A 66,082-nucleotide genomic window follows, 5' to 3' on the forward strand; every position below is an offset into this window, starting at 1 on the left:
CGACGCCCTCGCCCGGGGGGTGAGGAACAGAGGGGCTGGCTGGTGAGGACCCTGCGGAGTTTGGGGAGAAGGCCCCTCCAGGTCGGGGGGTCATTGGTTGTTCGGGGTCAGCCTGAGCCTGGGGCCCCGGGGGTGGTCTCACTGCGTGTCACCTGGGCGACGTGCCCACCCTGTGAGCTCTGGTTCAGACGCTGACAGGGCAGGCTTCTGCGGCAGCTCCCGGGGTCCTGCCTGGCTGCGACAGCTCCACAGAGGAGCACAGTCGGGCTGGGGGGTCACCAAGCAGGCAGATGGAGCTACAGGGTCCTGTCCCCAGGTGGCCCCGGCCCAGCCCACCTCGTCCCTGCAGCGGGCCCCAGGAGCTGGCTCACAGCCGTCCGTGGAAGGGCTGTGCTCACCTGCCCGAGACGCCCCTCCCCTTCTGGGCTGCCAGCAGCCCGGAGGGGGGGGCGCAGGGGAGTGGCTGCTGATCCGAGGCCCCTGCCGGGCCCAGGAGCTCCGCGTGCCAGGCGGCAGCAAACACCGGACAGGAGCCTCACTTCCGGCTGGCGCCCAGGTGCTCCTGGCGCCGGCTCTAAGGTCCAGCCTCCCGCCCTGCCCCTGTCCCAGGTGACCACATGACCAGAGGACCTTGCCCCGGGAGCCCAGCAGGAGGAAGTGGCCTGACGTGGGGCTGGGCCGGGTCAGGGGCCGGGCACTGCCTCGGGCAGAGACTGCTGGGTCCCCCGGGGCTGCGGAGCCCTGCCTACCCCCCCTCCCCGGCTGCCCCCGCTGCCGCCCAGCTGCCCGGTTCGGGAAGCCGCCCCCGCCCCCAGACAGAGAGACTCAGGTAGGGGCCCCGCAGGGCCTGGGGGCGAGGGGCTGCCAGGCTTCCTGGGAGTGACCGGGCCTGGGGGTCTGTGAGCTGTCGGTTCAACGGCTGCGCGCTGGGCAGAGTGTGCGTCTGCGTGTGTCTGTCTGTCTCTGTGTCTCTGTGTGTCTGTGTGTCTCTGTGTGTGTGTCTCTGTGTCTCTGTGTGTCTCTGTGTGTCTGTCTCTGTGTGTCTGTGTGTATATCTCTGTATGTCTGTGTGTCTCTGTCTCTGTGTGTGCATCTGCGTGTGTCTGTCTGTCTCTGTGTCTCTGTGTGTCTGTGTGTCTGTCTGTCTCTGTGTCTCTGTGTGTCTGTGTGTGTCTCTGTGTGTCTGTCTCTGTGTCTCTGTGTGTATGTCTGTGTGTCTCTGTCTCTGTGTCTCTGTGTGTCTGTGTGTCTCTCTGTGTGTCTGTCTCTGTGTCTCTGTGTGTGTATCTCTGTATGTCTGTGTGTCTGTGTGTGTCACTGTGTCTGTGTGTCTGTGTGTGTCTGTGTGTGTCTGTGTGTCTCTGTGTGTATGCATGTCCACCCGAGCCTGTGCGTGCTCCCACCTGCGAACCGCCGAGGGCACGCGAGGGAGGAAGCCCGTTCTGTGGGGGTCCACCTCGCGGTGTTTGGACTGGGGTGGGGGCAGGGTCCTGCTTAAAGTTCTGAGACAGGCCTCACAGTGAAGGGCTGTGGGAGGGGGCCCCAGGTGCTCACGGGAACCCCGGGTTCCTTACGTGCTGGGAAGGGCCACCCCCACAAGGGACGCCTGACCAGAGACCAGCAAACCAGAACTCCTGCAGTGACCCCCCCAGAAAGACTGGTTAGGGTTGCAGTCCTACCTTCCCTTCCGGGGACCGGGGACGGGCTTGCAGGAGGCGCAAGGCCCTCTCCAGGTGCCGGGAGGCCCTCCCTGCAGCGGGAAGACCCCAAGACCCTCCTGGTGACACCTGCAGGCGGGGGCAGGCCTCACGGCGCCAGCTTCCTCCCTGAGCAGAGGGCTCCCGCCTCTCATCACGGAGCGCTCGCCCCTGCAACCGCACAGAAAAGGGTGCAGGACGGTGCGTAGTGGGTCCGATTTAGTGCAGAGAAAAACGCTAACGCCAGCCCAGACGCGGTCGGAGGGTAGCGGGGCAGCCAGCCGGGGCGGCGGTGGGAATGTCACGCAGGGGTGAAGCCGGTAGATCCTACGCAGCAACGTTGATACGGGTTATTGCGTCAAAGGCAGGACACGAATGTGCACGGTAAACCTGCGGGTTTGGGTTTGTTCGTTTTTAAGTTTCATTAAAAAAACAAACCTCGAAGGAAGCAGGCAAAACGGGACGCCTGGCTGTTTTGAGGGCACTCGGCGATGCGTCACGTACGGAGTTCGTGACGACGGTGACGTGGCTGAGGCCACAGCGGGAGGGGGAGACGGACCATTTACAAATGGTCCAGCGAGCGACGGTGGAGGTGGAACGAGACCGGTTCTTGGAGAAGGGGACGGGCACTGCCGGCCCGTGGCTGCTTGACTGACGGCTACTGATGGGGCTGGACACCTGCTCGGGGAGGGGCGAGGATGGCAGCTGGAGCCAGGAGGGATGGGCCGCGGCCCGAGGGGCGTTTGCATCAGCTGGGACCGAGGGCAAGGAGCCGGCCGAGCCACCCTCTCCCGGGCCGGTCCCCAGCTTCTCGGACGGTGGGGCTGGCACCCAGTCTCCGGCCGCCCGGGACTGGGAGGCGACTCCGAGTTCCCTTCTCCGGCGGGGCCTCTCTCGCAGTTCCGGACCCGGCGGGCCACCGGGCTGTGAATTTTACTCCCGGACGGCCGGCCGGCTGCCCCTCCAGGGGCTTTCGCACGGGCTCCCGCGGGTTACTCCCCTTCCTCTGCCCCTGAGCCCGGCTTTCCGCCAGCGGGTCGGAGACCCGTGGGATGAATTGCTCCGAGGTCCTACCCTGCACGGGGGGCGGGTTCTCGGGGAGCAGACTGGCCCCGCCGGGCCCCTCCCTGGCTGGCGGCGGTCTGGGACATGTAGGAGTCCGGGGTGGCGCCCCCACACCCCCACGGGGCCTGGGCCAGGTCGTTCCCACAGAGCCTGCTCCCTGCAAATGCCCCGCTGAGGCCCCGCTCCGTCCCGGGTCACCCCTCCGCTGCCTCAGGCCCCCGACACGGCCCCCCACTCAGGCAGGTGCTTCAGAACGGCGATGTCGTGACGGGTCATTCTCCTCTCCCTGAGTCTCCCTCCCTCCCTTCCTTGGAACACCAACTTCGGTTTTAGTCAGATTTTTGAAACACCAGGCTTTCTAGGTAGGTTTTTTTTTTTTTTTAAGATTTCTGTTTATTTGTTTTCTAGAGAGAGGGGAAGGGGGGGAGAAAATGAGGGAGAGAAGGGTCAGTGTGTGGTTGGCTCTCGCACGCCCCCTACTGGGGACCTGGCCTGCAACCCAGGCATGTGCCCTGACTGGGGATCGAACCAGTGACCCTTGGGTTTACAAACCAGCACGCAATCCACTGAGCCACACCAGCCAGGGCGGTAGGTTGCCCTTTGAGAGGCAAACTTTAATCCACGAATCCCAAACAGCAGGAGCACTTTCCCTCCCAGGTGTTTGCGACACTCTCGGGAAGAAGTAGTCGGTTTTGGAAAGGGAGGGTTAGAGGGACGGGGACAGTCAGCCCGCAGGGCGGCCGGCCCGTCGTGGTCGCGGCTCAGGGCTGGGCCATCGGCTGTGCAACCGTCTCTTCCGGCACCAGTGACACGCCTTCCACGCACAGCTGCACGGCACCCCTCAAACACAGCTCCGGGCCCCGCCGTCCTGGTGGGGACGTGGGGCTCAGACCAGAGCAGGGGTGCCGCCCCCCGGCCTCCGACGTGGAGTGCTGCCCGTCTGTCCTGTCTGTCCATCTGTCTGTCCATCCCTCTGCCAGGGGGCATTGCTGCAGGTTGAACCAGCTACGGCTGTCCAGTGGCGGCCGCCGGGCCGCCTGCAGCCGCTGTGTGTCTCCGCAGGGCATGGCGCAGGCGGCCGGGGCCCTGCGGCCGGGGGCCGGGCCACCCCACGTGTTCAAGCTGGTGCTGCTGGGGAGCGGCTCCGTGGGCAAGTCCAGCCTGGCCATGCGCTACGTGAAGGACGACTTCAGGAGCATCCTGCCGACCGTCGGCTGTGAGTGACAGACCGGCCGCCCTGTGTCCGTCCCCCAGGGGAGACGCCAGGGTGCTGCCCAGGGTCGGGGGGCACCTGGGACACGGCCGAGTTCAGCGGTCCTCCTTGGTTCGATGAGGCCCCAGCCCCCGGCGCCAGCATTGACGCACTGAGCACCCTCTTTGTGGCGGCGGCTGCACCCGGGGCTGGGGGCGTCGAGCCGGGGAAGCCATCCTTTGCTTCCAGCAGCTAAGCCCCCCACCGGGGCCAGGCAGCCTTTGGGGAGGGGGGACACTGTGATGATCTCCTTATTAGCGAGGAAATGAATTGCACTCTCCATCACTCTACATTGGTTAGCACGGTATCACCCTGTCTTCTATATGATTCTAGCTGTCACGCTATTGCCCTGGTTAGACGTGGGCGTTGCCATTTTTGGGAGAGGAACTGGACCGTCGTCCACCCTCAGCGTCTGTGGAAGCTGCCGTGCTCACAAACCCCCACCGAGGGCGGGCGGGCGGGCACTGGGCTTCTTCCTCAGGCGTGGCCTTGGCTCCGCAAACAGAACCTCGTGTCTGTATGCGGGGGAGGGGCGAGCGGAGGAGCAGAGCCCCGGGGTGACAGGGTGCTGGCTTCCCAGAGGGGCAGCCGGGGGCGCGCAGGCGGGGGGCCGAGGGCCCTGTTGCGGGGCGCTCAGTAAACGTGAGCTGATGACCAAATGTCTCCATGTTCCCACCGGGGACACGGGATGGTAGAGTCCCCTGCGGCGGGCCCCCTGTGAACCCTGACTTAGGAGGTCTTCAGTCGTGGATTGCTGCGTCTGGATGTAAGGTCGTCACCCTTGGGTGCTGCCCCCTTTCCTCAGACGCCCACCCCACACTCCCGAGAGCAGGGTGTGACCAGGCCTGGCAGGTCCCTGCTGGTGCCAGCTTCCGGGAAGGCAGCTCCAGGACGCCCCAACTTTTGGGAAGATCGGGGGTCCCTGGCCCCCCTCGGGAGGGTCTGGACCTGAGGGTGAGTGTGTGGGGTGGCTCCACAGTAGAGGGCGCCGGAGCACAGGGCTTGGCTCTGCCCAGCAGGTCCCGGGCTGCGCGGTGCGCCAGCCACCCCAGGGCAAGGCCCCGCCCATGCAGAGGAAGTGGAGGGGGAGCTGGAATTGCAGCAACAGATAGACAGGGAGCTGAGTCAGAGTCAGAGTGGGACCCCCAAGTGAGCACAGCCCCCCGGGGAGCTCAGCCTGCTGGCGGGAGACTCCTGGCCACCCCCAGGGACCACGAAGGCTTCGGGCCCCTGCAGGAGGGGCTGGCAGGGGGGGCAAGCGGCTGCCCACTGCTGGAACCCTCTGGCCACAGCAGGGGAGCTCCGCCCATTCGCTGTTGCACCTTTGTAGGGACATCTTTTGGGGGGATAGTGACACCTAGTGGTCGTGTGCGCACTAGCCAGCGGGAGCCACAACGAGTCCCAGACGATAGGCCCGTGTGGGAAGCGTGCATTTCTGTTTTAAGCCAGGCAGTTGGGGGTCTTGTGTTACCGCCGCCCCAGGGCGCTGGCCTGCTGGCCTACTGGCCTCACAGAGCCAGTCCCGTTCCACGCACACGGCTGCGGTTGCCAGGCTTTCCCAACAGGCTCCACACTCCACGCGGGGCGGGGGCTGGTGGAAGGGGCAGCAGCTTTGCCAGGAGCCCTCCCCCGCCTTGGCAGGCCTACTCTGCTGGCTCCGCCCCCAGGCCCTCCGCTGGCTCCGCCCCCAGCCCTACTCCGCTGGCCCCGCCCCCAGCCCCTCTGGGATCCCCTCTCCGCCTCCCCACTGGTTCTGACTACCACGCACCCCGCACTCGGCGAGGGCAGAGCGCCTTGGCCTTAGCACACGGCCGTTTGAAAACGACGCCGCTTCGGCAAGCAAAGCCCAGAGTTTTGAGCTAGGGCCCCGAGGGTTTCTCTTCCCGCTCAAAGCCTCTGCGTACCTGACAGGGGGTCCACCGCACATCTCTCGCGACATTTGGCTTTTGACGGAAGCCGCCACCTTCCAGGACACGTGTTGCTCGGCCTCCCCGGCTGTGGGCGGCGGGAAGCACGTGCCTCTGCCGGGGTGCTGGGACCAGGGGGCGGGGCGGCCCAGCCCAGCCCGGGCGCGGGGGAAGGGCGAGCCACCCCCGGGTCTCCGTGTTCCAGGTGCGTTCTTCACCAAGGTGGTGGAGCTGGGCGCTGCGTCCGCGAAGCTGGAGATCTGGGACACGGCCGGCCAGGAGAAGTACCACAGCGTCTGCCACCTCTACTTCCGGGGCGCCAACGCCGCGCTCCTGGTGTACGACATCACCAGCAAGGTAAGGCTGCGGTCGGCTCGCGCCGCCCCCTTCTGGAGGCGCCTGCCTGCGCTCTCCAGGGCACCGTGGGTGGGACCGGCCCGTCCTAGTGCTTTGTGGCAGCATCACGACAGCCAGCAGGGGCGTGCCCACGGAAGCGGGTCGCCTCCTGCAGGAAGCCCTCCCTGACCACCCCTTCTCTGTGTGGCTGGGTTTGTGCCCCTTGGTGGTCCTCCTGGAACACCCCGCACCTCTGTCATTGTCTCTCCGGACTTCTGGAGTGCCCACAGGTTGACGAGGGCGTGTCACAGAAGCAGGAGGGACACAGCCCCTGGCTGCACACCCTATACAGAGAGTGTCCCGGGGCCGGAGGGGGGAAGGGCGGACAGGACAGCCGCTGAACCAGCCCTGGCCCAGTGTGGGAGGGCTTCCTCCTGGAGGGCTCCTGCAGAGCTGTGTGTGTGTGTGGGGGGGAGAAGCAGGGGCCCACCCTGCTGCCGGGGGCAGGGGAGCAGCTGCGGAGGGAGCTGCCGGAAGCGGGCAGACTCGGTCAGCTTTGCCGCCAGGAGGGAAGGGGCAAGCGAGGTGGGAGAAGAGAAGTGTCCTCCTGCAGGGACGGGGCAGCCGGGGGTGGGAGCAGTCATGGCGTCAGTGGGGTCGCTGAGAATCCTTCACAGTGCGGCCTTCTCTCTCCCGGGACAGCGGCGAAACCGCCCACACGTCTTGCCCTGCGTTCCCGTGTTTCCCGTTCCAGGAGTCCTTCCTCAAGGCTCAGCAGTGGCTGGCCGACCTGGAGAAGGAGTTCTCCCCGGGGGAGGTCGTGGTGATGCTGGTGGGCAACAAGACGGACCTGGGCGAGGAGCGGGAGGTGGCGCTGGAGGTAGGACTGGGGGGGGGGGCACGGCGTGTGCGACTGTGTGTGTGTGCTGTGTGTGTGTGCATTGTGTGTGCGGCTGTCTGTGTGTGCTGTGTGTGTGCACACGGTGTGTCTGTGGGGGCGTGTGTTGGTGCACGCAGGGCAGGTGACTGTGTGTGCGGATCCCGGGAGAGGCGTTGGGAGGAACAGAGAGGAAGTGCAGGAGAGGGACCCGCGAGGGGGCAGGAGGGGGCTGGGCTGCTGGGCTGTCGGGCTGCCGGAGGGGGGGAGCCAGGAGCCCTGGGGAGTGGGCGGTGGTGCGGGAGGCCTTGGGGCTCGGAGGCCGAGGCCCCACGTGCTGCGGTGAGAATGGGGGGCTGTTCTGGGGCTGCAGTGAGCCCCCGGAGGGTGTGTGTCCCTGGGGGTGGGGACCAATGTCGAAAGGGCACCCCTTGTCCTCCTTGGAGAGTCAGGCAGTCAGGTGAGGAGGGGTCAGGCCCGGGACACAGGCGGGGGGAGCCCTAGCATTGTAGTCCAGCTCTGGGGATGCGGCCTGCCCTGGCTGATGTGATGGGGGGGGGCCTGCAACCCAGACCCTGTGGAGGCAGCACCCTGGAGCCCGAGCAGCCCTCCTCGTCCTCAGAGTCAGGGAAACCCAGGGGCGGGGCCTTCACCCATCAGCCCCCTGTCCCAACACCAGTCGTGGGCCGGCCACCACCTTCCTGGGTGCCTGTCCCTCGGGGTGCACTCTGCAGCCCTGCTGCTGTCCCCTGGGCCCTGGGACCTCCCTGCTTCACACAGGCCGGGTCCGTGTGGGAGACACAGGGGGACCCAGAGGAAGGGCCGCGCAGGTGCCGGGGAAGGTGGCCTCCCCAGACTTGGCTCCCCGGCCCCCGCCGCCCCCGGCCCGGGTCCCCGAGAAGCAGCGCTCGGCCACGAAGAGGGGACGGACGCGTCGGTTCCCAGGGGCTGCACCCGCCGTTCGGGCCTCGCCGTTGGGAGGCAGCGGCCCGCTCGGTCTGCAGCGAGCTGGGAACGAGACCAAACCAAGCCCCAAACAGAAGCGGCGACCCAGCCGCACTCGGCCGCTGAGGACCGGCAGAGGAAAGGCATTTATTTGCCGCGTGTCCTCGGGGAACTCCTTGTAAGTGCCGTGGGGCTTCCGTGCCGTCTCCCACAGGAAGGCAAGGAGTTTGCCGAGAGCCAGCGCTTGCTGTTCATGGAGACCTCGGCCAGAGCCAACCACCAGGTGACTGAGGCCTTCAGCGCGGTTGGTGAGTGCAGGCCCCGGAGAGCCCGGGGGGGTGGGGTGGGCAGGGGGGGTCCTCCCTGCCTCTGCGTCGGCTGGCCTGCTCTGCGCCCCGAGCCAGCAGGAGGTCACCAGGGGCTGGACGGAGAGCGGGAGAGTCAGGGCACGAGCAGGGGAGGGTGGGGGCCCTGGACTGCCGGGGTGGGTGGGCGGCGCCCTGCTGGGGGACTGTCCCCCCACCACCCTCTCCTTCTGTGCCCCCAGCCCGGGAGCTGCTGCGGAGGGCAGAGGAGAGGGAGCAGCAGCAGACCCCGAGGGGAGACGCCCGGCTGGCCTTGAACCAGGGGCCCGCGGGGCGGGCCAGGTGCTGCGCCCGCTAGGAGCGGCCGCTCCAGGAGGGGCCCGGGGAGGGTGCCCCCGGCCTGGCCCCAGCTGGTCCTCCGGGTGAGCCGCTGCCAGCTCCGTGTGGACGGCGGCCCTTGACCCTGGTGCGGCGCTGGGGCTGGCTGGTCCCCCTGGAGGGGCCCGAAGCCGGCACCCCCCAGCACAAGTGCTCCCCAGAGCCTTGGGGGTCATTTGGGAGGGGACTGCGTCCGATGGCCTCAGGGCCCGCCCCCGGGCGCAGACCGAACCCCAGGTGCCCAGGCCAGGCGCGCCCGCCCCTGCCCGGCCTGCCTGGCGTCCCCTTGGCGGGGGCTCCGGGCTCAGAGGAACGGAACGGTCACAAGGGAAACAGGGGCCGGGGCGACACAGGGCCTGGACCGCCGTGGTGGGTGCTCGGTCCTCTGACCCCGGGGGCTGGGCTCGACCCCGCCTGCTGCTGGGAGTGACCACAGGACGGAGCAGGCCCGGGGCAAGGTGGCCGCGCCCCGGGTTGGTGGAGTGACCCGCACAGCGGTGGGCCCCTGTTCTCTGGGCCTCAGAGAAGCTCCCCCAGGAGGGAGGGGCGGGGCCGGTGGGGGCTGCGGGCGGGGGGCTCTGTCCCAGCTGCGAGTTTGCCGAGGCCCCGCGGGTGTCCCCTGAGCTCACGTGAGGATGCGCCTGCTCGTCCAAGGTGGACACTGCGCCCCTGAGGGGCTTTTCTCCGAAAATTAAACCGCTTTCTAGAACCTGGTCTGTGGCGAGTTCGTCATGTGGGAGGGGGGGCTCTCATCGCAAACATATTTGAGGTGGGCTGGTCTCTGTGAGGCTGCGTCATCCTGGGGGGCGTCCCCGCCAAGGTCACGGCCCCTCCCACGGGGCCTCCCTCCCGCATCCCGCAGACCAGTGCCCTGAGCCCTCCCTGCAGCCCCCCCCCACCCCTGCGCCTGGGCGGTGCTGCCCTGGTGGGAGGGGGTGGGGTCCCGGTGGGGGCGGCGTCTGTTCTGGGGGGAGGGGACCGCCCGGGTGTCCCCTGGGTCAGCCTGCCGCGGCGCTTGCTCTCCAAGACACTTCTCGTGTGACCTGTGACCCCTCCGGACGGAAGGAAGCGGAGTGGGTTTCCCAAGGCTCTCTCTGGCCGTGACCTCGGAGGGAAGCGGAGGGACAGGTCAAGGACTAGAATGGCTTCCCAGAGGGCCGGGCCCGGGGTTTCGCCCCCGTCTTTCTTAGACCGTCGCGGAGCTGAAACATGAGAGCTCACTGCCCGCTGTGCTGCGGTCTCTGGCCGCAGCGGATGTGGATGGACACTGTTTCCTGCCTTCGCTCCCTCGGCTGCCCTGTGGCACCAACCGGGGTGGGGGTGGGTGGGGTCGGGGTGGGGTCAGGGTGTGGGAGGGTGGGACCCACCCTGGAGGCTGCGCGAGCCCAAGCTTCCCCTGGCCACTAGGGGGCGATCTACACTCGCCTGATTAAGACCAGCAGCCCCCTGCTCCCACTCTGGAGTCTTCACCGGGATACAAGGATCTCCGGGTCCAGGACGGCACCCCGGGGGGCCGGTCTGTGAGCCCGGGGCCTGCCTGAGCTCAGAGGTGCTGAGTGCTGCCACCTGCTGGCGGGCCAGAGGCAGAGCGGGCACCTCCGATTAACCTGGGTGGGGGGGGGGTGCAGGTCTCCATTGGTGGCCTTGCCACTGCCCCATCTGACAGGTGGCGGCAGGCTGGCTGCAGGTGAACAAGACGACCCGGGTCCTCTGTCCCCTGCTGAGCACCCTCCGGACTGCTGGACTCTGAGGGTCCCCGCCGTGTCACCACACAGACGCGTGTACATGAGGCGTATTTTATTAGGTTGGCGGGAAGGCAGCCCTGGTGGGGGGTGGGGGGAAGCTGCTGGGTCACTCCTGCTGCGCTCGGCTGTCAGCCACCCTGGGGGGGATCCGAGACTCCTTCCAGGGGGAAGCTGCCTGATGGTGCCACAGGCCCAGCCTCGGGACGGTCCTCAGGGCCACAGTCCTCCGGCCGAAGCGGCCCACGGGCCTGATTCTGCGGCCCGTGTACCAGGCGGGGTCGATGTCCGGGGCTGGAAGGAGGGTGCAGAGCAGTTGTGCCACGTCCCCCCGAGTGCCCAGGTTCCCGCCCGCACCCCCTGTGTGCCCGGGGTCCTGCCCGCATCCCCCCAAGTGCCCGGGTCCTGCGTGTGGTGTCGTGGGCTCCCGCCTGGCCGGAGTCCAGGCCCACACACGCAGCACTGCCCACAGGGCCCTGAGCTCCCCGCCGCCCAGTCCCCCAGGCCGGGCTGGGACCCTGCAAAGCAGGGGCACCCAGAGGGCCAATTCGGGTGGTGGGGTAACTTCTGCAAACAGCAATTCAAACTCACACCAGGATCAAGGACCAAGCCCCCCGTCCTGCCCGCCCATTCCTGTGCCGGGGCTGGGCGGAGCCTGCTCGGCCCCAAGGCCGCCCGGTGGTGGGAGGAGAACCCCACAAACCTCTGCTGGGCGGGGACGCTGGGAGGCAGGCGGCAGGGCCCTGTGGGCTGAGGACTGGTGAAGAGCGGGCACCCCCCACCCCCCAGAGCTGGGGTACTTAGTGAGGGCCGTGCCCAAGGTGAGGAGGCGTGGCGGGTCTGGGAGGGGCGGGTCAGGGAGGCCGGCCGGGCCGGGCACTCACTGCGGGTCTCCATGGAGTGCTGGTGGGCTCGGCTGGCGGCCCCCTGCAGGGCCAGGCCCAGCAGCAGCAGGCACAGGAGCCAGGCCTGCAGCAGCTCTGCCCCCCTGTGTCCTCGCCGGGGGCCGGCTGGCGGTGGGGTCCCACACGGAAGGGCACAGCCTGGGGCAGAGGGGCAGGAGCCACGTTACACTCTCGGGGGCACAGAGCTGGGACCCTAGATACTGTAAGCGCTGTGTGTGTGTGTGTGTGTGTGTGTGTGTGTGTGAGAGTGTGTGCATGTTAGTGTGTGTGCATGCACACATGCGAGGGTTGTGGTCAGGCATGTGCTTGTGTTTGCATGTGCGTGTGAGTGTGCACATTACCGGCTCCATCCAGGGCGGGTGAGCACAGAGGCGGTGGGCTGCCCTGGCAGAGTCCCCCCGGGGCCTGCTCTGACCTCTGCGCAGACAGCACTCGGGGAGGTGACCGCGAGTGTCAGCCTCTGCCGGGCTCTGTCCTCAGAGGGAGCGGGCGGTGTCTGAGCTCTGGACGCAGGGAGGTGGGCAGTCCTGGATGGCTCGGTCCGTCCGTCCGACCGTCTGCACGAGGGGACCAGGAGGGTGGGAGGCCCCTGCAGGGCTGTGTGCAGAGCGCCTGGCCCAGGGCAGGGGGGCAGAGGCCAGCGGGTCTGTGGGGAGCTGCAGCTGGGGAGGGGGCACTTGGGCAACCCGAGTCAACCACGGGGAACTGGAAGGCCAGGGAGCTGGGGGGGGCTGCGGGGCTGGGCACGGACCAGGCTCAGGGTTCTCTCCCTCACCCCTGCCTGAGGGAGGACGTGAGTGGACCCGGGCGCTGCAGGAGGTCGGCGTCCTCTGACCTCACCAAGTGCACGCCCCCTCCCACGACCCCAGGGCCAGTCCGCAGAGTCCGAGAGGAGCCTGCAGCAGGCAGGACCTGCTGCCATGGAGCAGGACGCCCCCTGCAGGCGGGGGAGGGGAGGGTGCTGCGGGGGAGGCAGTGACCAGCTGGACGCATCCACCCAGCAGACCAGGCGGCCCCTCCAGCCGGCGTCCCCAGCCCGCGTGCCTCAAGGCTGACCCCTCTGTCGACCTTGACTTTCCAGCCTGTCCCTGAGCCACAAGGAAGGTGCTGTCTGTCTGACGATTTTAAATGCCCACCCTTTCCCATGTGGAGAGCTAGTGGGGTGTCACACGGTGGGTAGGGGACCCCAGCTCCGATGACAGGGGCAGTACCGGGAGCCGAGTGTGAAGAGGTGTGGGCACAGGGCAGGGTGTTCGCCCCCACCCCCGCCCCGAGGGCAGCACCCCACTGGTGGAGGGCGCCCGGCTCCTGCTCGGTCCCCGCGGGCTTGCTTCCCCCCGGGTGGGGAAGGGTTTGCTGTCAGTGCAGCGGGACCCCGCCTGCGTGCTCACTGGGTGGCGCTGGTGGCCTCACCTTCTGTCTCCGCCTTCCACAGGGCTTGAGCGCTGGGTGCCCTGGGCCGGCAGGGGCGGCCCTCAGACACAGAACCGTGGGGTGGCTGTCCCCGTCTGTCCCTGCCTGTCCCTGCCAGGCCCTCACTGCTGCTGGAAGGCCCCCTGGGGTCCCTGTGGGGAGCCCTGGCCGGACGGGGCGATCCGGAGACGGAGGGCAGACCCACGGGCCTCCTGTGCTACTCACCACGGTCCCGCATGACGGTGGCGCTGCTGGTGTCCCCGGCGGTGACTCTGCCAGTAGCCAGCTCAGCTCTCTTATAGCCCCGGGAGGAAGCAGCCGCCGACCCCCCCAGACGCCCCCCACGCCCCCGCCCTGTCCCCGCCTCCCTCGCAGGTGGCGTCAGAGTGTCTGTTTTCTCCCATTTTTTTGTGAGACTCTCATTAGCGGCGTGACCTGCCCCTTCCTGGGCCGTGTAATTGCATTTGGGCCGAGCGGTTTTAAAACACATTAGCCTTCCTCCCTCACGCCGGCCTTGGGCAGACGGCGAGTCGGGCGCCCGAGGGGCGCAGGCCGCTGCCGCCGACGCAGGAGGGTGACGGTGCGGCGGCTCCCCCGCGCTCCCGTACACCGGGCGGAGGGAGAAGCCGCCCACGCCCGGCGGGACGCCCCCTCCCCCGCCCGTGACCCGCCTCAGGCCGGCCCGTCGCCCCCGTGGGGCCCGTCCTGTCCGTGACTTCCGATCTGTCTTCCTCATTCACGTTTGAAATAGACACGCTTGTTACCATCAGAAACAAATGTGTTGATTTTTATGACAAAAGCGGTTTGTGTACATTTGGAAAGGATCTCACGCGTGCAGAGAAACAGAAGAAAAAAGTGGAATCGGGGTGTGTGGGGAGGGGCGGGGCTCTGCCCCCCTCTCGTTTCTCCAGGATCGTGAGTTCAGTCACTCGTCGGGGCGGACGCCCGACGCCCCGCCCCGCCCACCCTCCCCAGAACCCCGGGCCCACGCTCCGACGCCCCGTCCGGACCCAGGGGCTGGTGCCCACTGTCGTCCCTTCGCGCCCCACTCAGGAAAGCAACACAAGAAAGGCCGCGGTGGGAGGGTGAAAGGTCAGAGCGAATGGGTCTTCCGAGTGACCTTCAAAGAGTCTGAAGGACAGCGTCCTGGAGGAGGGACAGAGCCTCTGCATTTCTGGAGGGTCCGAGTTTCCGGGGGGCGGAGAGCAAGGCGGGGTCTTCGGCTGCTCCGTCCTGTCCCGGTGACCCTCTGCCCCTCAGGGCTGATGGATCATCACGGGTTTCTGCGAAGCACGAACACACACACAGTGAGTGTGCATGCATAGGTGTGCACGCAGACACACGCGGCACACAGATGCACACATGCACAGCTGCACACAGAGGTAGACAGGAACTTAGACGTCTGAGCGTGCACGTAGAAACACAAGAGCGTGTGCACAGACACACGGGTGTGAACGTGAGCACACACACAGGAGTGCACGCAGCGATGCACACAGACGGGTGGTCAGAAGGCGTGAGTCAGCCTGCGGGGGCTCCATCAACCCCTCCCTCTCCGGGCCCTGCCTCCGGGCTGTGGGTCCGGTGCCGTGCCAGCCCCCATCAAAGGGGGTGAACGGATACAAAGTATCTGGGTAAATGGATACAAAGTACCCGGGTAAATGGATACAATGTATCCAGGTAAATGGATACAAAGTATCTGGCTGAGCGGATACAAAGTATCTGTCTGGCCCTTCAAAGCTCTGACACGTGGGAGACACGGTCTCACTTGGAAGCATTTCTTCCCTCAAGGCCTCACTGACAATTTCTTATTCATTGTCCTCCGGCCTCTGCGGGGATGGCCATGCTGAGGCCACCGTCCAGGTGCCCTCTTTCCTGGCGAAGCTGGGCCGTGCAGGGAGTCCCTGCTCTTGGTCATTTCCCCGAATGCGTGTCCCCTCGTGTGGGGTGGACTAATGGTGGCAGGGTTGAGGACGCACGCCCTGCCTCCCTGTCGCCAAGACAAGGCATGCCACAGCCAATCATGGTCGTGGCCGTGCTTTTGCGTGTCTCTGTGACGAGACCCTTTGATGGCCCTTCACAAGCAGTTCCATGGGGAGCGGGAGGCGCCAGCTCCACCTCCAGGCAGCCTGTCTGTGCTCAGATGCGTGGGGCTGCTGGAGGCCCCACTCCCCGGGGCAGGTGCGGCCGGCCGGCCAGGTGCTGGTGGGACGTGGGCGTGGGCGCTCTGGGCTCCAGGGCATTCGGGCCTTGACCCTGGACCTTGGTCTGAATCATCATGACGCCCCCAGGATGCGAGCGTGACCTCAGGGCCCCAGAGGTCAGCTGCTTAAGAGAGGGGCTGGGGTTGCCTTAGGCGGGCGGTTCCCTGGGTGACGAGGGAGGCTCCCGTGCTGCTGGGAACGCGGGGACTTCGGTGTCAGGGAAGGGCCCGCGGGCCGCACTTCTGCGGAACCGAGGGCAGAGCCTGCCGCTTCCCGGGCAGGGGGGGACAGCCCCGGCCCCAGCATCTGCAGGCGCCGTTGGCTGGACGGCCTTTACGACACTGGGCTGGCGGGGGGTGGGGGGGGTGGGGACAGGGCCCTCACTGTCGCACGGACGGTCCCCGTCCCCGAGCTGAGACCCACTGACTTATCTGGCACCTTTGGGAGATGTTTCCCACTTTTCTTTACATCTTCCGCGTTTCCCTTGACATGTCGCTCTGCCCCAGTTTTCCCCACTCGGACGACTTGCCGTCTGTCCACGGGCGACCCGGCCGGCCGCAGAGCGCGGCAGACAGCGTGGGCAGCGGGGGCACCTACCGCAAAGCTGCGGGGGGCGGCGCCCCTCCGGCCGTCCGGGCTCCTCTGCGTCAGGGACCCGCGGTACGCCGACTTCCGATCGAAGGGCTCCCCGCCGTCCTCGCCTTCGGGGAGAACGCGGGGTGGGGGGTGGGGGTGCTTACTGGTCCCACCCTCTCCCCAAACGAGAGTCTCCGCCTCCCGAGACACGAGCCAGGAGGCGGCCACACGGCCGTGTAACCTTCCGCCAAGCCGCCCGAGCTCCAGGCAGTTCCGACCACGTCCTCGCGCGTCAGCGGCTGTGCCGAGGAGCAGCGTGGTCCCCCCCTTCTCCTTGGCGTTGGAGCAGGCCCGAAGCCCCGCCCCCCGGGGCCCCAAAGCCGTAGGGGCGTCCCGGCACTAGTGTGGGGGGACGCCCACCGATTTCCTTTACTGCCGTGACCTGACCGCGGGCCCGCGGGGTCTTGGGACCCTGACCCGAGAAGGGGTCACCAGTCACCGTGAGGGTGCGCTCAGGGGCACGGGCGCCAGCTGCTGGGACCCACTGGCTGCACGGACACGCAGAGCCCCCCCTTCCACGCCCACGGGGTGAGGGGGGCGGGTGACTCTTACCTTGACCCCCAGGGGCGTTACTGAACCCCCTCCCCAGGAGGCAGGGCGCAGCCGAGACCTGGAAGGAAGAAGACGTCTCTCCATGGTGATTCTGAGAAATGCCGGGAGCCCATTTTGGACTCATCGTTCCTCCAGATTCCAAAGAATCGGGGGGACTGCCGGCTGCTCCTGGGCAACACTGGAGCTTGTCTCAGTGTGAGAATGCGCGTTACCCATCAGCTGAGCACCAGGCGCCAGGACGGGGGAGACGCTAGGTTCTGGGGGGCTTCGGGTGGGCTACGAAGGCCCCACGCACGCCCACCCTCGGCTCCGTGCGTCTCCGAGGCCACCGACCGGTCTCCCGCCCCCCGGGGGCCTGTCACGCCCCTGGACTGTCACTGGTTGTCTGGCTGTTAGAGGTCAGGGGGACCCACACACCTTGACCTGGTCCGCAGGGCCTGCAGGCGGGTGCTCGGGGCTCGGGCCCGGGGTCCTCGCTGGTCGGGGGAGCAGGACCTGGAGGACAAGGGAGCAGCCGCTGCAGGACCTCCAGCCCGAGGGCCGCCTGCCGGGGGCAGGGTGGACGCGCTCTCTGGACGCCCACGCAGGGGTGTGGGGAAGGCGCCGCGGCCCTGCCCCTCACGCCGCCCAGAGCTCAGGGCCGAGGCGGCCAGCCCAGCGGGTCAGAGCACAGGACACCCAGCAGGGCGTGGGCTCCAGCCAGACAGTGCACCCTCGCGCAGCGTGGGTCCCCGGTTCTGCCCGGACGCACTCCCACCGGGACAGGACCAGCTGTCTCCGTGACCTCCGGCGAGGTCCCACCGGGCACCCCGTCTGAGACTCCCCCGGGGGGCACCGGCTCATTCTCAGCCGGATCCCCTCACCGGCCGATCCAGCTGCACGCTCCCCGCGGGCCTCGGGAGGGAGGGTGCGGTGGGGCCCCGGCCCCCACCTGTCCCAGCCACCCCCGTGTCAGCGCGCGGTGCTGTCGCCCAAGCCGCGGCCTTTGCACTTCCAACTGTGTGTGCGGGCAGGTGTGTTTGGAACCCTCACGCGGGAGCTGGGGGACCCTCAGAAAGCACTGTCTCCGGTCGGGACAACCAGTAACGGGCGGAGAGAGCTCCCACGGGGCACAGGTCTCCGACGGCTGTCAGGACACCGAGCTCACGGGGGGGGGGGGGGGGCAGCCCGGGGCACTCAGTGTCCCGTCCCGGGGTGACCCTGTGCTCCCGGCCGGCGTCCGGGCCCCCAACCCGCGGGCCCCGCGGTGCCCACTCACCGGGAGCTTGGACCTCCGCCGGGCCTTCCCCCAGGGCCTCACCGTGAGCCCCGAGGCCCGCAGGGCTGCGATCCTGGCCTCGATGTCCGAGACCTGGGGGAACCGCCGACGACAGACAGACGTCACCCACATGTCCCATCCCCGAGGCGCGGTGCTGGACGGGCGGCGGCCCCGATTCCCTGATTGTGCTGTGTGTCCCTTCAGACTGGGGTCCCGCCCAGCTGCACTTCCCGGGGGCCCATTCCCTTCAGGTGCGCGGATGTCCGCGGGGAGTGCGGTGGGGCCGGGCACCCCAGGGCGGGAGCCAGGGGCTCTGGGCCCTTCAGGAGAGGGTCGGGACGTCTGGCTCCCGGCAGAGACGGAGGGGGATGGTGACGGGGGGAGGAGCCCCAGGGTGCTAAGGGGAGGGGCTTTACGGGCACCATTTCGACCCCTCGAGTCACCCTTGCCCGCCCCGGCCTCACCCCCACGGGCCGCCCCTCCCCCAGCAGCCAGAGGAAGCTTCAGGACACAGGAGCTGACCCATCACCCCTATCGGGTCCCTCCAGTGGCCCCCAGACCCTCCCCTGCGGCCCTCACGGCCCTCACAGCCCCCCTCCCCCTGGATAATCCCCACCCCCCGCCCCTCCGGAGGGATCGCTGCTGATCCCCGGACCCCGGGTCGGACGCACTCCGGGCCCGCACTCCCTGTGCGTCACTGCTCCCGGGCTGCGGCCTGTCCCCGCCCACTGCGGCGAAGCCGTGAAGGGGGGGGCAGCTCGGTCTCCGGGGTCCCCGCTGTCCCTCCTGTGTCAGCCCTGGTGCTGCCACCCTGGGGGTTGGGAGTGGTTTGCACGGCACCCGGAGAGACTCAGCGTATGTGCTGGGGCTGGCCGGCGCCCCCAACGGGCACAGCCCTGGAGCCCCGCCCTGACCTTCTGGGGGCCGAGGGTGCTCGCAGACGAGCCGGGAAGTGGGGGTGGCAGTGGGGGCTGATGCCGGGAGGGGCAGACCCCCTCTTCCCCGTGGGCCCCCGGGTCGGGGTGGTGGGGGCCGGGCAGAGCCCGGTCTGTCGGCTGTCCCTGGGAGGTCCGGCTCTGCCCTCCGACCTTGGGAAGCCACCGGCACCCCCGCCCCCAAACCGCGGCTCTGGGCCCACACTCCTGCCCGTGTTCCTCCCGCCAGAACGTGGTCCCAAACTCCACGCCTGCTTCCAGACACGCCCCTCCCCGTGGGTGGGGCGTGGTGAACGCAGCGTCTCCCTCCTGCACCCACAAGCCCTGCCTGTCCCTCGCACAGCAAAGGGGACAAGGACAGGGTAGGGCACGGGGCGGCGCGGTGTGATTCCCACAGGGACCCCCAGCTCCTGGTCTGGAGCCGACAGGGGCTCCCCGGTGTGAGCCACTGGGGGTCGCTCCCTGTCCTCAGAGCTTCGGGGCCCACCACTGTCTACCTTGGGGAGCCCCCTGCCCGCCGAGGCCATGGGTCACCTCGCTCTCCGCCTGCTGAACCTCGGAAGCCGTCAGGGCCACCTTGTCTTCCAGCTCCGACAGCGCCTCGTCCGGGGTCCTGGCGGTCTGGGTGGGGTCCTGAGGGGCGGGGGGGATCTCTTCCCATCTCTGCGCTTGGCCTGCAGACGCGCTCACCTGGGAAAGGGAGGCGCTGAACGTGACCCCCGGCAGGAGAGGCCGCAGGTTGCCCCTGGCAAAGGCCCCTTTCCCACGACCCCTTCTCTTCACTCCTGGAGCGGGGCGGCCGCGTGGTCAACTGGGGGCCGGACGCCTGTGCGGCCACCAAAGGACCCCTCCGGGACCGACAGGGGTCAGCCGCCTGCCCTGGGCTGCGGGCCGCTGAGCCGGGCCCCACTCCCGCCCAGGCCGCTGGTGGGGGGGCTGTACCTCCGGGGTCGTCCTGGGGGGGCGCTCCAAGGCCGTGCTCCTGCCCGGCTCCGCCCCTTCGCGCTCGCCCTCCTCCCCGGAGGAGGCCCCGGGGTCGCTGACGTTGCCGGTCAACTCCTCCAGCTTCCGCTTCAGGGTCTCCTCCTCCGCGTCGGCGTCCGTGGGCTCGCGGGCGCCTGGACACTGCAGGGAGCACGCGGGTGGGTCCGTGTTCGGGGGTCCCCGGTGAGCACCTGCTCAGAGGCGGCTCGGCTCAGCTGCCCACCGCGAGCTCCACCCCGAGGCTCCCGCTGCAGCCGTGGTCTCCCGGTCCTGGCCGTGCGCATGCGGGGCTGGTCCTCGTTTCCAGAACCGGCTCTGGGGGTGGGCGAGCCCTTCCCGAGACCTAGAGGGCATCGGGGCCGTCTAAGGCCACCACTGATTTATGTATAAGTCTGTTCCTAACGACAGTCCACATCTGATTAAGACATTGGTTTCGTGCGAACCACACGCTGATGTAACATTTCCGTACCTTCCGGAGTGAGCGCCCCCTAAGGCGAGCAGCGCCCCCCGGTCAGCGCGAGGCTGTTAGAACGCGGCCGCTCTCCCCTGCGCTGTGCGTCCTCACGCCCTCCCGCGGCGACTGTCTCACCGTCCAAGTTCGCGCTCTTGGCCCCGCCCCTCCCCGCCCTGCCCCTCACGCCTTTCCCCTTTGGTGACTTTCTCTGTTCCCTGGATCCACGAGTTACTGTTTTACTTAGTTCGTTTGCTTTGCTGTTTGCGATTCCGCGTATCCGCGAAGCCCGGTGGCTCGCGTCTCTCTGGCTGATTTCACTCCGCACAGGTCCCTCCAGGCCCGCCCTCGCTGCCGTACACGGCGAGTGTTCACCCTCTCTCGGGCCGGGTCACGTTCCACGGCGCGTGGGTGCGAACACGTCTCCTTCACCCGCCCCCGCGCTGACGCTGCAGTGAACGAGGGGTGCGTCCCCTCTTCGCCCGTTATTTTTTTCATTTGCACCTTTTTTGGCACCTCAGCCTCCTTTAACGAAGGGGCTCTGGGGCCCGGTCCCCAGGTGGGCCCGCAGATATTCCTCCACTGACCGGCGCTCACTCACCTCGGGACTCTGCCGCAGAGGGGCAGGGGCAGAGGCCGTGGCCGGGACACAGCCCATGCCCACCGGCAGGACCCAGCGCCCACCACCCCGGAAGCACCAAGTCCCCAGGCCGTGGATGGGAGGCTAAGGCCCCACCCAGGCTGTGACCGGGCGCAGGTGCCTGTCACTCCCACTGTCTCAGGCCAAGGGGTCTGGAGCGCCCCGCCAGAGCTGGGGGCACAGGTCAGGGAGACAGGACACTGGACCGGAAAGCCCCAGGACGTGTCCTGAGCAACGGGGGGGCGGGGGGGCCCTGCTGTCAGCACAGGAAGGCTCCAATTAGCCACACCGGCCGAACAAAGTAGAGCCACTGTCTGGCGACAGCCCTGGGTCGCCCGTGGGCCAGAAGACACAGCAGGTGACAGGGCGAAGTGACCAAATGTGCAACTTCCTCCTCCCTGAGTCACCAGGCTCTCGAGGCACCAGAAGCTATTAGCTCCCAGACGGGAGGACGCGAAAATCAATTCCTGTTCCGGGCCCCGCGGATGCGGCCTGGCTGCCGCCGTGTCCCCGAGGCCCACCTGGCGTCAGCAGCGGGGCGCGGCCCTCCGGGCGCCGAGACGCCTCTGCCCTGCTCGGTAGGTAATGAGTTCGATCTTCAGGGCGCCGAGAGCTCCGAGGGGCTGATCTGCCCGACGAAGGGCGAAGCTGAGAGCCCTCAGACGAGGGTGCATGCGGCGCTGGCGACCGAGGCCACGGCTGGGCTCGCTCGGGGTGTCGGGAGACAGCGGTCAGCTCCCTCAGGTGCGGGGACCGCAGGCGGCCTTGTGTCCCTCGGAGTCGGGACCCCTGGCTGCTGCCTCGGCCTGGGCGGGAGGAGCCCGACCCCACCAGTGCCCGGCGCATCACTGTGAAATGTCACTTGCAGAGCAAAAAGGAAAGAAAAACGCCCCACGGCGGTGACTTGGGCCATCGTCACCTGGGGCTGGGCAGGTGGGCAGGGGCTGGAGGCAGCGTGGAGCCGTGCAGGGCAGCAGGCCTTGGCCGGCCAGCGGTCGGGCAAGCTGTGGGCCAGGGCGGCCAGGCCGGGCAGCACCCGGGCCTCTAGGAGCAGGGCCCCTCCAGGGCAGCTCGCACACGACAGGCGTGACACCGACTGGCTTTCTGTCTGCTGTCCAGAGCTGCCACCACCATCACACACCCCTCCCCCCCCCAGCAGATTCTCGGGGCCACAGGGGCCGCCTCCGGGAGGCTGGCCGCACCTCCCCACTCTGCCCAGAGAGGCATCTATGGCCGTCACACTCGGGACGAGCGGGTGCTTTTGGCGCACATGCACCCGACCAGCACCCACTCTCGATGAGCAGACAGACAGACAGACGCACCCTGAAAGGGACGCCACGGTTTGGCCCTGGAGAGGCTTCCCTGGGGAAACCGAGTCAGCGTCCGCAGCCCCAGCGCAGCACCGGTGTCCCTGGGGGGCCGGGTACCGGGAGGGGGGTGCTCGCTCCCCACCGGGGTGAGGGGCACGTGCCAGGCCTCCGTTTCCTGCCCCATCTCAGCCCCACGGGGTTCCTTCATATGGCAGGCTGTGCCGTCTGTGGCCCCTCTCGGCCTGGGCGATCGGTCGAGCGCTCAGAGAAAGCCCTGGGGTGAAGGGTCCTCACCCCAAAAGCCCCCCTGTGGGCACAAAGGCAGGGACGGGCAACGGGTCGGGGGAGGACCACTTGGACCGGCGCCTGCACAGCGCTGTTCTCGGGCCTCTGGGCTTGGTGGCCTGCTGTGGGTGGGGCAGAGGCAGGGGGCTCCCCCACCCCAGGCCCTGCAAGGTTTGCCCCAGTTTTCCCTGCCCCCCCATCACCGCTGCACTGGGGGCAGCTCTTCACCCTGCCCGGTCCCCCAACATAAAGGTGCAGGGGACATGTTCCCGGTGAGATGTTCATCGAAGTAAATAGAGGTGATAAAAAATAAAAAAAGAAAAAAAAAATCCCGGAGATAGGATACCAGCATGAAGGAGAGAATTCAAGGAGGGGTCCGGGAGGATTAGTATCCGCCGGATGTGTGTTTAACTGAAAGTTACTGAAGTGGTTAATCTAGAAACTTACTGAAAGCTGACAATGTAATTCTCGTTTTCCTCCCATTGTCTTCTGACTGGGGCCCTGGGCACTTCTCCACCACTGGGGGCCTGCCACACAGGGAGGTCTCTAGCCCGGGAGGTCTCTAGCCCGGGGAGGTCTCTGTCCCAGGGAGGTCTCTACCCCAGGGAGGTCTGTATCCTATGAAGGTCTCTATCATTTGGAAGTGTCTATCCTGGGAAGGTCTCTACCCCAGGAAAGCCTCTATCCCGAGGAAGTCTGTGTCCTGGGGGAGGTCTCTATCCTGGGAACTTGCTATCCAGGGGAGATCTTTATCCTGGGGAGAACTCTATCTGGAGGAGGTCTCTACCTCGGGAAGGTCTCTATCCTGGGAAGGTCTTTACCCTGGGGGAGGTCTCTATCCTGGGAGATCTTTATCCTGGGGAAGGTCTCTATCCTGGGGGAGAACTCTATCTGGAGGAGGTCTCTACCTCAGGAAGGTCTCTATCCTGGGGAAGTCTGTATCCTATGAAGGTCTCTATCCTGGGGGAGGTCTCTATCCTGGGGAGTCTGTTCTGTCCCACCTTAGCCCAGCCTCTCCACCCGACAGCCCAGGGCTCAGCCTGTGGGCCCCAGGAGGGGAGCCCCACAAGTGCGTCCCTCCCACCATGGGCCCCACGGCGCAGGCCTGTGCCCAGCACCAGCAGGTGGAGGAAGCCAGAGCAGCGCCTGCCCAGACTCCTGCATTCGCGCCCGAGGCCAGCCTCGCACAGCCGAGGCTCCGGACTCTCCGCCCAGAGCAGCGCCCCCAGGAGCCACCGGCTACCAAGCGGCCCAACCCCACTCTCCCCTCCCCGGGAGCCAGGGCCCCGTCGGAGCCCGCGGAGTCTGTTTCGGCCTCGTGGTCACGCGGTTCTCGCATCAAACGTGGTTGCTCAGCCCCTGGCTGGCGTAGCTCAGTGGACTGAGCGCAGGCTGCGAACCAAAGCATCGCAGGTTCGATTCCCAGTCAGGGCACATGCCTGGGCTGCAGGCCACGGCCCCCAGCCACCGCACATTGATGTTTCTCTCTCTCTTTCTCCCTCCCTTCCCTCTCTAAAAATAAATAAATAAAATCTTTAAAAAAACTCATGGTTGCTCAGATCTAATCGCTTGTCTGCGGGCGGGCTGTGGCTTCAGCTCGGAGCAGAGCGCCCGAGGCGCACAGAGGTGCCCGGCGACGCGCTGCGTCACGGACCAGCCGCGTCACGAGTCGGCGTCCCCGCCGCGAGTGGCGCCCCCGGTCTAACGGGCCTCACGCACGCTGAGGCAGGTTTTCCTACGGCCCACGTGGGGCCCGCTCACGGCGTGAAATCACACGTCGTCTCTCCCCCTTGGGAAGCACACGAGGCCCGGCAGAGCAGGAAACGTCTGTGAGCGCCGAGGGGACGGGGGTGCTCACCCCCGCCGCGATGAGCGTGCCCCTCAGAGACATGGCACGGAGGGAGACGCTGGTCACCAAGGCCACACGTGGGGTGGCTCCAGGATCACATCAGGTGGCAGACCCAGAACGGGCCAGTCCGCGGAGACAGAGGGCAGGGGGCGGTCGCCAGGCCGGCGGTGGGGGGGGCCCGGGAGTGCCCGCTGAGCACGTCTGGGGGCGCACAGGGGCGGGGACTGCCCGGCCGGCATCGGGGCGCACTGGATGTGACTGAGCCGCCACTTCCAAGTGGTCCACCCCCCGGGGGCCTCCCTCCGACAGAGAACGTGTGTTTGGACGGCAGCCCTGCTCTCGGCTACGCGGGCTTGTGCAGTCACGGGGGTTTAAAATATGAAAAGCGTAATTCTCCGATACGACTCGATGTGGAAGCAAAAAGGCCCCCCCCCACCCCTGTAGAAGCTACCAGAAAAGGAGCCCTCCCCGGCCACGGTACCTGGGTCTCGGAGGCAGCCAGGCCACTCGGTCCGGAACGGCGGGAGGCGGCCCCGAGGGCCCGGGCGCTCTCTTCGCTGGAGGGGTCCTCGCCCGCCGGGGGCGGGGCGGGTGGCTGGCCACTCCCGGCGCCGTGTGCCCCTGTGGACAGAGAGCCAGTTCGGATCATTCGGGGTGATGGACTGGAAGTCACCAGTGGGCACTTCTTTCCAGTGGAAAAAAACATCAAAGAAAACAAAGCCGGGAGTGTATTCTCGACAGCGTGGGGCCCAGAACCGCCAGTGTCAGGACGCCCGGGCCTGCCCACGGCGCCTGCGTGGGCCTGGGTGGCGTGCAGGCCACATGGACGAAGCAAACAGCCCATAACCGCACCACACGGGTCGCACAGGCGTGGAGCGTGGCCCATGTGGGTCCTGGAAGTTCCCATGCGTGGAGGCGACGTTAGGAAGCCTGTCCACGCCGGTCAGGTCACTGCGGGCTGTTTTGGTGCCGGGACAGGGAGGGGCAGACTTTGGGGGCGGGGGTCCCCCGTGGTGAGGCTGGGAACGCTTATCCCTGGGCCGTGGAGGGGAAAGCTCCCTGTCCCCATGCCCTCCCCACGAAGGACCCACCCACACACAGCCACAGGGGAGATGGGGGCGGGGCCCAGCAGGGAAGGAGGAGCCTCAGGAGCAATAGCCCTGCCCATCACGCCTAGACACAGTCCTTTCTTACCCTCCTCGCTGAGACACGCTTCACATCTAAGTGCGGGGGCAGGAGTGTGTCTCAGAATCAGTGAGGCAGGGTGGTCGGTCAGCAGAGCTGGGCTTGAAGCCCCACGATGCAGGACCCCAAGCGCCGTTTCTCGGCATGGCACAGTCCCTTTCCCCTCCCCCCACACCGGGCACCCCGCCGCCGAGCCCCGGGCACGGGTGATTAGGGAGGAAATGAGCGTGTCCTCGTCTGGAAGCCCGGTCAATGCAGACGCGTTTACTCGCTGCCCGGGTCCCCCGAGGCGGGCGGCTCATGAGATTAGGGTCCACGACAGAAGGATGGGGGAGAGTGGAAGCCGGCCGCACCTCGCAAGCCCATCAGCGGGAAGGCTGGGCGGCCTCCCTGATCTCATTTGCGCCGACATCCGCGGGGGCCGGCGCGCCCGACCGGCACGCACACCCCCCGCGGCCGAGAACAGGAAGCACCTTGGGATTTCATTACAAAGCAAAGTGGCAACGAGTCGGTCAATGAATGGGTCTGGGTTCCCGGCACCCACAGGCCCCCCGGTTCCCTGCCGGGAGCCCAGGGGACACCAGGGCAGGGGGCGCCCCTCGGGACCCGTGCCGTTGGTCCCCAGGGGCACCCTTGGTCCTCTGCCTTGGAGATGCTCTGTCCCCAGCCGGACGGGGGACCACCAGTCTCAGTCATGTCAGGAAAACCCGCAGGTCCCTGCCCTGCAACAACGTCCTCTCTGAGGGGTGGCTGGGCGCCGCATGGCCAGTTCTGACGTCCGCGCCGGTTTGCCCGAGTGTTGCTGGGGGGCACCCAGCGCAGGGAGAGCGAGGAATTTGCCAGGACGGCCCTCGCCCACCAGTCCCACGGAAGGGGCGCTACTTGGAATCAGCCGGAGTGTCTGCCCCAATGGGAACGGGGGCCCGGGTTTCCAGAAGCCCCCCCGCACCACGCGGAGCCCAGGAGAGGCACCTACCAGGAGAGGCAGCGGCCCCCAGGGCTGCCGCACAGGACGCTCCTGGCAGGCAGAGCTCAGCGGGGCCGCCCCATCCGGCAGGTGAGAGGCGGTCTGTCTGCACTTCTGCACGGGGGTGGTCTCCAGAGCCCCCGGTGCTGGCCTCCTCTGGGCGGGGCTCACCGGTGAGGGCCTGAGCCCACGGGACCTGCCGGCCAGAGGAGGTTTCACACTGGGGGCAGCTCGCTGGCCTGCGGCGGGTCTTTCTGGTCCACTCCCTGCACGTCGTCTGGCCGATGGAGCCCTAGACGCCTGCCCCCTCTGCGCCCTTACAAAGCAGGTTCCTTCGGGTTCAGGAATCCTGCTTTGATGGCCTGTTCTGCCCCTGTCTCCTGGGGAGAAGGCTGTGTCCCCGAACACAGGGCCACCTGTCACACCAAGAGGAAGAGACACTTCCGGCAGCCTGGCGGCTTAGTCCCCCCAGAGACCGGAGCTCTGAGGAGAGGGGGTGGGGAGTTATTTTGGGGGGAGGTGCATTGTTCTGGGCACATCTTCATAATCCCTGAAGGCCAGGGGGGCAGAGTGGGGGGCGAGGTGCCCTTTGGCTGCAGCCCCACCCCCCTCCTCCGCCCTTCCTGGGGCTGGCACAGGGCCCCCTCCATTGGGTCATCGTCCCCCAGGAAAGGAGGCCCTGGTGAGTCACCGGCTCTGCCTTCTTTCCGGGACAAGCGCCCACTGAACACCCCAGGCCCCCGACTCCCTGCCCTGCACCCCACAGGCCCACACCACCAGCTCAGCCTCCCTGGGGACTCGGGTCCTGGGAGGGTGTGACGTTCCTGGACCTCGCCCCCACCTGTGGCTCAGGCCACCCCAGGGTAGGGCGGGAGCGGAGACAAGCGCCCACCGACCTGCAGGCCGTCCGGGGGCTCTGGGGCCGAGGACGGGCTTGGGGGGCGGCTGCCCGGCCCAGCGGAGTCGTCGGAGTCGGCCTCGAAGTCCCGGCTGTGAATGGGGAGGAGGCGCTTCCCCCTGGAGGGCACCGGCTGGGCAGGAGGGGAGGCGGGGTCAGGAGAGGGGGAGGGCCAGACGCCCCTCGCCCCTGGGCTGCAGGGTGGGTGCTGGGAACAAACAGAGCTCGGGGCCGATCCCCCCGCCCCGTCCCACCCCTCCAGGTGTGTGCGTGCAGCACCCCGCTGCTGGAGAAGCAGAAGTCCACGATGGACCGACACACGGCCGCTCAGACGGGCCGGGCCGAGGACCAGGCCCCGGGAGGCTGCAGCCAGCCGTGGGGGGCAGGCCAGCTTCTGCGGGCTGCGAGGTGCTGCCCACCCGGGGGTTTCAGGCAGAGGAGGGGCGCCCCCTGGGGAGGCAGAGGTGGTGGGTGGGGGGGGGGAGCTCCCTGGGCCTCAGATGCAGGAGCGGAGGCCGGTTCTGGCCCCCGCCCCGAGGTGGCGGTTCTCCTCCTGCGGACGGGTGGGGGGAGAGCGGACACTGCAGGGCGCCCTGGAAGCCTGGGGAGTGGGGCGCGGACCCACAGTTGTCACACACGGGTGCCTGCGTCCCCACCCGCGGAGCGGCGGGCAGACCTGTCACTCTCCACACGGCTCCGGGTCCACGCACCGTCACCGGCGCCACCCCTGCCCTCCAACCTGCCCCCCGTCGGACCGGCATCCCTCCCCGAACCCCTGGGGGCTGCTTTGCTTATCTTTGTCCCCCCAAATAAATGTAAAAATAACAGAAACAAACACCAGTGAAAACAAGGCTCACGCTGGGTCCTAGGAAAAGCAGAAAGGCTCCCAGAGGAGACCCGAGGGGTTCGCTTCGCTCCAGACGCACAGGCGGCCCCAGCGGGAGGGACGGAGCGCCCTCTGCTGGGGGCTGGGGGTGGGCGCAGGTCGGGAGGTCCAGGCAGCTTTCCCGGCAGGCAGCGGCCCGCCCCACAGCTGGCTCTGGGGTCCTCGCGGTGACCGTGTGCTGACCGCACCCTCCTGCTTGGTGACCTCGGAGACTGTCCGGCAGGGCTGAGGGAGGTGATGCCCTAGGGCTCACACCACAGCGGACTCAAGGCGAGGACCGAGATCGCCAGGAAGCCAGAACCCCAGGTTGGCAGCTGGGGCGGTCGTGGGGGTGGCCGGGGAAGACTCACTTTGCTGCTGAGGGGCGGGGCCTGGGCCGCTGGGTCCAGCTCTCCGTCCGTGTCCCTCTGCTCACTGTCCCCGCTTCTGTCTCCGGGGCCTGGCTCAGGCCCGCCTGCAGCACACACCCGTCCGGGGAGAGAGAGGCTGGAGGCAACCCCGTTGTCTGTCCATCCGCCCCTTCCCCCAGTCCACCCTTCCATCCCCTCACCGTCCTGCCCACCATTCGTCCGTCACAAAACACCCAGACGAGGCCGTGCAAAGACCTCCCCGGCATCCGCTAAATCCGGTCCTAGTCACAGCAGGAAACCCGTGCTCTGCAGCGATGTGACCGCCGGTCACCCCTGGCTGGGGGGTTTGCCCCACCTTCTCCGACCCCTTTACACCATCTGAAGACCCTGGGGTGGCGGTGGGGGCAGGTGGCCCGGAGCCAAGTCCCGTTTCCCTGGAGAACCCGCCTCCCCCACGGGCTCGTTCCCCTGCTCCCCAGCCCGGCCCCGGGCACAGTGAGGCGGGGCTGAGGCTCAGCCCCAGGGCGCTCTCCCCTCCTTTCTCTGCCCTCCCCCCCCCACGGCCGCCAGACACGGGCACTGGCCAGCCGGGGGCGCCCCGTCCTCAGAGCACAGGCCTGGTGCTTATTTTTATTCTCTCTGGACGGGGACGGCCTTGAGGAAACTCACATCCAACAGCCAGACAGAGGCTTCGAGAAGCGGACTCTGTCTGTGCTGAGGGGGTGCGGACCTGGGTCTCAGAGGCCCGGGGTGTGTGTGGCCTTGGGTGGGGTCCCTGCCCCCACCACTGAGTGGGAGCAGGATCTCCGAGTCCCCTTGTCATCAGCTCCTTATGTCCCCCTCTGCACCTGGGGCGAGGCTTGGAGCCATAGCAGCCCCTCTCTGCGGATCCAGTCATGACTAGAGAAAACCAAAGGATTTCCCATGCTCTTGACATCACAGAGATTCCTTCCTTCCTTCCTTCCTTCCTTTCTTTCCTTCTTTCTTTCTTTCTTTCTTTCTTTCTTTCTTTCTTTCTTTCTTTCTTTCTTTCTTTCTAAAAAGTGTTTACTTATGTTTAAATAGAGGGGAAGGGAGGGAGAAAGAGAGGGAGAGAAACACCAGTGTGTGGCTGCCTCTCACACGCCCCCTGCTGGGGACCTGGCCCACAACCCAGGCATGTGCCCTGACTGGGAATTGAACCGGTGACCTCTCGGTTCACAGTCTGGCACTCGGTCCACTGAGCCACACCAGCCGGGGCAGAGACTTCTGGGCAGGGAGGTGGACGTGAAGACACAAGTGTCTGAGCAAGAAGGACTTACTGGGAGTGCTGGGCGAGCTCTGCACGCGGTCGGATGAACCTGCAGCTGAGGAAGAGGCGCTGGGGAGGACAGACCCCCTGGGGGGCCGGTGAGCCCCCAGACCGGAGGGAGGGGTCTCTCCTCGCACCCCAGACGCTCTTCCCACAGCGCCCGCCTGTCCCGTGGTGGGGCCGTCGGGAAAACGCACCCCCCAGTCTGAAGGGGCACCCCAAGACCCTGGGTGCCCTGCCCCCTGCCCCTGACAGCTGTGCTCAGTCATTAGTCTGTTGCAGGTCCTGGCTGGGCTGGGTTTCAAAACACTAACTTGCATCATTTCTTTGTTTGAATATTCTTAGCGGCACGATTTCCCCAGCTGTAGTGCCTCTTCCCTGCAGCCCTCCCCATGCAGTGTGTTTGTGGGCGCCCGCAGGGAGAGCACAGCCAGCCCCTGGGTGCCCCTCCCCGGGCCTGGGGCCTGCCTCCCTGGGGCCCCTGCGTCCTGGCCCCGGCTGGGACACGGGGGCCGGCTGCCCCACAGCGCCACCTGCTGGCTCTCGGTGGTGGCAGCTTTGACATGGGCAGGCTCCCTGCCGAGTGGGCTAACTGAGCTCCGGACCAGAGCCCTGGGACCTGTACATGACACAGGTTCCTGGACCCACCCAGGCCCCTAGCGGGTCCTCGGGGCTCTGCTATGGCGTGTGGTTTCCCGCCGTGAGCAGCTGACGTGGGGGGTGAGATTCTCAGGTGCTTTGGGGTGCGGCTCTCCCAGTGCTAACTGCGGTTCCCACCCCTGAGCCCCGCAGAGGGGGCCGGGCCACGTTCCTTCTGCCGCAGGAAGACCCTGCAGCTGGCTCCTGGCCGGCTGGGCGGGCGGGGGAGAGGACGTGTCTCTGGGCTCCAGCCGAGACAACGGCGTCAGCCTCGGAGAAGCAGCCTGGGGGAGGCAGGGGCGGGAGCCCCCCGAGAACTGGGTGACGGCCCCTCCCCGAGTCCCTGGGGGGCACCCAGCCCTCTGTTCTCCCAGCGCGGCTCCCAGGGGGACACTTGTTACTCTTACAAACGTCCTGGCTTGGGGGACTTCTCCGTGTCACCCCAAACCCACCGCCCAGGGAGGAAGGACCTGGGGACCCCGGACACAAGTCTGGGGTCCGGTTGTCCCATCAGCCGCTGAGCTAGGGAGCCTGGTCTGAGAGGTCTCCGCGCGCTATGACACTCCGACACATGCTGCCTCAGAGATGGGGGGGCAGCCAGCACGCAGGGCTTCCCAGGGGGCTGGGTCGGGCCGGGCCAGGGGTGCAAACGTCTGCACCCCACATGGCAGGCAGGCTGCCAACCTCTTCACGAACCCCAGAAACAGGGGCCGATGGACAGGCACTCACACCCACATTCCAGAGACACCTGCTTGGTCCCGACACAGTGTGAAAGCCTGGGAACAGAGGCCGCCCCCACCCCCTGGCCCCCGGCCCCCGCCAACCCCCGCCGGCCCTCCGCCCACTCCTCACCTGCACCCGGCAGCCGCGCGCTCAGGGACCGGACCACCTTGGCGCTCCCGAACCGCTTGAAGCGGGCCCGCACGTGCCCGTAGAACCACTCCAGGGAGCCCCGCTCCAGGACCCTGCGGGGGGACGGAGCTCAGGCCCGAGGCTCGGCCTCGGCCACACATGGGCCCACCCCTCCTTCAGCCTGCCCCCCCCCCCGGAGGGGCGAGCCAGGCCCCCAACCCAGCGGGGCCCCTGGAGCTCCCGGCTCACCTGGCCAGGTGGCAGGGGTGGCAGAGCCAGCCCTCCCCCGGGCGGGCGTGGCTGCAGCCGGGGCAGGCGAAGAGGCGGCAGTCCAGGCACTGCCTCCTGGGGGCGGCGAGGAGCCGGTAGGGCTGCAGGCAGTGGGCACAGCGGGTCTCGCTCAGGCGGGCCGCGTCGGACGCCAGCTCCCTCTGGGGGCTGCCCTTCTTGATCCTGCCCTTCAGCTCCCTCGGGGAAGCACGGGAAATGGGGGACAGTTGGACGCCTCGTTTCTGCAACAGCTGTACAGGTGGGAGCACCCGCAAAACTCCCTCATGTCCCGACACGTGGGTTCGGGGGCCTTGGAACTGGGGTGCCGTATTTTCATTAGAAGTGACGCGGCGTGCTCACCCTTCCGTGACCGTTCGCAGCGGCCCGTGTTTCTGGGATGTACGCGCATGACTTTTGCTCACCGGCAACGGGAGCCAGAGCCACACGAATTCCGAATCACAGGCTGGGGCACCGCCCACCGCTGCCCGCACGACCCGGTGCAGCTCAGTGGGACAGAGGGGACGGTCAGCGGTCCCGGGCCCCTCCGGCCCCTCCGGCCCTGCCCGGAGCCCTGAGCTGTTCCGACGCAGGGCTGCAAGCGGGGCGACCAGCACCGGGGTCCCGTCCAGCGGGGCGAGCGTGGGCCCGTGGTCGCTGGCGTCCGGTATCTAATCTGCCTCGGACGGGGTGGGCTTGGGGGCCCCCGGGGAGCCCAGCAGGGGTCAGGCCGGTGGGTCTCTGGAACCTTCTGTCCCCAGTGGGAGTGTTTGAGAGACAGTCAGAGAGGAGAGAGCAGCACGTGGCCGACCAGCGGGCGGAGCACACGCCACAGAGGACGCAGCAGGAAGGGCCACTGAGACTCTGCGCGGGGCCGACGCTGTTTTTTCCGTGGGACCCTGGCCGGTCACATCCCCTCTGCCACCCTGACCCGAGTCAACAGCCCCGAGCTGAGGACAACGCCCAGGAGGTGGACGGCAGGGTGGCGCCCTGCTGAGAAAGCCAACCGGTCACTGTCCCCTCCCGGCAGCGGTCGCGGAGTCCAGAGGCCAAAGCCAGGCGGCACTTCCTCTACGAGGGGTTCGGGGCCTCCCAGCGGGGGAGTGAGTGAGCGGACGCCCCGCTGTGGCCCCCCCAGAGCAGGGCTGGGACGGCTCGGCTCGGAGGGCCCAGGCAGGAGTCGCCCGGCACCCAGCGTCGCAGGGGGACCCCGGTCCCGGACCACCCGGTGTCCAGCCGCACGGCTTCGGGGGAGCGGGCCAGCTCGGACTCTCGGGAGAACTGTCCCCAGAGAGCAAGCACATCGCCTTCGTTCCGCCCCGGAGAGCGCCTGCCGGGCGCCGCGTTTCGGCCGAGAGGAGATCAAACGTACGCACTTTCAGTGACGACACTGGACGGGCACCGGGCACCCTTGTCTTCTGAGTGCGCTGCCCCTGCGGCTCGGCCAGGCCCAGGAGCGAGCGCTGTCCCAGCTGGGAGAGAGAGGGGCGGACCTCAGGTCACTGTAGGCGACGCCCCCTCGGGGCAGGCGGCCGCCGGCTGGGCTACCAGACGCAGTGGGTTCGGGCCGGCAGGAGCCCAGCGAGGCTGCCCACCCAGGGCTTAAAGCAGCCCTGGCTTATAGCCCCCAGTCCTGGAGGTCAGCAGTCCGGCCCGGGTGTCACTGGGCTGGGAATGAAGGGTGGGTAGGATGGCCATCCTTCCTGGGGCCTCTGGCTTCCGGGGGCACCTGTGTGACCTGTGCGCGTGCGCTGGCCCCGGGGGCTGAGTCCTGCTCCGGGGACTCTCTGGCTGTCCTGTGCTCCCCCCCCCACTTCCTCCCACTCATCGGGCCCCTGTGGTGGCATCGGGCCACCTGGGTTCCCCAGGGCCACCTCCCCACGTCCAGGCCTGCTGCGTGGTGGCCTTAATGGCGACTGCAAACCTCACTCCCCTTTGCCACGCAACCTGACACTTTCACGGGTTTGGGGGTCCGGACGTGGGCGTTTGGGGGGCTCATTATTCTGCCAGGACCCTGAGGAGAAGGGAAGTGAGGCTGCCCTCCCCCCCACCGCCCCGCCGAGAGATTCCCAAATTAAAATCCGCAGCCCGGCTGCTCCTGAGAACAGTCTGAAGGTGCGCCCGCCCTCCAGAGGCCCGGACACGAGGGTCGGGTCCGACCGGGGAGGGGCTGCCGCGCCGGGAGACCCCCGAGTCACCGAGGGGGGTGACGCGTCGACAGAAGTCGGGCGACCACGCTGACTCTGTCCGAGGTCGGCGCCGAAGGAGACACACCCGACATCAGGCCGCTGGAGGGCGGTCGTGGGGACCCGCAGTCCGGTCGGCTGAATAAACACCAGGACTCCCGGGGGGACAGAAACTCGCCGACCACGTTCTCCGAGGTCCTCTGAAGCCAGTGACCGCACGAGGACGAAAGTGACAAGGAGGAAAGAGTGGGGGTGGGGCGCGAGGGGCCGAGAGAGGCCGCCCCCTTCTGCTGGGCGACCTTGGACCCAGCGGGCCCTGCGGGCAGCTGGCCGCCTGTCCCAGCCGCGTCTGCTCCCGGCGTCCTGTCCGGGCGCCACGGGCCGCCTGGGGGTGACTTCCGACTCCTCCCTGCTGTCGTTGTCGTGTGATTATTCTCATTTTTCTTCTTTTTTAATTCTTATTTTTTAATACTTTTAAATTCAGTATTCTGATGTTTTGAGGCAAGCCGCACGTGACCCGGGGCTCGTGCTGGGCGCCGTTTTGCAGAGTGTCTCCGGAGCCGGCTCTGTTTGTGGACATCGCGACGGCCCATCCCCCGCTGTTTGCGTTGTCGGGCGGGCCCGGGCCTGCTGTTTGACTTGTGGGCCGGGGCGGGCGCGGGGCGTCTGCTCAGGGCGGCCGCCGTCCTCGCCCGGGGGCGCGGGTCCCCGGCTGCGGCTCTGCGCTGTCACTCTCTGGCCTGAGGGAAGCCCGGCAGTGCCACTGGGACACAGCGTAGAGGCCACCCCATAAGGCAGGGGGAGTGAGCGAGGGGACTCCCGGGGGGCAGGGGAGGAGGTCGGGCCCCGGCATCTGCCCTGGGCTGGCGGGCCACCTCGGAGCTCTCCTTCAAGACTCCTTGAAGGAGGGCGTCCCGGAGCCGGGTCTCCGGATCGGAGGGTCCTTTCGGGAAAGCTTACTCTGGTGCGCCTCTGTGATTATGTGACCCTAAAAGCCAAGGATGTGTGACTGCCATGTCTGAGCTTACAGCCTTTCTGACACCCGAGTAACGTGAGTGAATGTGGGGCACGTCTTGAGGAATGACACAAAACAGCCCCGGGCCGGCCGCCCGCCCCCGAGTTCCCGCGCCAGGGACTGCCTGCCAGGTGGTCTTCCGGCCTCGTCCCTCCTCGTGGGTCCCCGGGGACAGCACGGGAGCCACAGCCGGGGGCGGCCAGAGGACTGAACGAGGTGTTGGGGGGGAGGGGCTGTTACAGTTCATTTTTTTATTGACTAGTTTTTCTTCCCCCCGCCCCCACCGCCCTCCCCACCGGCAGCCATCAGCATCTGCTTTGTTTGGCTTATTCATTCGCTTTGTTTGTATTGAACATTCTTCATGTAAGTGACATCATATGGAACTTGTCTTTCTCTTGTTCCACTTGGCACAACACCCTCTAGGCCCATCCGAACTACTGTAAGCAGTGAGAGGTCATTCTTTTCCTGGTGCGGGGTGTCCCGTCGACCGGACACAGCGCAGTGTCCTGGTCCGCCAGACTGCCCGCAGATGCCCGGCTGCTCCCACCGTGGCCGCAGTGCACGCACGAACCTGTAGGGGGCGCCCAGACCTGTCTCAGCGGGCGCTTTTGTTCTCTCCAGCAAACACCTGGAAGAGTTACTGCTGGGCTGCATGGCCACTGTGTTTCTGAGGAAACTCCACGTGGCTTCCCACCGTGGCCGCACTGGTCTGCATCCCCACCCCCAGCGCCGAGGGTCCCCTTCCTCCGCGTCCTCGCCAGCACTGGCTGTTGGTTGGTTCGTTGGTGGTGGCCACTCAGACAGGTGTGAGGCGGCATCTCGTCGTGGTTTTAATTTGCATCTCTCTGGTGGTTGGGGATGTTCAGCATCCTTCCTTGTGTCCACTGGCCATCTGTGTGTCCTCTGCGGAGAGCTTTCCATTCAGGTCCTCTGCCCATTCTCTAACTGGATTATTATTTTTTTTTAATTTGGCAACAAGTTGTATGAGTTCTTCATATATTTTAGATGTTAACCCCTTAGCAGATATGTCATTGGCCAATATCTTCTCCCACTCGTGTATATTCTTGTAATGTCGATGTTGCCCTTTGCTGTGCAAACCTTTTTGAGCCTGACACCGTCTCTTTTGTTTATTTTTTTTTCTTTTCTTCCCCTTGCCCCAGGAGGCACACCCAGAAAGATATGACTTAGACCAACATCGGAGAACTGACCTCCTGCATTTTCTTCCGGGAGTGTTATGGTCCCAGGTCTTACACTGAAGTCTGTAGCCATCCTGAGTTTATTCTTGTATGTGGCGCAAGGGGGTGGTCTGGTTTCCTTTCCCACCCCCTCCCCATGTACCTGTTCAGTTTTCCCAACACCCCTTGTGGAAGAGAGTGTCCTTTCTCCGTTGTATATCCCTGCCTCCTCGGCCACAGGGTCATTGACCCTGTGCATGTGAGGATTTGTCTCTGGGCTCTCTGTTCTACCCCAGTGACCCCTAGGTCTGTGTTCATGCCAGTACCATGCTGTTTGGATTATTGTAGCTTTGTAGTGCAGTTTGAAACCGGGGCGCATGCTCCCCCCGCTATGCTTTTTCTCGAGATTCCTGTGAGCCCCCCCTGGCGCCCGGACTAGCGGACACTGTCCGCTGGAACTGAACCCCAAAGGGAGAGAACGCAAGCAGAAAGCAGCGGTGGCCTTCCCACAGGGCCTCTCGGGTCTCGGTAGCTGGTTTCTCGCACCTGCGGCTGGCACTGCCTCCGAGGAGCCTCACCTGGGCCCCCTCCCCCTGGGGTCCCCCTCGTCACCTGTCCCCCGGGGCCCCGAGGACAGTGAAGGCCAGTACTGCCGGAGCGCCAGTCCGAGCCGAGCAGCCCCTGTGAGCAAAGCCTCTACCGTCCACCCTCCCTCCCCACACCCGGGGGTGGCCGCGCCCTCGGGCTCACAGCCCGAGCCCCGCGCCCGGCAGCAGTTGGCCCCAGGACGCCCATTCTCTCGCACAGACGTCGGCCCTGCCCCAAGGCTCCGAGTTCACCCACAGCGACGCCCACGTGCTCCTGGCCACGCCCCGCCCACCTCGCTCTGAAAGCGCTGGCTGACGCCGGCGCCGTTGGCAGCCTGTTCAGGGCGCCTCTGACTTCCCCGCTGGCTGGCAGCCGGCACCGCACCCGCCGGGGAGCCAGGAACACGCCACGCCCTGCACAGTAAACACCCACTCCCAGGCCCCTGCTCGCCCCCGCCAACCGTGGGGAGGGGCTCAGGTCTGCTCGCACTGAGCCAAAGGCCGGACGCCCCGCCCCCCCTTCCTTCTCCTCCAGGTCCTGGAGCGGCCTGCCCCTGAGGGGGGTCGTGCCAGGCTGCCGGCGGGGAGTGGGGGGGACCAGACCCCAGGGGAAATCCCTGCCCGTCAGCTCAGAGGAAGGCTCCATGGAGGCCCCTGCGGGTGGCACCCCTGTCCCCCGGAAGGAACACGCACGTCTCTGGAATGCCGTTAGGAGGCTCCCGGGGGGAAGGGCCAAGGCCTCCTCTGCAGTCTCACGAGGGAGATGTCTCTGGGTTCCCTGGGGGTCTCTGGATGTTCTCAGCACAGCCTTGGGGGGCGGGGGGAGGCTGAGGCCTGGCCCAGGGGTCAGAGGCTTTGGTGTCTTGGGGTCGTCTGGTCAGGCAGGTGCCTGTGAAGGTCAGGGGCCTGGGCGGGCTCCTTTGTCTCGGGCCACGACCAGGGAGGTGGGAGACAGCCCATCTGACTGTGCGGGGTGCGGGGGTGGGGGGGCAGGCCTTCCCCAGAGCAGCCCCAGCTCCCTCCCCAGCTGAGGGGAGGAATCCCCCTGGTGCAGGCTTGTTTCTGTTGGATTTGTAAGTTTCAAAAGAGACCCCTCCCTCTTCTTTTGTTCTTGGATTGTTTCCACGTTTTCAAGTGGGCCTTCTGGGAGGTGAGTCGCTGGCCCAGCAGGCCGCCTGCCTTCTGGCAGCCGGCTCCTGGTGGGGGACCCCCCCCGCCCCATCTGTGTCCACGGGTGCAGGAGCACAGGGGCCCGCTCTCCAGGCCGAGCGTGCTTGCTCCCTGGTGTCGCAGCTTTCCTCCCGGAACCCTGTTCTGTCCTTGACCTTGGTGGTGCGTCCAGCCGGGCTGCCCCCTCGGCACCCCTCTCCGGGTGGGGCACCAGACTGCAGATGCTCGTGCGCAGAATTCCTGCCCTGCCCGGTCTGTCCTGGCCACCCACGGAGCGGTCCCCTGAGGCCCTGGGTCCCCGCCGATTCGCGGACCGTGCGTGTGTCATCGGGAACTGGGAGCAGATGGGAAGCTGTCCCCGGGGTGGTCGGTTGTGGAGACACCCAGACGGGCTACAGGCAAGGAGTGGGCGATCCTCTGAGTGGAAACTGGTTAAATGCTCGAGGAACACGGAGAAGAGACTGGGAAGAAGGGGTGTCTGCACTTCAGAAGCTGTCTTCAGTTTCATAAGAGTCTGCCAGTGTTTTAGCCAACTCGCTCTGCAGAGCCGGCCTCGGCGTCCAGGGCCAGAGTCTGTATTCTACACGCATCTGAGCCGCACTGGGCACGCCTGCCTCGTGCCCGAGGGCTGCGTGACCCTGTGCCGCTGGCGGCTGGGGTCACGGGGGTGGGGGGCCAGGGGGAAAGGTCGAGGGGGGCTCTGGGGGAAAGGCTTTTCCCAGGCAGGGGCGGCTTTGCCATCCGTTGCTCATTGAACCAACAGCACCGTGAACAAGCACCAAAGTGACGAAAACCAGAAAAAAGGCCTCCCTAACCCCCATCCATGTGCATGGGTCCTCCCTTCCCACGCGTGTCTCCGGCCAGGGCCCCGTTCGCAGGGCGAGCACCAGGCACCAGACGGCCTTTGGGGCCTCGGTAGCCCCGACCGACCGGCCCTGGGAGGTGCACGCCCCCATCACTGTCTCTCTGCTTCCCATGTTCCCGGGGGGCCACCCGACACTCTGTGGTCCCCACAACCTCTCCCCGTCTGGGAGGCATGGGGGGTGTTTACCAAGCCCGCCCCCCATCACATGGTGTCGGAGCAGATGCAGAGGATGGGCCGACCCCCTGCCCCCCGGCCCCACCCCCCACCGGCCCATTCCGAGCAGACAGGCTCAGCAGCCACTTCAGAATGAGGACGTGGCCCTGACCGTGACCGGCTGGCCTGGGGGCGTGGCCTGAGTCCCAGGTCGCTTATGGCACGGGGCTGCCGCCAGGCGGTCCCTCATGGGAGACCCCCTTTCCAACAGCCCACAGAGGCCTCCTGGGCCCGTCCCTCTTTGTGACGTGAAGGGGCCAAAGGACCACAAAGGTCAGGGATCGTGAATGGCAGGGGCGACGGGGGAGCCGTCCACGTGCAAGAAACACAGGGAGTCCCGCAGAACCACCTACCGAGGCGGAGTCCCCGGCTTTAAACACGGGGGTCAGCGGAACCACGCCCCCCTCACCCAGAAACCTCTGTGTCCCAGCTGCCCAGGCCTGTGAGGACGCCACCTCACTTGGCAAAGGAGGGACTTTGCGGTTGTGACTGAGTCACGGGCCTGGAGATGGGGGGGCTGCCCTGGGTTATCCGGGTGGGCCCGATGTCATCCCAGACTCTCAGGCAGGGTGGGGGCCGGGGGCCGGGGGTCGGAAAGCGAGCGGGTGACGGGTGTTCTGCCGAGGAGGCCGGCCCTGGAGAAGGGGAGGGACGGGGCCTGGAGGGTGGGCGCTCGCAGAGGCGGGAAGGGCAGGGGAAGGGGCTTCTCCTGAGCGGCCCCAGAAGGAACACAGTCCCACCGCCACCTTGGGTTTGGCTCTCGAGAACCTCCGGAGCTGGGAGGAGCGTCCGTGCGTCCGAGTCCCTGAACGTGCAGCGACCGCGGCCTCCGTGGGGAGGACCACAGACTTCCCCTGCGCGGTGGGAACTCCCACGGCCGCGGCCGTGCCCCTCGGCTTTGGCTCTGTGCGTGGGGGCCTGCCGGCCTACGAAAGGCCTGACGGGTCCCCAACCCACCAGGCGGGGCTCCCCGTTCCCCGCTGTCCCCCGGCCCAGTCCAACGGTGCCTTTCCCAAGGGAGGGGACAGCTCCCTCACTCGGCTGCTCGGGCCATGACCTCGGAGTCACCTGTGACTCTGCCCAGTCTCTGCACCCCACACCCAGCCCGTGGGCAAGCTCGCTGGCTGTGCCTACAGCTGACCACGTCCGTAACCCGCACCCTGCAGGGCAGAGGTCGGGTCCTGTGGCCCGCCGCTGGGGGCCTGCGGGGGCTCAGGGACAGGCCAGGGCTGAGGGGCCGCCCAATGCCCCCCGTGCAGCCGCCCCTCCCTGCTCTGCCTGGAACCCCGGCCAGGTGTCCCCAGCGGCCCCCAGGAAGGGTGACCGGGAGCCCAGTGGGAGCGAGCGCTGGCGGTGGGGAGGAGCACACAGCGGAAGGGGGTCGGTGCCGCAGGGGGGTGGCCGCCCCGTCGGTGGGGAGGGGACAGGGTGCCACCCACGCTACCGGGAAGGAAGTCGGAGAAGCCAGCCTCGGCCCCAAGCCCCTGGGTGGCCACATTCGGGGGTTCCCAAGTGGGCCAGGTCCTCACCCTGTATCGCTGGTCTGGCAGTGCTGCGGCCCCAGCCTCCCCCCACCAGGCGGCGATGTCGCCCCGGGAGGCGGATCGAGTTGAAATGAAACCACTCAGCGAACACCTGAGGGTCAGGTGGCCCGGTTCCCACCGAAAGGAGGCTGAGGCCGGCAGGAGGGGCGTTTCCCGCCCCTGCTTCCTCGCGCCCCGCCCAGCGCCGCCCGCCCGCCTGCCCTGCGAGGCCCACACACTCACTCCAGCCTCTCCTCTTCCCTCCGCCTGAGCTCCAAGTCCCGCTGCACGACTTCCCAGACGTGCTGGGCCTCTTCGTCCGTGAGCTCGGACAGGTCCAGCTTCTTCCCCATCTCCGCTCCTCGGCAGGGTCCCACCTGGGGGTCGCAGACCGCAGCGTCAGCCGGGTGCCTGTCTGCACCCGGGTTAGACGGTCCCCACACGGGCAGACGGATGAACCTGCGTGTGGGGTTCCTACACCCGGGATTTACTGGGGTCTGCTTCCCGTCCTGGGGCCCACGCCTGGAGGCCCCTCACTCTCCTTCCTTCTGGGAGGAGTGTCTGTGACGGCAAGGGCGGGGCGTGTGCTGCAGGGTCGTGCTTTGTGGTGGGAGCCCCCAGCTGCGGTCCTGCGGAAATGCCCCATCCCCCGGGGGGGGGGGCAGGGAACAGCCCTGCTCTGGGGCAACACTCTGTGTGGGGGACAAAGGTTACGTGCCACCCTGCGGCGACTTCAGGAGACCTGCACTGGGGCCTGAAACCTGTCTTCCCAGGAATGCCCGGCGGGGGTCCCATCTGCCCGCTCTCACGGGGGAGCCTTCGCGTGAAAGGCAGGGCGTACCCAGGCTCCCGCGCCGGGAGCGCCTCGAGGGCTGGGAACAGCCGACCCCGCGGCGGGCTCCCCGCCCGGCTCTGCTCCAGGGGTATGCATCCACTTTGCGCGTCAGAGGTTAACTAGGAAAAGTGACGTTTTCTGAGTGGCGCTCACGCACCGTCTGAGACGGAGGTCCCCACAGAGGTCCCGTGGCCGTCCACTAGAATGTTCCCTGGCTCGTGCCTTCCGTCCGGTGGGAAAGCACGTCCACTTTGGGCCCAACCTTGGACACCACGGGGCTGTGAGCTCTGCACCCGGAGGGCACCCCCCCCCGCCAAGAGCCCGGGGGGCCCCCCCTCCCCTCGCACCCTCCCCTGTCCTCATTTGAGCTGAACTTGGACCCTGGACGAGGAAACGTGAAAACAAAACGGTTTTTGATGCTCCCCGGAACACACAGTTTCTGGGTTTAAAAAAATTGGAACAAAAAGTTATTTGATGGATGACTGGGATGTATTCAGTTTTTTTTTTTTTCTTTTCTATTTTTGAAAAAAAATTGTATCCTAAGAAGGGCCGTCATTGAAACTATTTCCAGAGCGGACAGAAGCACCGTGACCATCAGCTGAGCCGGACCTCCCCTCTCGTGGGGACGAGGCCCGGCCAGGACCACGCCGAGACGTGAGGGGGAGGGTGGAGACCAGAGCGAGATGCCCCGCCCCCCGCCTCCCCCGGGGAACCGTGGTGTTGTCCTGGACCAGCACCAGCTTGCACGCGCCCACGGTGGCCCTGGGCTTACGGAGAGGGACACGTCCCCAGCGCTCAGTTTAGTAAAACTGGTGACGAGGGAACATGTGTTTCGGAACACACCCCCCCACCTGCCCCGCCAAGACCAGGCTGCGTCCACTTCACGCGTCAGATGTCGCCCGGAGAGCTGTGCCCAGGTGCTCACTGTCCCTTCCGGCCCTGCCCCGGGCTGAGCGGCGGGGCTGGGGAGACCGGAGGGCAGCGACCCCCGGGGGCTGTCCCTGGGTCAGTGGTTGGGGGGGCAGCGGCTCACAGCACGGGTCTCCTCCTGTGGCCGAACCCTCCCACTCAGGGGACGAACAGGATGCTTAAAGCTGTCTACACACCGTCGTGTTTGGGAAAACAGTCTTAACCTGGGTGAGAGTGTGTTGGACTCCAGCATTTGACGTGCATACGCCGGAAGTCGGGGGCATCCCGGGGACAGGTCGCTAGCATCCCATCAGGCTCGCCTCCGGCCGGGACGCAGGAGCAGCTGGAAGGGCCGTCCCCTCTGCCGGGCACCACCACGCCACAGTCCCCACGGGCCCTCAGGGAGGGGACAGCCTTTCAGCCCATAATCCCCGGCCCATCGCCCCCACTTCCTTGCTCACCGGGACCGGGCCCCCACTCCCACAGCGGTCAGGGGCAGGCGGCCTGGGCAGGGCGCAGGGCTGCTGGGCGCCTGGCCAGGTCTGAGGCACCCCCCACCCTCTGGGCGGGTGTGTGGGGAGGGCAGACTCCCCGCCCACTCGGGGCAGATAACTCCTAGTCACGAGGTTCCTGAACCCAACGCTTCCCCTCTGTGCCGGCCCACTGCTGCTCAGTCAGTGACCTCGCTGCCCATCTCTGAGACGGCGGCCCTCCCCCACCCTGGGGGGTCGTGAGGGAGACCCGCGGGGCCGGCTCGGCGGGGCCCCGGGTGGGGAGAGACTGCGGAAACGGTTTTATGACAGGAATACCCTGGGCCCGGGTGGCTGAAATTCGGTGGCGGGTCACCTTCATTGTTAAAGTTCTTTGAGTTCCTATTTTGGCCAAATTAAACAGAAATCTGGGCCCTGGCTGGTGTGGCTCGGTGGACTGAACGCTGGCCTGCGAACCAAAGGGTTGCTGGTTCGATTCTCAGTCAGGGCACATGCCCGGGTTGTGGGCCAGGTCCCCAGTAGGGGGTGTGTGAGAGGCAACCACACACTGATGTTTCTCTCACTCTCCATCTCCCTCCCTGCCCCTTTCTCTAAAAATAAATAGATGAAATCTTTAAAAAAAACAAAGAGAAATCTGGGCGGGGCCTCCTCCTTCATGACCCTGGGCCTGACCTCGTCTTGGGCGGGCCGGACCCTGAGCCTCGGGACAATGATGACGACGGGCGGGTGGCGGTCACCCCCTGAGCAAATAAAACTGGGAAGCCCGGTGAAGTCCGTCAGCAAAGGCCCAGCTGGCGGCGGCCGCAGGCGGGCTGGCTCAGAGCCCAGGTGTGCGGGGCTGTCCTTGCCGACGGGGGTCCGGGCGCACTCCTGAGCAAAGGCCCCGCCCAGCTGGGCACTCACCCCTGCGTCCTGTCCCACAGGCCCCCCCCACAGCTGGGCCTGCGGTCCCTGGCTGGGAGCCCCGCCCCCAGCCCCCAGCCCCAACAGCCTTCCCCTGCAAGAGGAGCCCATTTCCCCCGGAATTCTCCCCCGCAGGTGCACCACTGGGTGGGCGCCCTGCAGCCAACCCCCCGCCTGCCCATTCTCCCTGCCAGGTCCCCCGGTCACACAGGGACTCCGGTCCTGCGTCTGCCACGAAGGTCTCGGCTCCAGGGCCCACCTCGAGGACGGTCCCCAGCTGAGGCTGCAGGACGAGGGTGGGGCAGTGCGTCGGAAGCTGGCTTCCCACCACCAGCTGGCCCCGGGACCTGGGGCAGGGGCTCTGGGTCTCCCCAGTGATGGGGCTCTGTGCCCACCCCCGTCCCCGCCGGCCCTCTCCCACCCCGCAAGATGCTGGGGGTCAGAATTAAAGAGGGGGCTGTAAGTAGGGAGGGGCGGGGGACTCTTCCTCCTCGGTCGCTCCGCAAGGACTAGCACGGTCAGACCTGGAAGGCCGACCCCACCACATGGGCCGTCACCACACTGCCACCCAGGGCCACCAGGGGCCCCTTTCCCATCAGCCTGCTCTCCCCCCATCCCGTCCTCCCACCAGACCCACTCCACCGGCGGTGCCTTCTCAGCCCCTGGCGCCCGTCTGTGCACGTGGCGCTGCCTCGCCCGGTGCCAAGGCCGCCACCCCTCGGCCCGTGGTCTGCCAGCTCCGGCCTCTCCCTGGCCTTCACGCCGTGGCAGGGCTGCCCTCTGCGGTCAGTGGGCCCCCGGGGCCTCCCCTCCCCTCACGGCCACCCCAACCTCTCAGAAAGAAGTGTGTAAATAAGATTAAAAACCCACATGAAAAGGAGGGAAGATATAAAGGCTCCGACCCACCTGACAATGAAGTGGGGCCCTCAGCTCAGGGTCTGGGCGTGATCGGAGCCTGTGAAACAAACGGGGGGGGGGGGCAGTCACAGGGGGCGGGGCTCAGGCACTGCCCGCAGACCCCCCCCCCCACAGCTCTACAACGCGCAGGGCGGGCGAGGAGGGGGCCTGGCAGCAAACAAAAGAGGATTCCAATGAAACTGAGGCTTCTGCGTGCCCAGACGGAGGCCGGGGAGCCTCCTCCCAGGCCAGGACATCCTCCGGGGTCGGCCCCCAAGGTCTGCAGGGCAGGGAGCCCAGGAGGAAGTATCACCCCAACAGCCTTGGGCCCTGGGCGGCCAGCCCAGTGAGACCCCTGCGGGGCAGCGGCCTCGGCTCGGCTCCGTCTGCACCTGCACGCAGACCCACGACAGGGCTCCTGACTGAAAGCCTCAGAATGGGCCGTCTGGTGACCCAGACCAGTCCGGTCAGAGTGGCCAGGTGAAGTCTGAGGTTTGGGGCTCTGCGGGCGGGACAGGATTTCCTCACAAGCCTGGAGCTATGAGAGGGGGGTCACATCTCCAGGGACCCCCCCTGAGCCTGAGTCTCCTGTCCTGGCCACCACCGGCGCCCCAACCATTCCCCTGCTCCCGGCACTTACCGATTCTGGAGGAGGCTGGGCGTCTGGTCACGCACACTCAGGCGGCAGGGCGCAGGGCGCCTGACTGCCTCGGCCTGGCGGGCAGCGGGGGGGGGCGGGGCGGGGGGGGGCGAGGCCCTGGTGCTGCCCGCCCGGGTCACATGTGCTGCGCCCCGCCCAGCTCCGGGAGCGCAGGCACCTCCGGGTGCTGGGCCGGGAGGAGGGGCGTGCACCCCGGTGCCCGCGCGGGAGGCGCTGGGGCGGGAGGGGACCCCTCGCCCCTTGTCACAAGCCAGCTTCGGGGAGAAAGGAGGCGGAGGGGAGGGGTGGCTTGCACCCGCACCTGGTGAGTCGCGCCTGCACCTGGAGAGTTGCGCGACTTTGTCGTGTGATGGTACCGCGGGACGATTCTGCCCTTGGTGGATGGGACCCGCTTGCCTGACCGCTCCCGCGGCTTGGTGCCTGGTTAAATTCCCGCCCCAACTCTGCAGGGAGGACGCTCCTTCCTCCGGCTTTACAGAAGGGGAAACTGAGGCTAGGAAAAGCGCCTTAGTTAGCCAAAGCCACCCACTAAGCGGGAACGCCAGCTGGGCAGCGGGACTTGGAGCCCGGGGTTCCCTCGCGCAGATCCCGTGTCCCCTCAGCACCCTCCATCCCGCCCGGCATCTGAACGCCCCCGGACGGGGAAGCCCACAGCGCCAGGAGCCCCGCCGCCTGGCGGGCGCCCAGGCCACGCCCACCAAGAAAAGTCCGGCAGGTGGGTCCCGCCGCCGCGGCTCTGGGCGGAGTCAGGGTCCGCGCCCGGCAGAGGGGGCGGGGCGCGCGGGCGGACGCGGGGCGGGCGCTGGGAACCCCCTCCTCCCAGCTGCGCCTTCGCTCGGCGCGTCCAGCCCAGACCGGCTCCGGCGCAGCCCCGAGCTCCAGCTCGCCCGCCGGTCCGTCCCTCCCAATCCCCACCTTCCCTCTCTCCTCCGCATCTGGGCGCGCAAGAGCGCCCCCTTCCTCCCTCTCACTTAGCGTTTAAAAGGAAAAGATCGCTACATTCTTTCCCCGGGGGCTACTTGTGAAACTCAGCTCCATATCTGCATAATGCGGACAGGACTATAAATAAACACTTAAATAAGGAACGCTTTTAGGTGAACAGCTATTATCACCCCCATTTTACATCAGAGGACACGAAACCTGATAGGATCGCTGTGGGAATTTGTAAGGAGCTCTCAAAACCCACAGAACGTCACTCCGGCGAGAGCACTGGGGTGCAGGTGCGCCTTGGAAAGCGCTGGCGGCGGATTTGGGGGTCTCAGGGCCCTGGGCCGCCCGCGGATGGGGGCGCTCAGCAAACCCCGCCCGCTGGTGCGCGCGAGCCCTGGGGGTGCGTTCAGCTTCTACTTGGACCGGTTTCCACAACCCGGGGCCGTCCTCACCATCGCTTGTAAAATTAACACCCCTCCCCCCAAAGTTGGTATGGGGGCTGTAAGTTCCTCGACGGAAGACTTAAAAACAGGTTTGAAACGTCAGTGATTATTTATTTGAACGAGTAGGTTTTCAAAGGCACAAAACGGATGCGGGCGGTAGATGGCAGAGGTGCAAGGTAAAGAATACGCACGGTATGGAGTGGAACGTCCAACGTGCCTCCTCCTCCTCCTCCTCCTCGAGGACCGCCGTCCCCAGCGGTGTCTGGGCGCCCCTCCCCACCCGTGTGCGCGGGGACAACACCTCACACCGACGCACCTGTACAATAAACCCCGAAACGGAAATGGCTGCCTCCGAGGACGCATGCGATGTTTAAGAGAAAATTCTAGAATTGCAAAGATGTTGAACGGTTGACACAATCTCAGAATCACAGCGCCCTGCAGGTGTGATGTGAAGAACCCCCCCCCCACCCGCGAGTGAGCTGCTGAGGGGATGTGCACACTCTGGGTGAACACGCACAACCTGTGGCGCCCCCACCCCCCTGGAAGTTGGGAAACGATACAATGCTGCTATCACTCCGTCATGACAACCCGCTCCCATGTTGCCAATTGTCTCAACAATATCCTTTATGTCAGAAGGATCCTTCAGAACATCTGATTTCGTAGCTTAGCCACTCAGGGGGCACGGGGGAGGGGGCAGGGAGGGAGGAGGGGAGAGGTGAGCGGGGAGCTGGGGGGCACCGGCCAGCATTGTGGGGTTCGGTTGTGTCCCCTCGCCCTGACATTCTCTGCCTCGCGGTTGAGCCTCTGCCCCGCCTCCCCTCCCCCCAGTTTCTCAGGGCACCCCTCAGTGGTGTGGCCCCCAGCTTTCTGCCCTTGCCCTGTGACTGTCCGGCCTTGTTCCCTTGCCTGGGGCTGGCTTTCTCTTTCTCAAGACTGTGCGGCCCAGTCTGTGTCCTTCAGACGAAGAAACCGAAGCCCAGAGAGGGGCTGACGGCTCCCCCAGGTCACACAGCGAGTTAGAGGCGCCTCGCACCCCCTCCAGCCGGAGCCTCTCCCTGCCGGGGCCATCAGGGACCCTGGAGAAGTCGGGTGGTGGGTGGACACCAGGGGGCGGTAGAGGGCCCTCCCGCCGCCTAGTCTTGGGGAGGTGGTCTGCAGACCAGCCTTGGCTGGGGTGGGGGGCAGAGCGAGGGTCGCTTCAGCCTTGCGGAGGGGAGCTCACGGTGGAAGACAGGCTGAGGGCAGGGGCCTCCAGGCGGGGGCTCCACAAGTCCCACCGAGTGCTGGGCTCCTCTCCGCTCACGGAGAGGGGGCCCCCGGGGAGAGGAGGTCCCTGCCCACCCGGGAGCGCCCTCTGGCGTCAGGAGCCACCAGCTTCCTCCCGGGCGGCGGGTCCAGGATTAATGCCGGAGGCCCGCTGACCCCTACTGGCTGCGGGTGGTCCTGCGGGTGGTCCAGGCGCCCTAGCGCCCCGCAGGCCCCCGTCTAAATCCTCCCGGCCAGCCGAGCGCGGGGCTCACTGCGGCACCTGCGTCTTTGGGATGGACGTCCGGGAAGGCGAGCCCACAAAAAGTAGCGTCTCCAGTCCCAGCCACGTCCAGCAACTCATCTGTAAATTACAAGAAAACGTGTTTTCATCAGGCTTAATTAATTTTTTAAAAATGGATGGACCTGGAAAATTGAGAAAAATTCTATATTGGGAAGCATTCTGAAAGAAAGAAAGAAAGAAAGACAGACAGAAAGAAAGAAAGAAAGAAAGAAAGAAAGAAAGAAGGAAGGAAGGAAGGAAAGAAAGAAAGAAAGAAAAGAAAGAAAGAAAGAAAGAAAGAAAGAAAGAAAGAAAGAAAGAAAGAAAGAAAGAAAGAAAGAAAGAAAGAAAGAAAGAAAAGAAAATGGAAAAGCCAAGCCAAGCCGGACCAGCTGGGCGGGGAATGGCAGGCAGGGCTGGGGGAGGCGGCACCGGCCCCCCTGCTTCCCGTCGGCCCCGCCCCCTCCTCCCCAGCACAGGGCCTGTGGCTTCCCCGCTGGAAGGACGCAGGCTGACCCCGAGTGAGCTGTGCTCCTCCAGGGGGTCAGAGCCCAAACCAAGTACCTGTCTGCCGTTGCCCCTGCTTGCTTGGCGCTCCAGCCCCTTTCTGAACTTCACCGTCCCCCACCGGCCCAGTGGGGCTCCCTGTTGGCTCCGCCCCCAGTAGGGCCTTTCTGGGCAGCCACCCTCTGCACCGTTGGGGCCGGTTAGTCCCTGCTTGCTCCTGCAGGCCGTTCTCCGAGCCCACCTGCCAGCTTCGTGTGGTGGCCTGCCTGTCGGCGTCTGGCCCCCTGGGGAGGAGCTCCGGGGGCACCGGGACTGGGACGTGCGCTCTGACGGCCGCCGGCCTGGCCCGCAGCCTTCCGTGACCGTGTGTCTGATACACAGTGTTCACAGTCACAGTCACGCATTTAGAGAATGCCTTTGACTTTGACTTTGACCGATGGACATTTTCCAAACAGAGCTCTGTGCTGTGCCTTCCGGTCCCAGGTGGGCTGAGCTCATAGTGCCTTCCCCGGGGCCCTGGGGACAGAGGCCTGGTGCCTTCCCGTGGGCTGGGGGGGAGGGGCTGTGCCGCCCCACTGTGACTCCGCCTCCTCCAGGGCCCCGCTCCCTCCCTGCCTCGGGGGACCTGGGCCCGCACCGGGTTCCCAGGCCTGGCCCCCCCTTGGCTTGGCCTCTTCCTGCTTCTTGAGTCGGTCTGAGACCGTCGTTGTTTTCTCGCTCCGGAAAGAACGGGTTGGAGGGACGGTTCTCTCATCAAAGCCCACCAGCGTCCTTCCCTTGTCGCCGCCCCACAAGTGCGCGTGCCCGGAAACGCAGGCCCCCGGAGGGGCTGGTGCCGGGACACCGGGGAGACTTCCCCTGAGCCGATGTCTCACGACAGGGGGCTGGTCCTCGCGGCCTGGCCCCCCATCTCTCCTCGTTTCCTCCCGGGGATCGGCGGTGCCGTCTTTCCCGGCAAGGCTGTGGCCCTGGCTGCTGTGCGTCACCCAATGCAGGCGGGCGTGCGTGTGTGCGGGCAGACCTCGAAGGAGCCGAATGGAGTTTACTGACTGGGGAGGAGTCGCCCCCGCTCAGGACTGGACTTCCCAGCGGGCACGCTCGGACATGGGTCCCCATACGCTGCTCTGCGGGGCGTGGGCTCCAGGGCAGAGCGGCGTGGGCGCTGTGACATCGCTTTGCTAGAGCTCCGTCCGAGTGAGAGCTCCGATGGGGGACGCAGCAGGAACAGGGGGAAGAGGGGTTCATCCTGCAGGACCGTAGACCCCACCAGCCTCTGCTCCCCGGGGGGCCCCAGAGGACGCCTCCAGCACCAATCTGCTGAGCCAGAGACTCGGGGGGCTGGCAGGTGGGGGGGGGGCTTGGACCAGGGAGGGTTCCCGCGGGTCCTGGCTGGCACGCAAGCTTCTCTGGTTGGTCAGGGAGGGACTGGAGGGAATCGGGTGGGACAACTGGATCCGTGCATGGACCATGGGTGCCGTGCGTGAGTGTGGCCTCTCCTGTCAACCATCTGCAGCAGGAGGGACACTGACCGAACAGGCACGCTGTGGACGTCAGCCTTGGTCCTCGGGACAGTGGTCATCCTCACCTTGAAACGTCCTCTCCTTCTCTCTCCCCTCTTCCCTGCATCCCGATCACATGTCCACCTTTGGGGGGGAGGTACTGCAGGGGATGAAGGTCAGGGGCATCCTCCGGGGCTGGTCCCCGACATCAGTGAGACCGGCGCTTGGTCTCCAGACGACAGCTCGGTCCCTGTGGACATCCTGCCCTGGATGTCCGCCCGAGAATAGGCAGAGTGGGCCCGGCCGGGCAAGACCCTGTGGTCAGCACAGGCGGTGCAGCTCCAAGCCCCATTCTCGGTCATTTCCTGCCATGACTCCTCCGCACCGACAGGGGGCGAAAGAGGCCAACGGTGGAGGGGCGGGGGTCATCACTAGAGGTGCGGTGCCCAACCTCCTGCCCTAAAGGGACGGCAGGGCCAGGGTGTTTAACGCCCGGAAACTGACGCTGCAGCCCAAGCGCCCCCATCGGGCGGGCTCAGTTTCCCCACTTCTAACACGGGGTGCCTTCCGGTGCTCGGAGGTCTGAGCTCCCGGGGCAAGACGAGCGTTTGCGACAGGGCAGTGCAGCGCGGGCGAGATCCCCGAGCAACGCGAGGCCTCCGTGCAGCGCGGGTGCAGTCCGCGTGCAATAGAGATGAGGGCGCCTTTCACCCCTCCCCCCCATAAAGGGGACGCCCCCCACCCCCAAGTCTACCAACCGCCTCCTTCGGGGCCTGGCTCTGGCCTCAAAGCCTTTCCGTTTGCGGCCGAAGAGCTGAACGCAAACGCGTAATTAAAGGCAGGGATGAGGTTTCTCCTGGCGGGAGAGTCCCCCACAGGCACGCAGGCGCTCTGCCCCCGCGTCTGTCCCCTGGGTGGGCCTGGTCGTGGGCCCCCGGCCCAGGAGGAGCCGGGGGCGGCTGCAGGAAGACCGGGGATTCATGCCCGCAGCTCGTGCCCCGGTCCTTCCCCGGGACCCTCAGGGGCCTGTGACACCCGGCCTTCGACGCACTAACTTGCTGGTTGGAACGCGGAGCCCCAGCTCAGGGACCCCCTCGGAGACCGGGAAGGAAAGGAAAGGAAAGGCCCGCTGTTTCCGGAATCCGTGGAAACTGGGGCCCCTAAACCCAGGCCCCAGTTCTCACTCGCTCCCCGCACGCGACTCCAAATAAAAGCAGCCTGAGCCAGAAGTGAGTTGTGGAGGTCCAGCCTGGGCCCTCCCCCCCAGAAGAGTTTTTATTCACCGTTGTGACTTGAATGCTTTTGGGGGGTTTGTTTTTAGTAGCAAATGTTACAGAAAGATCTCCTGTCTTGGTGTCCGTGCGGGGTTAGCCGGTGGCCCCAGCCCCCGCATGCCGGGTCCCTTGGGGGGTTGTTTCCCCGCAGGGCTGTGACTCGGGACCTACCGGGAGCCTCGCCAGCACATTGCACGGCGTGGCTCCTGGCGTCCAGCGAAGGGAGCCCTGGGACTCCCCGGGGAGCGGTGTCAGGAGTGCTGGGGCTTCCCTCCAGCCCAGCACTGGGTCAAGGTCCTGGCGTGCAGCCCCGGGACCAGGAGAAGTGAGAGACCTCTGGGGACCCTCCGCAGCCAGCCAGGCTGCGCCCTCGGTCCCCACCTCGAGCAAGCAGCTACCGCTTGGGAGACCCACTGGCTCCCAGCTCCTCCCTTTGGGGCCCGGACGCCCGAGGGGGCCCAGGCCCTTCCTCGGGCCAGACCAGTGACGCTGGGCAGGGGCGGCGGGCGCTGGGCCGGGCGGGCGGGCAGGGTAGGGTGGGGAGCCGGGCACTGTTTCCCGCTCCCGGAGGCAGAGGGATGGGAACCAGGTCTGCGTTGCCCGGGAAACCGTGGGAAACCGGCTCTCTGCTGGCCGCTGAGTCATGCGTGGGGTGTTTGGCTTCTGGCGTGGGGCCGGCGGCGGCGGCGGCAGCTGTGGGGAACTGGCTCCCGGGCTCCTGGCGACGGCGTGTGGGCCCTGGAGAGAAGCCCGTTCATGCCCAGCGCTCAGGACCTGAGGGGGTCCACCGAGGCCTGGGCCACCCTGAGACTCTGCTCCACACCCGGGTTTGCTCCGGCCCACCCAGGGGCCACGGTTAGCCCCACAATGAAGCAAAGGGCTCCCAGCCAAGGACAGAGCCCACGCTCCCATCCTGGCCTCGTGGGGACTCCAGCCCTGCACCCCCTGGGCATCCCTGAGTCCTTCCTCCCTGCCAGAGGTGTGGGCGCACCGCGGACAGCCAGCAGGGCCGGGTGACTTGTCTTGGCACGGGCCACTGCGGCAGCCTTGCCCCTTAGGCCTTAGGGGCAGATGAGGTAGAAGGTTCCAGAACACAGAGGAGCAGGGGGCTGCTAGAGAGAGAGGCTGTGCCACCATCGCCGTGGGCATGTCACAGCCAGGGCTACCACAGGCAGGCAGGGAGGGTGGGGGCTTAGCACCTCAGCCTGTCCCCTCCTGCTCCCGAGGCCTGGCTGGCGCCCCTCAGGGCTGAGCCCACAGGGAGGCTGAGCACCGGGTGCAGTCCATGCAAGGTCAGTGGTCAGTGTCTGGGACACCGGAGACCAGAGGCGGCGGGGCCTCCGGAGGGGCTGCCGGCCCCCACACTTCCCCTGGCTTCCCCAGCCCTCTCCGCCCCAGCTCCCCGGGGTCCCCTCCCAGGGGTGAAGTCTGCAGAAACCCGGTGACCCTGCCCGCCTCCGTCTGTCCAGCTGCCTCACCGGGCTCCTGGGAGAGCTTCCTGCCGACCCCTCCCCTGAGGACAGGCCCCCAGGCCAGCCGGACTCCCGGCGCAACCGGCTCTGTTGCGCTGCCCTCGGGTGCCCTCTTGTGGCAAGAGCGGGTTACTGCGGCTGACCCTGTGGTCCAGGCGGATCCAGGGGAACCCGGGGACCCAGGATCCCCACGGTCACGTGCAGCAGGAAGAGCAGCCCCGCCGCAGACCCGTATCTGCTGAGCTGTCCACCGCCCACCAGGAGGAGCTCCGGGGCTGGGCTGTCAGGAGGCCGCGTCATCTGATCTCCATTAGGGTCTGCGGCGCCTGCAACGACAGGTTTCTCCCGAGCGGACCCTAGCGGGCGGCTGGGGAGCTTTCAGGCTCTTTCCCCGGCGCTAGGGGGCTCGCCACGTCTTCGGGTGTCTGGTTCCAGCGGGACGGCCTCTGGCGTTTTACAGCCTCCACGGCCGGCCGAGAGCACAGGCGGAAGGATTTCAGACGCCTGGACGCCGGGGTCAGCAGCTCTGCCCGGACTCGTGTGCGCCCCTCGTGTCGAACCCCGCGCGGACGATTGCCGCCGGGACGCACGCCTCCCGGGTCAGGCGGCTACAGCCCACCGCGCGTGTCGCTGTCCCTGCGCCCAGCCGGCTCGTGGGCTCGTGCCCACGCGGAGCAGAAGCTCCCGTGGTGGGAGTTTGTTCGAAAAGACGGAAGAGGTGACGGCCGTGCCTCTTCACGGTTCCCTCTTCCGTGAAGCGCGGCCGATACTCCACCGCGTTGTTGGATTGGGGTCCTTTCCCCGGGTCCCACGAGCGTTGTCCAGGCCGAGCTTCTGGCCGTTCTGGAGGTTTCCGTCGTCGTCTCAGCCGTAGGGCGTTAAAAAGACTTATCACTTCTACGAACTAGCTTCCTTTTCCTCCCTCCCTCCCTCCTTCCCGCGGGCGGCTGTGCCCTGGCCCCGCGGGCAGGGTGAGTCCGCTCAGGATCATCCGGGCTGGGCGGAGGGAGCTGGGACTGCAGCCCCAACGCGGGTCCCTCGAGGAGGAGGCTCCCGCCAGCAGGAAAGGTGCGTGGGGTACAGGGTGTGGGTCCCCAGCAAGTGGCATCGCGTAGAGATAAACAAGGCGCTGGCCACGCCACTCTGCTGGAGTTTCTCCACTGCCGGGTGGACCTGGGGCCCACTGGCCAGGCCTCTACAGCAACGCCGGGCTCTGGGTGCCAGAGTCCCCTTCCCTGTGCCTAGTGCCCCGCTGCCACCCCACGCACCTGGGGAAGGCGGTCCCTACAGCCTTCCCCTCCCGCCTGCCCAGGACTGGGCCCCTCCCCTTGTTCTCCAGGTGCGCCTGGGCTCAGGCCCCTGGGTGCTGCCCTGGTCTCTAATCTGCGCCCCGGCTCCGGCAGGGTCTTCAGTGGATGTGAGGAAAAGCACATAGACTTTTGGTTTGATTTCATTTGTTTTCTTAAAAAAGAATGGGTTATGATGTCAGGGGCCCAGGGGGACCCCCCCAAACCTGGATTTATTTATAAAAAATTGTGTTTGTATTTGTACATGTTTAAACTTCAGCCACCTTCCAAGTCCTCTCCATTGGATGCGATGCACCTACCGAGACCTTTTTTTCCACTGTTCAAAACAGTGTTTGAACTCGTCGAGTGTGATGCCTTTTAGTGTTTCTGCTGTTTTTTTTGTTTTACCTCTTCCCCACTGGCAAAACATTTCCCTCTGAGGACTTTTTATATCCCGGGAAAGTGATGCTCTGTGAACAGGGCGGGTGGGGCCGAGCTGGGGACAGACGCGGCTTCCGAGCGCAGTTCCCCGTGTTCCCGCTGGCGGCCGGGTGAGGTTTGTCTTGTGCAACACTTCTCCGCACTTTGTAGAGAGTTTAACTCACCCCAGCTGCACCCCGACCCCTGTCCCCCGAGACTCCGGTGACTCACTGTCCCTGCCGCTGAGTCCGTGGGGAGGGGACTCCGGGGCGGGACCCGCCCACGGCAGTGAGGCCTCGCTCTCGGCCCACGCAGAGTTCCCGCAGGACGAAGTCAAGATGCATTTCGGCAACGGTCCCAAATGGGTAGCTTGCCGTGGTGGACCTGGGGCTGGCCGCTGGGATTTCCCTTCAAGAAAGAACTTGCTAGAAAGGTGCAGAGGGGGGGTGGGGTTCCTGGCTGCCTGTGGCCCAGTTCAGCATCTGTAGGGTCGGTGTCAGGCCTGAGCCGAGGCTGAGCCGCTGCGGACACCTTGCAGGGAGCAGGGCGCAGGGAGGTGTTTCTGCAGGTCCTAGAAAGAGGTCAGACGCTAAGCACGGGCCGCGGCAGCAAGGACGACCTCAGCCAGAGCAGGAAGTCAGTCTGCTCTCTGGGCCTCGAGGACCGAGGGAGGCGGGGGCGCTGTTGCCGGGACCCCGGGGCCGCCTGGCGGACGCTGGAGTCATTTCAGGCACATCTGGCAGGAGCTGGGGGCCCACAGTGACAGACTGTTGGTGGGTCCCTTGTAGTCCAGTTGGGGGCCACTGGGGGCGGGGAGAGAGACAGAGAGAGAGAGACCCCGTCTTCTCCCTTCCAGCCCCCCCCCACCAGTCCCTGATCCCGTCTAAACCCACCCAGACGCTGGGAGACCACGGGACCGGTTTCTATTTCCCTTCCTCAAGGAGCAGGGGAGCAGGGGAATGAGAGCCAGGATGCGAATCTGAAAGAAGACAGGAAGTGTCCAGGACACCTTCCAAAACCTCCTCCCCGCTCCTTTGGGGGAAGGTCATCGCGAAGCGCGCGAGTGGGCGGCTGGGGGGATGGGCAGGCGGATCCGGCCCGGATGGGACCAACCCGGCGGCGAGACATCCGTGGCCGAATCTGGGTGGGGGAGACGCAGATTTTCGCTGAGGTTCTTCCAGCACTGCTGTGGGTCTGCACGTTTTCATAATAAAATATTGTAAAAAAACACCCTCTTTAAGTAAATATTTTATCTTTCCGGGGAGGCGAGGGTCAGTTTGGAGTGTAACCGTTTCTGCCTGGAGCCCTTCCCTCCTCCTGCTGGGACGAGCCCTGTGACCCCCTTGTCTGCAGCTTTCGGGGTGCCTCTCCCAACCCGAGTTGGGGTTGGGGGCAGAGGCTGCACACGCATGGCCAGGCTTCAGTCCGCGCCACGCGACCTGTGGCCACCCAGGGCTTTACAACTTCTGTGTTAGCCACTCCCATTCAGACACCTGAGAAATTCTCACGGAAGTCCGAATGTCCAACTTCGCTTTGAAACCGGAAGGTCCGGCAGCCCTGGGCCTGCCTTCCTCCTCGGGAAGAGCCGAGCGGCGCAGGGCGCGCGCCCGGGTCACCATGACCACCGCCAGCCCCGCCCCTCCCAGCCGGCCCGCCTGCTCGCTCGGGCTTCCCTCGTCTTGTCCCTGGGAACAGCGGCTCCGAGGACCCTGGGGTCACTAGGACTCCTCTGTTTGGAACGACCACGCTGCCCCTTCCCATGATGCCCACGTCCCTTGAGCTGCTTCATCCACCGAGCCCTTTCGTGACTTGCCGTATCCACGGGTCACCTCTAGTCCCTTAAAACCTTAAAATGCATTCTTTCAAAGAAGAGGCCGATTTTGTGCCTTTCCTCAGCACCATTCCCCACGAGACCAAGAGTTCGGTGCACTCGCGGGCTTTCCTGACGCCACACACCGCGCACTTACGCCCCAAACCGCGGGCGCGCGTCTGGCACAGAGGCAGCTCGCGCCCCCTTCCGGGCGCCTCTGTGCAGGGCAGCCTTCCAGCAGGCCCGCCGCCGCCCCGAGAGGTGTCCCCGGCGCCGCAGGGCCTGTCCTGAGTCACACGTGGAGGAGCCCAGGCTGCTTTCACGTGACCCTGAAGCTCGGGGTACGCAGCAGGGCCCCCCACATCTCCTCCTCCCCCAGAGACTGGTTCCTGCCCTTCTGAGTCCTGTGGCTTCGGCCCCTCCTCGGCACACGCCCAGTGTGCCGAAGCTCACCGGATTCACCCAGGAGCACCCTGGCCCATTCCCACGGTCAGCCCTGCGTTGGGAGCCCTGTGGTGTGTGGTGTGAGGCCGCGGGATGACTCTGGGGACACAGACGGGGCCGAGGGACAGTCCCCACGGCCGCCCACTCTGGGTCTGTCCGTGCGGTGGACAGAGCCTTACCTAGCTGCCCTCTCAGGTGACCGGACCCCCTGCCGGGGCCACCGTGTCCGTCCCCCAGAGCTGGAGGTGGGCGACCGCAGCAAGGACACTGCCCGCGTGCACTGAGCTCCCAGGGGCCGGTGCAAGCAGGGTCCAACTCGACCGTCACACGACCACTGTGCGGGGGCGGGGGGGAAGGGTGGTCACTCCGGCCGGGACAGACGAGGCAGTGAGGGGTGGCGTTCAGGGAGAGGAGGAGCGTGCCCGGGGCCCCCAGCTAGTAAGTGACGGAGCTGCCCCCGAGTCCCTGTCCACGTGACACCCGCTGGCATCCCGCTGGCCCCAGGCGGTCCATGCGGAGCCAAGTCTTGTGGTTTTGGTGAGTCGGTGCACGCCCCTTCCACCGTCGCCCACAGGTTGGGCGTTTTGCTTGGTCTTGGGTTTCCCCCGGCGGCCCGTCTTGGTGCTGATACGGCCCCCAGAACCGGGCCCCGGGCCGTGAAAAGGCCGTGCAAGTCCCCACGCCTGGTGTGGCCACGTGTGCCCTCTGCAGGGCGGCTGTGTGCCTCCTGCGTCCCTGGCGAGGGGCGGCGCGGGGCGGGTGTTGCGGAGTCACACAAGCTGCCTGCGCCCTCGAGAGCAATGCCGTCTTCTCTGTCCTGGCCCGCACCGCAGGACACTCCAGCAGGAGGGTGGGAGGTTGGGGTGCCGTCCCGGGGCCCTCGACTTCTGTGACCTTGTCCTGCCCGCTGAGTCTCGGAGCCGGAGGGCCCGGTGCGTGGCGTGGTCTCCACACCCAGGGGGGCACAGGGAGAGGCGGGTTGGGTGCGGCCGGGTGCCGGCCCGGCTGTCTGGGCTGACACGCCCACCGGCAGTGCCCGGGAGTCTCTGGGTGTGCCCAGCACGGGCGGGGGGAGGCGGGGGCTCGGTCACTCCCCCCACTCTCCCACCCCGGCCACCAGGAGGAGGGTCCTGTAGAGGAAGCCGACCAGCGCTCTGGTGCCACCCCCCACCTGGTCCCGCAGCGATGGCGTGAGGCGGGAAGAATCCTGGGGCCAGGCGGCCGAGGCCAAGCGAGGTCACGGGTCTTGCCAGAACTGGAGGGGTTTCTGGGATTCACCCAAAGCTGTTGCCACCCACTGGGTCTCGCTGCCCCACCCGAGTTCCTGGAAGCCCTTCCCACCCCGCGCCTGCCAGGACAGAAGGGGGCTCCCCTGCCCCGCCCTGAGCACCAGAACGCACTTTCTCACGGAGGCGGCGCTGGCCACGCCATCCAGGGGCCCTGGACCGTTTGCGGGCAGCGTGCTGCCGCCCGCACGCCGTCGGAGGAAGAGCCCGCTCCGGCCGACCCCGTGACCCCTGAGCACAGTTGCCGTGGGAAAGCGCGGCTGGGCCCCCAAACGACTGACTTGGAAATGCAGGCCCGGCGCTCAGCCGGCGCATAAATCAGGGCCCGCCTGTCACTGTAAAAACTGTTTATTTGGGACGTGGGCCTCCCTGGGCTCTCCTCCCTCCGGTTCCGCCTCTTACTCACTTTCCTCTCCTCCCGCGACGTGGTGCAAAACCTTCCTGTTCTCGAGAACTGGCAGGGGCCACCGGGTCCCCGGGCGGGGCGTCCGTGTCTGGAAGCACCCCAGGGACACGTTTCGTCACCGTGGAAAATGTCCTTCTGTTTCCCTAGGTGACGGGAGGTGTTTACACAGGGACTCCAACGGGGCTCCCGCCTGGCCCGCCGGAGCGGCCGGCCGGCGGTGCTGTGCGCCCAGCAGCCGGGGTCCCCCCGGCCCCCACCGCCGGCCACGGGACCGCAGGCGGGGGTCTGGGCGGCCCCGTGGCCACGGGGTGAGCACATGCCCAGCTCTACACGCGGGACCCAGGCAGGGGTGGGTCGCCGGAGGTGGAGTGTGAGGCGGGGGAGGCCTGGCCGGCCAGGGCGGGGCGGGCCCTCCCAGCCCACCGTGAGTCACGCCTATTTTTAGCAGCCCGCCCACCCAGGTGGGCCAGGTTTCGGCTCACTGCTCTCCGCTCCGGTAACTCCCTTTCCTCCGTGGGCTGGTGACACTCTGACGGGGAGAGTGCTCCAGTGGGTCTGGGGCTCTGCCCTGGGTGGGTGGGTGGGAGCTGGGCTGGCGAACCCCCAGGGGCTTATACCCCCATTCTCCACCTGCAACAGACATGATTAAGTGATCGGGGTGCACCCCTCCCAGGCTGGGCCTCGGCCGCCTGTGATCGATTAGCCATGCCTGTCTCTGAGCCTGGGGGCGCAGGTAGGGAGCCCCTGGTGGCAGAAGTGGGGAGAACCGGTGTGTAATTTAGTTATTGTGTGAATTCCCTTCTGTCTGTCCTGCTGACAGCAGCCTGCACTGCAGTGCCGGCCCTTTACCGGGAGGGGTCCCGGAAGAGGCCCAGGGCAGTGGGACAGCGAGGTGGCAGGGTGTGGACAGCATGGCCATCTGGGGACCTGGTAGGGTGTGTCCAGAGCTGCCCGCCCCCCCGCCCCGAGGGGCGAGGACGTGAGGTGTTCATTCTGCCCCTGCAGCCGGTCAGTGATTGAGGACCAGTCAACCGTCCTGAGAGCCTGAGGCTCTTCCTCCCGCTTCCCCTGGCCTGGGTGTCGGCCCCACATCCGGGTCTGCAGGCCGGCCCGTCCTCCTGCCCCTGCCTCGGGCCTGCACCTGCAGTCCCGTCTTGGACCCCACTTCTCGAAAGGCCTGCACCCACGGGGCCTGCTGCAATGCAAGAGGAACATTTGCACCGCGTCGTGCGGCGGGGACATCAAAGCCCGCCTCGGCTGCAGACAGCTGGCCCTGTCCAGTGCCAGAGGTCACGCCGAGGTTGCACAACGCGGCTTCCCCTCTGCATCTCGTTCTCCGGCTGACACCCTCACGTCCCCTCCCCCTCCCGCTTCTCCGTCCCCCTGGCCCTCCCTCCCTCCCCTCCCCTCCCCTCCCCTCCCCTCCCCTGCTGAGCTCCTCTCACTGGGGTTCCTTCACGGTTTGGTTCCGCCCAGGTGTTTTCCCTGCAGGACCACCAGCCCCCACAGGCAGGCTCCGCATGCCTCTGCTCCCTCTCAGCTGCCTTCCCGACATCGCAACAGCGAGGCCCAGAGGGACGTGTGTGGAAATCTCAGCTGGAGAATCAGGACTGGGGGTTGCTTAACATGTGAAAAAAATGCGGCGTCTCCTTCTCCAAAGGACACGGTCCCGACGGTGGTCAGTCCACCAGCAGGACGGAGGGTCTGGCGAGGGCAGGTGCCGGGTGGCCCCCCAGGACCTGCTCCTCTGCCCGCAGAGCCCTGCCCAGCTGTGAGTGACCCCCTGCTTCCCAGCCTCTGCCTTCGAGATCCTCCCCGACTTTGCCATCAGGGTGGGTGGGGGCCCGGGGGATTCGGGAGCACTTGGGAGGGGCCAGGCCGCAGTCAGCAGGAGGACCAGTCCACAGGGAGCCGGCTGGGGGCCTGCAGCCCGGGGACTCCGGGCAAAGCCCGCCCAGTTCCCACCTAGCCACGCCCGCCTGCCTCTGGAACGAGGAACCCCCCTCCCGGGCAGCAGCTCACGTTTCCTCAGTTGCTGGTGCTGACGTGAATGCTCTTTGCTTCCGCTGTCGGCTCGGACAGGGCGGGGGGGAGCAGAGAGCACGGGGGGTGGGGGGCCAAGTGGGGGATCTCCCCAGGACCCCTGCGGACATGGCTGTTCTGGCCACGTGGGCAGACGCCCGGGTGCGTCTCCTGGCCAGACGTGTCCAGCGTGACTTGGGTGGTTAGTTCCCCTCTGGAACCCAGGTGTCCGGGCCGCCGGGCTGCCCCCGTGGCTGCCCCGGGTGGCCCCACCGTGACACGTCCTCTGTGCCGCCTCGTGGGGCCGGCGCCCTCGCACTGGCCCTGCCCTGTGCCAGGCCCAGGAGGGAGCTCTGCTCAGCGGGGGGGTCGCCCTGCGGGCGGGGGGAAGGAGCCCCATCTCCGCACGCCGTCCCCTGGTACAGCGGGAAATGTCCACACCGTGAGCAGGCGTGCGCGTCACTTTTAGATGCGGTTTTCGGATCACTCGCTCAGTGCGCGAGCGTCAGGAAATGCAAACGTTACCACATTTTTCAAGGGAGCCAGGAAGGGGGAGGACTCCTCCCTCGGGCGGCGGGGGGGAAGGGGCGGCAGGGGGAGGTGGCGCCTGTGCGCCCCTCACGACGACGGGGGTTCCAGAGTCACCCCCGGGGCCAATGGCCCCTGCCAGGCCCCTGGAGCCGTGCACACTCCGGCCTTTCCGCTCTGGGGCGTGTCCTTGGGCTACCTCTGCCCTAACCTCCCGCCCCACCTCCCGGCCCCCGGGGCTGACTCCCTGGGTCTGTCTGTCTCTGGTGCTCTGCTTCCTGGGAGGGTGGGCTCTCAGTCTGTTTCCGGTCACGTCTTCTCCCCGCTCTCTCCCTCCTCTGTTCAGCTGTCATGTGGTTGTTATTCTCCTAGTGAAAAGGCTAACAAACTGTGTGCGCGTTTTAAGAATAGGTCACCCCACCTCACTTCTCGGGGTCCCTCGTGTGGTCGCTCTGGAGGTGCACGCTGCTGTCTCTGTCGTGAGCCTTAACTCAGAGCCCCCCTTCCCAGTGTTTGCCGATTTCCCTTGGTCTTTGCCTCTTTGATCCGGGGCGGATCTGCGTTCGGGGCCTCGGGAGCAGGAGGGGGCTTCCTGCGCTTGGTGACTGCGGGCGGCCCCTCGACGGGGTGGCCTGGAGGCCAGCACCTGGTTTGTTAGGGACCACCTCCCGCCAGGGTCTACCCTGGCCCCCCACCCCCGAAACGAGCTCCTGTCCTCCTGGGCCCGGGGCCCACACACCCCCCTCCTGGGGCCTCTCCCTCTGACGGTTGTGGCTGTGGGACAAGTAAGTGCCCATGCGCGGGTGGCTTAAAACCACTGGAATTAGTTTTCCCACGGTCCTGCAGGCCCGCCATCTGCAACAAGGGTGTTGGCAGAGCCTCGCTGTTTCCGGAAGCTCCAGGGAGGGCGCACGCCTCGCCTGCCCCCACGCTTGGTGGCTCCCCTGTCCCTTGGCTTGTGGGCATGTCACGGCAGTCTGTCTCCATCCCCCCAGCCCCCCCGCCCCCCACCCCGGGTCTCCCCTCTCCGGTCCCTCGTTCTGCAGGTTTCTCGGCGTGTCGGGTCCACTCCAGCAACTCAGCCGCTTCTCGTCTCAGAATCCTTACCTTTCTCCCACCTGCAGAGGCCTTTTTCCCGATAAGGCCCCATTTTGAGGTTCCAGGGGTCAAGACGTGGGCATGTTGTCTGGGGGGCACCCTTCAACCCGCCGCACCCCCCGACCTGCAGACGCACCCCCCTCCATCCCCCGTGCCAGCCCAGGTCCCCGCGGAATGCGCTCTCTGCAGAACCCGACTCCTGAGGACCAGGGGCCACGGCCGCCTTGTCAGACCTGCGGGGGCCCCTCTGCTCTGTGGCCCTGGGGGCAGGGACTCTGCACTGTGCAGAGGAGGACGGGCGTCACCTGAGTTCCATTCACCCGGCCAGCCGATGTCTCTGTGCCGCGAGACCCGAGGTGCAGGGTGGGAAGCTCAGCAGGGCCTCACTCCCTGGAGGGGCCCGCCTGCCCCGGGAGGCAGCGCCGTGACGCAGAAGGGGACACTTGTGGGGGGGGGGTGTTGGCCTCAAACTGCAGGAATAAAAACACACACAAACACGTAAAAGGAATGGTCGCAACAAAAGAGCAGGCGCTGGGTTCAGAGAGGGGGTGGGCCCCGGCCAGGTGGCTCAGCGGGTTGGAGCGCCATCCTGTGCACCACAGGGCTGAGGGTTCGATCCCCGGTCAGGGCACATGCCTGGGCTGCGGGTTCGATCCCCGGTCGGGGCACATGCCTGGGCTGCGGGTTCGATTCCTGGTCAGCGTGCATCCAGGAGGCAACCAGTCGACGGTTCTCCCTCACACAGATGTTTCTCTCTCTCTCTCACTTAAAAAAAAAGTCATTGGGTGAGGATTTAAAAAAAAAGAAGAAAGACAGAAAGCAAGAGGGTGGAAGGCGTGTGCCAGCAACACTGCTCCCTTCCTCGGAAGCGCTGATATTTTCTGTTTGGGGCCCGTTGCCCCGGCGACATTCCACAGCGGCGCGTCACTCCGCTGGCTGCGGCGGCGTCCAGAAGCCTCAGGAGACCAACGGCCCCTGCTATTTTAATATGTGGGTCAGTGGAAACCGGTCGGAAATCTGATAGCTGCTGACATGCTCACCGGCCAGCCCGTGGTGCCACCGACAAACGTATAATTCAGCTAAGGCTCCGAGGGACGGCACCAAGAGGGGCCTAGCAACCGTGTCGGGGTGTCTTGGGGAGCTGGGAGCAGTGGAGGAACCAGAAGGGGGGGTTTAGGGGGGCCGGGAGAGATGACCCCCACACCATCAGCCCAGACAGAGCGGAGGTCCCACCCCAGGCCGTCGACCCCAGCAGTCCCCCTTCTGTGACAGAGGTCAGGTCCGCGGCCTGTAGGGTGTATTTCATTTCAGGGGACATTTGCTCCAACGTCCTGCTGTCCCCAAGAGTGGCCCCTCTCAGGGGCTCTTTGTGAGAGACCCCGGCAGCAGTGGTCACTGGGGAAGGACACCAGACTGTCCCCTCGTCCCGTACGCAGGCCCAGCTCCCTGGGCAGTTGACCCGGGGGACATGCCCCCGTGTGATCTGGCCCCTCTGTCCGGCCCCTTCTCACCCGGCAAAGTCAGCCCCCGACGGCCCAGTGGGTTACGGGTGGGGAGGGAGGGAAGCTTCTAGAAGGCACTCTGAGACCTTTGGGTCACCGTTAGGGTCCAGTGGCCTTGGGGTCACCGTTAGAGTCTTCAGGGCCGCATCCATCACCTCCCGGGGAGTGTGGGGACAGAGCAGTGAGGACGGCCAGCCCGCAGACTTGGGGGGCGTCCACGGGGCTCCGAGGGACTCTGAGGGCGGTGATGCGGAGCCCGGCCGGCCCGCCCATGGGAGCCCCTTCACGAGTTGTTCAAACACAGTTCCACGGAGAGGGTGACAGGTATGAGCCTTCATCAGCCGCACCTGCAGCGCCCCTGCGCTGAGAAAGGGGTCCCGGGGCTGGGTGGGGCACCCAAAGGTGCGGCCATGAGAGCCCTGACCCCTGAGAACAGTTCACGCACAGGTGCGACCCGTCCCAACAGGTGCACGCTGCCAGCCAGGGCGGCTCCTGAAGGGGCTGTGTCTCCGGAGCTTTTCCTGGGCCCTGGGGTCTCCACTGTGGCCACCACCGTGGGTCCGATCACCAGACGACGCCCCGGGGCGGTGCCCGGAGGGGGCCCTCCTGCCGGGATGTGAAGGTGGCAAGAGGGTGTCCTGAGAGCGCGCAAGCCCCCGCTCCTCCGTGCGGAGCCTGTGTCCGAGGCTGCAGAGTCTGCGCCTGGAGCCCCCCGCAGGTGCCGGTGCGTGAACGCCTTGGGGTGGCTTGGCGGTGAGCATGCATGAATGAGTGAGTGAGTGAGTGAATGAATGAGTGAGTGAGTGAGTGAATGAATGAGTGAATGAGTGAGTGAATGAATGAGTGAGTGAGTGAGCGAATGAGTGAGTGAATGAATGAATGAGTGAACGAACAAGGATGAACGGTGAGGGAAGCAGCGATGCGCCCGGGCTGGCTGCCGCCAGGTTCCTGGGCTGCAGCTGCCGCCGGGAGTCCTGCCGGGAAGACCGAGCCCCCCCCGCCCCCCTCGGGCTCTCTAAGAAACGGGCTGGCTGCCGCCGCCCGCCTCCCCCAGGATTTGGCCCGCAGACCCTACGGGAGTCCTGCGTGCCTTGCTCGGCGTGGCTGTGCGTCGCCCCTGACCACCACTGCTGGGTGGGTGGGGCGCGACGGGGCAGGTTTTCGGCCCCCAGGCTTGGCCCCGGGCCGCAGAGGTGAGCCGAGGAGAGGGCGTGGTGGGCCCACGGCACGGCCGCCGCGACTGTTGGCCGCACGCAGCCAGTGGAAAAAGGACTTCACCGGGGCCGGAGGGCCGTGAATCAGAAGCCGCCCTCGGCGGTGGCGGACGGCTCCCCTGTGAGAGTCCCATTCACGGCGCCCCGGGGGGCAGGGCGGGCCGAGGCGGCCAGGCTGCAGTGGGTGTGCCCGCCCAGTCGCCCAGCCTGCCCCTCTCCAGGCCGCAGCGACCCCGGCCCGGGCGCGGCCCCTCCCGGGCTGTGGCTGCAGTGGGTGGGCAGCCGGTGAGCTGGCGTCCCTTTGCTCGCTCCAGCCTTACTCACCGCCCTGTCATCCTGCTGGCGCGTCCCCACCCACCTGCCACCCTCTCCCAGTCCGGGCAGCACCCCACCCACTCGCCCTGGTCTCCCATCTCCGTCCGGTGGTCCCGTGGGGTCCAGAGGGGAGGGGCACAGACCCACCGGCGGCCCCGGGGGCAGGAGGGGTCCCTGGTCAGGCCCTGAGGATGCTGAGGCTCTCAGAGGTGTTCCGGGCAGAGGGGGCCACGTGGGGGCTCCTTTTACCTGCGCCGTCCACCAGACCCTCCCCACCCTCCGGGGGCCTCAGACCTCTCCACTCGCACCTCTCGCCGGCCCGTGGCCCCCTGCGAGGCCAGGACGGTGGGGAGCTGTTTGCGTTTGCCACGGAGAACGCGGGGGCTCACTCAGTGCAGGAGACCGGCTCAGTCCCGCAGCCAGGCAGGGGGCAGCCGTGTTGCAGCCCAGGCCCCCTGCTCTCGTCCGCCCCGCCCTCCCCACTGCCCGGGCCGTGGTGCCCAGAACCAGTGTTATTCGGGCCTGTCCTGCCCTGTCCTATCCTGTCCTGTCCCATCCCACCCTACCCATCCCACTGTTTCTAATTCTATTCTATTCTATTCTATTCTATTCTATTCTATTCTATTCTATTCTATTCTATTCTATTCTGTTCCATCCTATTCTATTCTATTCTATCCCATCCCCTCCCATCCCGCTGTTTCTAGTTCTATTCTGTCCTATCTCTCTATTCTATTCTTTTTTCATATTATTTATCTAATACAATTTCCTTATTTTTTTTTCTATTCTTCCATTCTGTTTCTTTTATTTCTCAGATATGGGACCTCTCCAACAGACCTGCATTTTCTTACCTATTTGTTTAACTTTCTCTCTGACATTTGTCCTGTTTTCTGAGGGGTTTCCTCACGTTAGTCTTCCAAAAACGTCTATTGCACGTTTTGGTTTTGCTGCGGTGTTTTTCCGAGATTTGTGGAGGCGTGATTGACTAATAAAACTTGCCGTCTCTGTGGTGTACGGTGTGACGCTGTGACATGCGGAGACCCTGGGGAGTGGCTGCACAGCCATGAACACACTTGCCACCTCACGTAATTACCGTTTTCTTGTGACGAGGGCGTTGAACACCCACTCTCCCGTCCACCTTCAAGGAAAAGCGGAGTTGTACTGAGCCTCCTCAGCACGCTGCATTAGAGCTCACTCAGCTTGTCACTGAGTCTGCGCTAGCAGCTCCCCCCGATCTCTGACCGGCGTCTCCCCACACTCCCGCCTCCGGCTCCCGGGAACCACCTCTACTCTCTACCTCTGAGAGCCCCACGTTTTCAGAGCCCACACGCAGGGGCGATGTGCTCCGGTGTCTTTAACTTCTAAGGAGATTTTATGCTCAGCAAACACCCTCGTTTGAAAAATAGCATTCTT

The 66,082-nt window shown here is 66.3% G+C and overlaps 4 protein-coding genes across 11 annotated transcripts; 1 reads left to right on the forward strand and 3 right to left on the reverse strand.

Moving 5' to 3' along the window:
- The first annotated feature begins 642 nt into the window (after positions 1–642).
- RAB17 (RAB17, member RAS oncogene family) lies at positions 643–9,471 on the forward strand. Of its 2 annotated transcripts, none has more exons than XM_045845713.1 (6): positions 643–829; positions 3,825–3,978; positions 6,127–6,278; positions 6,960–7,137; positions 8,294–8,387; positions 8,627–9,471. In XM_045845713.1, exons 2-5 carry the CDS (start codon positions 3,828–3,830, stop codon positions 8,368–8,370), a joined length of 558 nt encoding a protein of 185 aa, XP_045701669.1. In that variant the 5' UTR covers positions 643–829; positions 3,825–3,827; the 3' UTR covers positions 8,371–8,387; positions 8,627–9,471. The 2 variants fall into 2 exon arrangements, with proteins under 2 accessions (XP_045701669.1, XP_045701668.1); XM_045845712.1 differs by having other exon boundaries at positions 648–829; positions 7,012–7,137.
- Positions 9,472–10,613: 1,142 nt separating this feature from the next.
- Positions 10,614–13,060, reverse strand: PRLH (prolactin releasing hormone). Its single transcript, XM_045845652.1, has 3 exons — positions 13,048–13,060; positions 11,389–11,547; positions 10,614–10,798 (listed from the first exon to the last, which is right to left on the reverse strand). Exons 1-3 carry the CDS (start codon positions 13,058–13,060, stop codon positions 10,614–10,616), a joined length of 357 nt encoding a protein of 118 aa, XP_045701608.1.
- A 522-nt stretch (positions 13,061–13,582) lies between these two features.
- MLPH (melanophilin) lies at positions 13,583–44,781 on the reverse strand. 7 transcript variants are annotated; one of them, XM_045845620.1, is made up of 17 exons: positions 44,668–44,778; positions 44,037–44,085; positions 40,236–40,369; positions 31,241–31,459; positions 30,992–31,104; positions 29,511–29,549; positions 28,210–28,313; positions 26,972–27,106; positions 26,085–26,271; positions 24,405–24,544; positions 19,347–19,529; positions 18,939–19,094; positions 17,470–17,562; positions 16,629–16,706; positions 16,212–16,269; positions 15,621–15,724; positions 13,583–14,105 (listed from the first exon to the last, which is right to left on the reverse strand). In XM_045845620.1, the coding sequence occupies exons 3-17, from the start codon at positions 40,343–40,345 to the stop codon at positions 14,079–14,081; spliced, it is 1,746 nt and encodes a 581-aa protein (XP_045701576.1). In that variant the 5' UTR covers positions 40,346–40,369; positions 44,037–44,085; positions 44,668–44,778; the 3' UTR covers positions 13,583–14,078. The 7 variants fall into 7 exon arrangements, with proteins under 7 accessions (XP_045701576.1, XP_045701578.1, XP_045701579.1 ...); XM_045845622.1 differs by lacking the exon at positions 44,668–44,778 and adding an exon at positions 40,834–40,946 and having other exon boundaries at positions 44,037–44,053; XM_045845623.1 differs by lacking the exon at positions 26,972–27,106 and having other exon boundaries at positions 44,668–44,781.
- A 1,388-nt stretch (positions 44,782–46,169) lies between these two features.
- On the reverse strand, positions 46,170–49,675 carry LOC123823194. Its single transcript, XM_045845653.1, has 4 exons — positions 49,626–49,675; positions 48,154–48,466; positions 47,590–47,670; positions 46,170–46,377 (listed from the first exon to the last, which is right to left on the reverse strand). Exons 1-4 carry the CDS (start codon positions 49,673–49,675, stop codon positions 46,192–46,194), a joined length of 630 nt encoding a protein of 209 aa, XP_045701609.1. The 3' UTR covers positions 46,170–46,191.
- Between the last annotated feature and the right edge of the window lie 16,407 nt (positions 49,676–66,082).

The sequence above is a fragment of the Phyllostomus hastatus genome, unplaced genomic scaffold (assembly GCF_019186645.2).
Source record: "Phyllostomus hastatus isolate PE091 unplaced genomic scaffold, TTU_PhHast_1.1 phas_contig_477, whole genome shotgun sequence".
NCBI classification, from domain to species: Eukaryota; Metazoa; Chordata; class Mammalia; order Chiroptera; family Phyllostomidae; genus Phyllostomus; species Phyllostomus hastatus.

Bases quoted from the DNA above. Each gene is read 5' to 3' on its own strand.
- LOC123823194 (XM_045845653.1), bottom strand. From the start codon at position 49,675: ATGACCACTGTCCCGAGGACCAAGGCTGACGTCCACAGCGTGCCTGTT. The intron at 48,467-49,625 runs GTCAGTGTCCCT...ACTGTGTATCAG, and splicing joins GTCCACAGCGTGCCTGTTCG to ACACACGGTCACGGAAGGCT. The intron at 46,378-47,589 runs GTGCCGCAGTGA...TTTATTGTACAG, and splicing joins CGTCCATCCCAAAGACGCAG to GTGCGTCGGTGTGAGGTGTT.
- MLPH (XM_045845622.1), bottom strand. From the start codon at position 40,923: ATGCATACCCCTGGAGCAGAGCCGGGCGGGGAGCCCGCCGCGGGGTCG. The intron at 27,107-28,209 runs GTGAGTCTTCCC...CCTCCTGCCCAG, and splicing joins CCCCGCCCCTCAGCAGCAAA to CCGGTGCCCTCCAGGGGGAA. The intron at 16,707-17,469 runs GTGAGTGGGCAC...CTTGTCCTCCAG, and splicing joins GGCGGAGGTCCAAGCTCCCG to GTCCTGCTCCCCCGACCAGC.
- RAB17 (XM_045845712.1), top strand. From the start codon at position 3,828: ATGGCGCAGGCGGCCGGGGCCCTGCGGCCGGGGGCCGGGCCACCCCAC. The intron at 3,979-6,126 runs GTGAGTGACAGA...TCCGTGTTCCAG, and splicing joins CATCCTGCCGACCGTCGGCT to GTGCGTTCTTCACCAAGGTG. The intron at 8,388-8,626 runs GTGAGTGCAGGC...CTGTGCCCCCAG, and splicing joins TGAGGCCTTCAGCGCGGTTG to CCCGGGAGCTGCTGCGGAGG.
- PRLH (XM_045845652.1), bottom strand. The intron at 10,799-11,388 runs GTGAGTGCCCGG...CCCTCCTTCCAG, and splicing joins GCACTCCATGGAGACCCGCA to CCCCGGACATCGACCCCGCC.